Source organism: Procambarus clarkii, chromosome 35 (assembly GCF_040958095.1).
Source record: "Procambarus clarkii isolate CNS0578487 chromosome 35, FALCON_Pclarkii_2.0, whole genome shotgun sequence".
NCBI lineage: Eukaryota > Metazoa > Arthropoda > Malacostraca > Decapoda > Cambaridae > Procambarus > Procambarus clarkii.
In genome coordinates this window covers 33,117,006-33,188,101 of record NC_091184.1, presented here as the reverse complement: position 1 = coordinate 33,188,101, position 71,096 = coordinate 33,117,006, and the positions used below count along the sequence as shown (strand labels likewise).

General features: G+C 42.5%; 3 protein-coding genes and 2 long non-coding RNA genes across 10 annotated transcripts; 3 read left to right on the top strand and 2 right to left on the bottom strand.

The window, feature by feature from the left end:
* Positions 1 to 14,952: 14,952 nt before the first annotated feature.
* On the top strand, positions 14,953 to 26,539 carry LOC123768387 (estradiol 17-beta-dehydrogenase 8). 4 transcript variants are annotated; one of them, XM_069336281.1, is made up of 6 exons: positions 14,965 to 15,160; positions 20,875 to 20,991; positions 22,315 to 22,508; positions 23,164 to 23,345; positions 24,900 to 25,027; positions 26,340 to 26,539. In XM_069336281.1, exons 1-6 carry the CDS (start codon positions 15,124 to 15,126, stop codon positions 26,429 to 26,431), a joined length of 750 nt encoding a protein of 249 aa, XP_069192382.1. In that variant the 5' UTR covers positions 14,965 to 15,123; the 3' UTR covers positions 26,432 to 26,539. The 4 variants fall into 4 exon arrangements, 3 of the variants coding, with proteins under 3 accessions (XP_069192382.1, XP_069192384.1, XP_069192383.1); XM_069336283.1 differs by having other exon boundaries at positions 14,976 to 15,103; XM_069336282.1 differs by lacking the exon at positions 14,965 to 15,160 and adding an exon at positions 18,385 to 20,481.
* Positions 26,540 to 32,253: 5,714 nt separating this feature from the next.
* On the top strand, positions 32,254 to 42,179 carry KdelR (ER lumen protein-retaining receptor). Its single transcript, XM_045758858.2, has 6 exons — positions 32,254 to 32,459; positions 34,180 to 34,280; positions 35,975 to 36,133; positions 36,838 to 36,984; positions 38,574 to 38,679; positions 40,544 to 42,179. The coding sequence occupies exons 1-6, from the start codon at positions 32,369 to 32,371 to the stop codon at positions 40,576 to 40,578; spliced, it is 639 nt and encodes a 212-aa protein (XP_045614814.1). The 5' UTR covers positions 32,254 to 32,368; the 3' UTR covers positions 40,579 to 42,179.
* A 3,240-nt stretch (positions 42,180 to 45,419) lies between these two features.
* Positions 45,420 to 52,851, top strand: LOC138371434 (uncharacterized). 2 transcript variants are annotated; one of them, XM_069336280.1, is made up of 4 exons: positions 45,420 to 49,905; positions 50,958 to 51,098; positions 52,076 to 52,151; positions 52,708 to 52,851. In XM_069336280.1, exon 1 carries the CDS (start codon positions 47,358 to 47,360, stop codon positions 48,753 to 48,755), a length of 1,398 nt encoding a protein of 465 aa, XP_069192381.1. In that variant the 5' UTR covers positions 45,420 to 47,357; the 3' UTR covers positions 48,756 to 49,905; positions 50,958 to 51,098; positions 52,076 to 52,151; positions 52,708 to 52,851. The 2 variants fall into 2 exon arrangements, with proteins under 2 accessions (XP_069192381.1, XP_069192379.1); XM_069336278.1 differs by having other exon boundaries at positions 50,958 to 51,252.
* On the bottom strand, positions 52,677 to 65,141 carry LOC138371435 (uncharacterized). 2 transcript variants are annotated; one of them, XR_011230471.1, is made up of 4 exons: positions 64,947 to 65,141; positions 61,861 to 62,024; positions 60,517 to 60,615; positions 52,677 to 52,775 (listed from the first exon to the last, which is right to left on the bottom strand). It is a non-coding gene; the product is annotated as an uncharacterized lncRNA (long non-coding RNA). The 2 variants fall into 2 exon arrangements; XR_011230470.1 differs by lacking the exon at positions 60,517 to 60,615 and having other exon boundaries at positions 64,947 to 65,108.
* A 4,079-nt stretch (positions 65,142 to 69,220) lies between these two features.
* On the bottom strand, positions 69,221 to 69,775 carry LOC138371433 (uncharacterized). The gene is made up of 3 exons (XR_011230469.1): positions 69,643 to 69,775; positions 69,351 to 69,493; positions 69,221 to 69,312 (listed from the first exon to the last, which is right to left on the bottom strand). It is a non-coding gene; the product is annotated as an uncharacterized lncRNA (long non-coding RNA).
* Positions 69,776 to 71,096: the final 1,321 nt, after the last annotated feature.

Sequence of the window (71,096 nt, the reverse complement as noted above, 5' to 3'; positions counted from 1 at the left end):
AGTTGCTTAATTTAGAACCTGTACTTGAGGTCGATCTCGAACCCATTGTTGATGTGACGACTTATATTGAATTTTGTAACTAGCTCATCAAGATTGTAACTTGCTAAGCTAAATGAATTGTGGGGTCCAGTCCCTGAGCCCATTATGTTCCTCTGTAACCCTTTCCACTACCGCCCACAAGATGAGTATGGGGTGCATAATAAATGAACTAAACTAAACTGGATGAGGTCGTAGTCTGCTGTCTGCTCTGTGTCGAAGCTGTAGCGTCTTGGGTCGATTAGAACTGCCTACACCGAGTACTACATTCTTGACTGGAGTTTGTACTGGTTTGCTATTGATTGATTGATGAAGATTAAGCCACCCAAAAGGTGGCACGGGCATGAATAGCCCGTAAGTGGTGGCGTCGCCACCACTTTTGAGCCATTACCAGTATCAAGAGCTGATACTGGCGATCTGTGGAGGTGCGACTGCACCCTGCGTGACGGGAGATGTCTCCCGTGGTTTGCTATTCTCAAATTGCTGGCTTATATACGGTGACTACACCTCACAGTAAGATAGGAGGGTGGAAAAACCGTTACCTGTAAATAGGGATAGGATTATAGCTTGTGTAATTAGTTATGCCATTAAGATGATGAGATAATGGAGCGAGTATAAGTTTACTCGCTACAATTGGTTTGATTTGGGTTACGTTAGGTTGAGTTGAGCTAGGTTAGTCAGGTTTCAAAATTCAAAATTCCACTACGCCACGGAGCAGTCTCTGTGGCGCAGTAGTAAAGCACGTACCCGGCTCATCGCCAGCCCTTTGACCTGGGTTCGTATCCTGGCCGGGAAGGATTGACCGGGCGACAATCCTTAACTGTTCACTCAGTAGAGAATATAGGTTGTTAAACGATTTGGCGGGTCATACTCCAGGGGAAAAAATAAGATTAAGGACCTGCCCGAAACGCTATGCGTGCTAGTGACTTTACAAGAATTTAAAAACTTTTTTATATATAAATAAAAAAAATAAAAAAAACGCCGACGAATCTTCCTGTGTGCGATAATAAAGAGAGAAATTGAATTGCGATGAGACTTGTATCTGGCATAATTAAAATCTTAACTTAAATAATTCGTTTGTTAGACAATATTTGATATGCAGATCTATAAATTACATTAGAAAGGCCTATAATGCATATAAATATTAATTTACACATTCCTGGCGCTATACGCTAGGAATTTCAATATGGCGTTCAAATAATTTTAGGCAGGGGGTCTCTGGGTCGCTTACGGGTGACCGGGTCATCGACTACGGGCCGCCAGTCGTCAAGAAGCAGCGGTGGCGTGCGGTGCGTCGCTCCCGTGTAGGTAAGACTGCTACTTTTTTTTTTTTTTTTTTTTTTTTCTCTCTCTCAAATATATCCGAGCCGTTGGGAGGTACGCGTGAGTATATAGTCTACCTCCACCTACAATGCTTAATGCAGTTATAAACCCATGGAACTACCTACCCGCCGAAGCCGTAAATGTCAAAACACTGTTGAATTTTAAGATCTAGCGTGAAAAAAATCATCAAAATAAATGGGGGGACCTTTGACAGGCCGCCGGCTTCTAACAAGAAGCGGCTTCCTGTCTTCGTCGAGGCCACTAGTGTTAGTGAATCATAAGAACATAAGAACAAGGTAACTGCAGAAGGCATATTGGCCCATACGAGGCAGCTCCTATCTATAACCACCCAATCCCACTCATATACATGTCCAACCCACGCTTGAAACAATCGAGGGACCCCACCTCCACCACGTTACGCGGTAATTGGTTCCACAAATCAACAATTCCCTGTTACCGAACCAGTATTTACCCAAGTCTTTCCTAAATCTAAACTTATCCAATTTATACCCATTGTTTCGTGTTCTGTCTTGTGTTGATACTTTTTTAGTTAGTTAGTTTAGTTCATTTATTATGCACCCCATACCCATCTTGTGGGTGGTAGTGGAAAGGGCATGTAATGGCTGTTATCCCCTTTGTTATGTCCATTCATCCACTTGTAAAGCTCTATCATGTCACCCCTAACTCTTCGATCGCCTTTCCAGTGAATGCAACTTAAGCTTTGTTAATCTTTCTTCATATGAAAGATTTCTAATTTGGGGAATTAACTTAGTCATCCTACGCTGGACACGTTCAAGTGAATTTATATCCATTCTATAATACGGCGACCAAAACTGAACTGCATAATCTAAATGGGACCTAACTAGAGCAAGATATAACTGAAGAACACCAGGTGTCTTGTTACTAACGCTTCGATTAATAAATCCCAGTGTCCTATTTGCCTTATTACGAACATTCAGGCATTGATCATTTTGTTTTAAATTCTTACTAATCATATCTCCCAGATCCCTTTCGCAATCCGACTTCGCAATCTCAACACCATCAAGCTCGTATCTTGTAACTATCATCATTACCTAGCCTCAGAACTTTACATTTATCAGCATTAAACTGCAGACTCGGGTAAATTCAGGTAAAATATAAAAGTATATCTAACTCGTTTTCTTTGAAACGGTCTGAATAATTTGATTTCTGCAAATGAAATTTATCTGAGGGGTCACTGACATATATATTGGTCTCGACGAAAGAAAGGATTAGTAGAAATTCTGAGAATCAAATAGTTTCCGACTTTCATATTATTTCACCTGTCAGCTAATATTAGGTGAACATGCTTGTGCTTTAATTTTATTTAGTAGCCCCTCATATATAATATGGTATAGGCGGTTCCATGGGTTTATATCCCTGTGGGTGAAAATATAGCTTATGTTTTCAGTCCTACACTGCGGCTTGTTGGACTTGAAACCGTTGTTCCTTGTTTGTTTTCCATCTGACCTTTTGAAGTTGTTCTCTGGATCCATATCTTCGAAACTGTTCAATATTTGAATAGGCAGGCGATGAGTCACAATAACGTGGCTGAAGTATGTTGACCAGACCACACACTAGAAGTTGAAGGGACGACGAGTTTCGGTCCGTCCTGGACCATTCTCAAGTCGATTCAAGTCGATATTTTAATAGTTTCGGTGAGATCCATCCTGGCATGCCTAGTTTGCAGTGTTGTTAGCCCAGTGACCCTCAACCGTTCATGGTATGAAACTAGACCTCATTCTGCAATTATTTTTGTCGCCTGGTGTTCAATTTTCTCCATGAAAGGTTGGGCGCGGGGTGGGTTCTCTGTCGGCCTCCAAGTGGGTTCTCTGTCGGGCTCCAAGTGGGTTCTCTGTCGGGCTCCAAGTGGGTTCTCTGTCGGGCTCCAAGTGGGTTCTCTGTCGGGCTCCAAGTGGGTTCTCTGTCGGGCTCCAAGTGGGTTCTCTGTCGGGCTCCAAGTGGGTTCTCTGTCGGGCTCCAAGTGGGTTCTCTGTCGGGCCCCAAGTGGGTTCTCTGTCGGGCCCCAAGTGGGTTCTCTGTCGGGCCCCAAGTGGGTTCTCTGTCGGGCCCCAAGTGGGTTCTCTGTCGGGCCCCAAGTGGGTTCTCTGTCAGGCCCCAAGTGGGTTCTCTGTCGGGGCTCCGGGGTGGGTTCTCTGTCGGGGCTCCGGGGTGGGTTGTCGGTCGGGGCTCCGGGGTGGGTTGTCGGTCGGGGCTCCGGGGTGGGTTGTCGGTCGGGGCTCCGGGGTGGGTTGTCGGTCGGGGCTCCGGGGTGGGTTGTCGGTCGGGGCTCCGGGGTGGGTTGTCGGTCGGGGCTCCGGGGTGGGTTGTCGGTCGGGGCTCCGGGGTGGGTTGTCGGTCGGGGCTCCGGGGTGGGTTGTCGGTCGGGGCTCCGGGGTGGGTTGTCGGTCGGGGCTCCGGGGTGGGTTGTCGGTCGGGGCTCCGGGGTGGGTTGTCGGTCGGGGCTCCGGGGTGGGTTGTCGGTCGGGGCTCCGGGGTGGGTTGTCGGTCGGGGCTCCGGGGTGGGTTGTCGGTCGGGGCTCCGGGGTGGGTTGTCGGTCGGGGCTCCGGGGTGGGTTGTCGGTCGGGGCTCCGGGGTGGGTTGTCGGTCGGGGCTCCGGGGTGGGTTGTCGGTCGGGGCTCTGGGCAGGCTTTAGGTACTCAACTGGCGGGCTCTGGGTGGGTGATTGTTTGGGCTCCAGGTGGGTGTCTGTCCGGCTTCGGGTGGGTTCTTGGTAGGGCTTGGGGGGGTGTGGGTTCTTGGTAGGGCTTGGGGGGGGTGTGGGTACTTGGTAGGGCTTGGGGGGGGTGTGGGTACTTGGTAGGGCTTGGGGGGGTGTGGGTACTTGGTAGGGCTTGGGGGGGGTGTGGGTTCTTGGTAGGGCTTGGGGGGGGTGTGGGTTCTTGGTAGGGCTTGGGGGGGGTGTGGGTTCTTGGTAGGGCTTGGGGGGGTGTGGGTTCTTGGTAGGACTTGGGGGGGGTGTGGGTTCTTGGTAGGGCTTGGGGGGGGTGTGGGTACTTGGTAGGGCTAGGGGGGGTGTGGGTTCTTGGTAGGGCTTGGGGGGGTGTGGGATCTTGGTAGGGCTTGGGGGGGTGTGGGTTCTTGGTAGGGCTTGGGGGGGTGTGGGTTCTTGGTAGGGCTTGGGGGGGTGTGGGTATTTGGTAGGGATTGGGGGGGTCTGGGTGGGTGATTGTTCGGGCTCCAGGTGGGTGTCTGTCCGGCTTCGGGTGGGTTCTCGGTAGGGCTTGGGGGTGGGTTCTTGGTAGGGCTTGGGGTGGGTTCTCGGTAGGGCTTGGGGGTGGGTTCTCGGTAGGGCTTGGGGCTGAGTTCTCGGTAGGGCTTGGGGCTGGGTTCTCGGTAGGGCTTGGGGCTGGGTTCTCGGTAGGGCTTGGGGCTGGGTTCTCGGTAGGGCTTGGGGCTGGGTTCTCGGTAGGGCTTGGGGGGTGGGTTCTCGGTAGGGCTTGGGGGGTGGGTTCTCGGTAGGGCTTGGGGGGTGGGTTCTCGGTAGGGCTCGGGGTGGGCTCTTTCGGGATCGGGATAGGCTCACGGGCTTGGGGAACCTCTGTAGGGCTCGGGGTAGGTTCTTGGTCGGGCTCAGGGTGGGTTCTCGGTAGGGCTCGGGGCGGGCTCCAGGTACTCAACTGACGGGTTCCAGTTCACTCAACTGGCGGGCTCCGGTTCACTCAACTGGCGGGCTCCGGTTTACTAAACTGGCGGGCTCCGGGTGTTTGACTGGTCGGGCTCCGGGTGGGTGACTGTTCGGGCTCCAGGTGGGTGTCTGTCCAGCTTCGGGTGGGTTCTTGGTAGGGCTTGGGGTGGGTTCTTGGTAGGGCTTTGGGCTGGGTTCTCGGTAGGGCTTTGGGCTGGGTTCTCGGTAGGGCTTGGGGGGGGGGTTCTCGGGAGGGCTTGGGGGGGGGGGGTTCTCGGTAGGGTTTGGGGGGGTGGGTTCTCGGTAGGGTTTGGGGGGGTGGGTTCTCGGTAGGGCTTGGGGGGTAGGTTCTCGGTAGGGCTTGGGGGAGTGTGTTCTCGGTAGGGCTTGGGGGGGTGGGTTCTCGGTAGGGCTTGGGGGGGTGGGTTCTCGGTAGGGCTTGGGGGGGGGGGTTCTCGGTAGGGCTTGGGGGGGTGGGTTCTCGGTAGGGCTTGGGTTCTCGGAAGGGCTTGGGAGGTTGGTTCTCGGTAGGGGTCGGGGTGGGCTCTTTCGGGATCGGGTTAGGCTCTCGGGCTTGGGGAACCTCTGTAGGGCTCGGGGTAGGTTCTTGGTCGGGTTCAGGGTGGGTTCTCGGTAGGGCTCGGGGCGGGCTCCAGGTACTCAACTGACGGGTTCCAGTTCACTCAACTGGCGGGCTCCGGTTCACTCAACTGGCGGGCTCCGGTTTACTAAACTGGCGGGCTCCGGGTGTTTGACTGGTCGGGCTCCGGGTGGGTGACTGTTCGGGCTCCAGGTGGGTGTCTGTCCAGCTTCGGGTGGGTTCTTGGCAGGGCTTGGGGTGGGTTCTTGGTAGGTATTAGGGCTTGGGGGTGGGTTTTGGGAGGGCATGGGGGGTGGGTTCTCGGTAGGGCTTGGGGGGTGGGTTCTCGGTAAGGCTTGGGGGGTGGGTTCTCGGTAGGGGTCGGGGTGGGTTCTCGGTAGGGGTCGGGGTGGGCTCTTTCGGGATCGGGATAGGCTCTCGGGCTTGGGGAACCTCTGTAGGGCTCAGGGTAGGTTCTTGGTCGGGCTCAGGGTGGGTTCTCGGTAGGGCTCGGGGCGGGCTCCAGGTACTCAACTGACGGGTTCCAGTTCACTCAACTGGCGGGCTCCGGTTCACTCAACTGGCGGGCTCCGGTTTACTAAACTGGCGGGCTCCGGGTGTTTGACTGGTCGGGCTCCGGGTGGGTGACTGTTCGGGCTCCAGGTGGGTGTCTGTCCAGCTTCGGGTGGGTTCTTGGTAGGGCTTGGGGTGGGTTCTTGGTAGGTATTAGGGCTGGGTTCTTGGTAGGGCTTGGGGCTGGGTTCTCGGTAGGGCTTGGGGGGGGGGGGGGTTCTCGGTAGGGCTTGGGGGGGTGGGTTCTCGGTAGGGCTTGGGAGGGTGGGTTCTAGGTAGGGCTTGGGGGGGTGGGTTCTCGGTAGGGCTTGGGGGGGTGGGTTCTCGGTAGGGCTTGGGGGGGTGGGTTCTCGGTAGGGCTTGGGAGGTTGGTTCTCGGTAGGGGTCGGGGTGGGCTCTTTCGGGATCGGGTTAGGCTCTCGGGCTTGGGGAACCTCTGTAGGGCTCGGGGTAGGTTCTTGGTCGGGCTCAGGGTGGGTTCTCGGTAGGGCTCGGGGCGGGCTCCAGGTACTCAACTGACGGGTTCCAGTTCACTCAACTGGCGGGCTCCGGTTCACTCAACTGGCGGGCTCCGGTTTACTAAACTGGCGGGCTCCGGGTGTTTGACTGGTCGGGCTCCGGGTGGGTGACTGTTCGGGCTCCAGGTGGGTGTCTGTCCAGCTTCGGGTGGGTTCTTGGTAGGGCTTGGGGTGGGTTCTTGGTAGGTATTAGGGCTGGGTTCTTGGTAGGGCTTGGGGCTGGGTTCTCGGTAGGGCTTGGGGGGTGGGTTCTCGGTAGGGCTTGGGGGGTGGGTTCTCGGTAGGGCTTGGGGGGGTGGGTTCTCGGTAGGGCTTGGGGGGGTGGGTTCTCGGTAGGGCTTGGGGGGGGTGGGTTCTCGGTAGGGCTTGGGGGGGGTGGGTTCTCGGTAGGGCTTGGGGGGGTGGGTTCTCGGTAGGGCTTGGGGGGGTGGGTTCTCGGTAGGGCTTGGGGGGGTGGGTTCTCGGTAGGGCTTGGGAGGTTGGTTCTCGGTAGGGGTCGGGGTGGGCTCTTTCGGGATCGGGTTAGGCTCTCGGGCTTGGTTAACCTCTGTAGGGCTCGGGGTAGGTTCTTGGTCGGGCTCAGGGTGGGTTCTCGGTAGGGCTCGGGGCGGGCTGCAGGTACTCAACTGACGGGTTCCAGTTCACTCAACTGGCGGGCTCCGGTTCACTCAACTGGCGGGCTCCGGTTTACTAAACTGGCGGGCTCCGGGTGTTTGACTGGTCGGGCTCCGGGTGGGTGACTGTTCGGGCTCCAGGTGGGTGTCTGTCCAGCTTCGGGTGGGTTCTTGGTAGGGCTTGGGGTGGGTTCTTGGTAGGTATTAGGGCTGGGTTCTTGGTAGGGCTTGGGGCTGGGTTCTCGGTAGGGCTTGGGGGGTGGGTTCTCGGTAGGGCTTGGGGGGTGGGTTCTCGGTAGGGCTTGGGGGGGGTGGGTTCTCGGTAGGGCTTGGGGGGGGGTCTCGGTAGGGCTTGGGGGGGTGGGTTCTCGGTAGGGCTTGGGGGGGTGGGTTCTCGGAAGGGCTTGGGAGGTTGGTTCTCGGTAGGGGTCGGGGTGGGCTCTTTCGGGATCGGGTTAGGCTCTCGGGCTTGGGGAACCTCTGTAGGGCTCAGGGTAGGTTCTTGGTCGGGCTCAGGGTGGGTTCTCGGTAGGGCTCGGGGCGGGCTCCAGGTACTCAACTGACGGGTTCCAGTTCACTCAACTGGCGGGCTCCGGTTCACTCAACTGGCGGGCTCCGGTTTACTAAACTGGCGGGCTCCGGGTGTTTGACTGGTCGGGCTCCGGGTGGGTGACTGTTCGGGCTCCAGGTGGGTGTCTGTCCAGCTTCGGGTGGGTTCTTGGTAGGGCTTGGGGTGGGTTCTTGGTAGGTATTAGGGCTGGGTTCTTGGTAGGGCTTGGGGGTGGGTTTTGGTAGGGCTTGGGGGTGGGTTTTGGTAGGGCTTGGGGGGTGGGTTCTCGGTAGGGCTTGAGGGGTGGGTTCTCGGTAGGGCTTGGGGGGTGGGTTCTCGGTAGGGCTTGGGGGGGGGGGGGTTCTCGGTAGGGTTTGGGGGGGTGGGTTCTCGGTAGGGCTTGGGGGGTAGGTTCTCGGTAGGGCTTGGGGGAGTGTGTTCTCGGTAGGGCTTGGGGGGGTGGGTTCTCGGTAGGGCTTGGGGGGGGTGGGTTCTCGGTAGGGCTTTGGGGGGGGTTCTCGGTAGGGCTTGGGGGTGGGTTTCTCGGTAGGGCTTGGGGGGGTGGGTTCTCAGTAGGGCTTGGGTTCTCGGAAGGGCTTGGGAGGTTGGTTCTCGGTAGGGGTCGGGGTGGGCTCTTTCGGGATCGGGTTAGGCTCTCGGGCTTGGGGAACCTCTGTAGGGCTCGGGGTAGGTTCTTGGTCGGGCTCAGGGTGGGTTCTCGGTAGGGCTCGGGGCGGGCTCCAGGTACTCAACTGACGGGTTCCAGTTCACTCAACTGGCGGGCTCCGGTTCACTCAACTGGCGGGCTCCGGTTTACTAAACTGGCGGGCTCCGGGTGTTTGACTGGTCGGGCTCCGGGTGGGTGACTGTTTGGGCTCCAGGTGGGTGTCTGTCCAGCTTCGGGTGGGTTCTTGGCAGGGCTTGGGGTGGGTTCTTGGTAGGTATTAGGGCTTGGGGGTGGGTTTTGGTAGGGCTTGGGGGGTGGGTTCTCGGTAGGGCTTGGGGGGTGGGTTCTCGGTAGGGCTTGGGGGGTGGGTTCTCGGTAGGGGTCGGGGTGGGCTCTTTCGGGATCGGGATAGGCTCTCGGCTTGGGGAACCTCTGTAGGGCTCGGGGTAGGTTCTTGGTCGAGCTCAGGGTGGGTTCTCGGTAGGGCTCGGGGCGGGCTCCAGGTACTCAACTGACGGGTTCCAGTTCACTCAACTGGCGGGCTCCGGTTCACTCAACTGGCGGGCTCCGGTTTACTAAACTGGCGGGCTCCGGGTGTTTGACTGGTCGGGCTCCGGGTGGGTGACTGTTCGGGCTCCAGGTGGGTGTCTGTCCAGCTTCGGGTGGGTTCTTGGTAGGGCTTGGGGTGGGTTCTTGGTAGGTATTAGGGCTGGGTTCTTGGTAGGGCTTGGGGCTGGGTTCTCGGTAGGGCTTGGGGGGGGGGGTTCTCGGTAGGGCTTGGGGGGGTGGGTTCTCGGTAGGGCTTGGGAGGGTGGGTTCTCGGTAGGGCTTGGGGGGGTGGGTTCTCGGTAGGGCTTGGGGGGGTGGGTTCTCGGTAGGGCTTGGGAGGTTGGTTCTCGGTAGGGGTCGGGGTGGGCTCTTTCGGGATCGGGTTAGGCTCTCGGGCTTGGGGAACCTCTGTAGGGCTCGGGGTAGGTTCTTGGTCGGGCTCAGGGTGGGTTCTCGGTAGGGCTCGGGGCGGGCTCCAGGTACTCAACTGACGGGTTCCAGTTCACTCAACTGGCGGGCTCCGGTTCACTCAACTGGCGGGCTCCGGTTTACTAAACTGGCGGGCTCCGGGTGTTTGACTGGTCGGGCTCCGGGTGGGTGACTGTTCGGGCTCCAGGTGGGTGTCTGTCCAGCTTCGGGTGGGTTCTTGGTAGGGCTTGGGGTGGGTTCTTGGTACGTATTAGGGCTGGGTTCTTGGTAGGGCTTGGGGGTGGGTTTTGGTAGGGCTTGGGGGGTGGGTTCTCGGTAGGGCTTGAGGGGTGGGTTCTCGGTAGGGCTTGGGGGGTGGGTTCTCGGTAGGGCTCGGGGTGGGCTCTTTCGGGATCGGGATAGGCTCTCGGGCTTGGGGAACCTCTGTAGGGCTCGGGGTAGGTTCTTGGTCGGGCTCAGGGTGGGTTCTCGGTAGGGCTCGGGGCGGGCTCCAGGTACTCAACTGACGGGTTCCAGTTCACTCAACTGGCGGGCTCCGGTTCACTCAACTGGCGGGCTCCGGTTTACTAAACTGGCGGGCTCCGGGTGTTTGACTGGTCGGGCTCCGGGTGGGTGACTGTTCGGGCTCCAGGTGGGTGTCTGTCCAGCTTCGGGTGGGTTCTTGGTAGGGCTTGGGGTGGGTTCTTGGTAGGTATTAGGGCTGGGTTCTTGGTAGGGCTTGGGGCTGGGTTCTCGGTAGGGCTTGGGGGGTGGGTTCTCGGTAGGGCTTGGGGGGGTGGGTTCTCGGTGGGGCTTGGGGGGTGGGTTCTCGGTAGGGCTTGGGGGGTGGGTTCTCGGTAGGGCTTGGGGGGTGGGTTCTCGGTAGGGCTTGGGGGGGTGGGTTCTCGGTAGGGCTTGGGGGGTGGGTTCTCGGTAGGGCTTGGGAGGTTGGTTCTCGGTAGGGGTCGGGGTGGGCTCTTTCGGGATCGGGTTAGGCTCTCGGGCTTGGGGAACCTCTGTAGGGCTCGGGGTAGGTTCTTGGTTGGGCTCAGGGTGGGTTCTCGGTAGGGCTCGGGGCGGGCTCCAGGTACTCAACTGACGGGTTCCAGTTCACTCAACTGGCGGGCTCCGGTTCACTCAACTGGCGGGCTCCGGTTTACTAAACTGGCGGGCTCCGGGTGTTTGACTGGTCGGGCTCCGGGTGGGTGACTGTTCGGGCTCCAGGTGGGTGTCTGTCCAGCTTCGGGTGGGTTCTTGGTAGGGCTTGGGGTGGGTTCTTGGTAGGTATTAGGGCTGGGTTCTTGGTAGGGCTTGGGGCGGGTTCTCGGTAGGGCTTGGGGGGTGGGTTCTCGGTAGGGCTTGGGGGGTAGGTTCTCGGTAGGGCTTGGGGGAGTGTGTTCTCGGTAGGGCTTGGGGGGTGGGTTCTCGGTAGGGCTTGGGGGGGTTGGGTTCTCGGTAGGGCTTGGGGGGGGGTTCTCGGTAGGGCTTGGGGGGTGGTTCTCGGTAGGGCTTGGGGGGGTGGGTTCTCGGTAGGGCTTGGGGGGTGGGTTCTCGGAAGGGCTTGGGAGGTTGGTTCTCGGTAGGGGTCGGGGTGGGCTCTTTCGGGATCGGGTTAGGCTCTCGGGCTTGGGGAACCTCTGTAGGGCTCGGGGTAGGTTCTTGGTCGGGCTCAGGGTGGGTTCTCGGTAGGGCTCGGGGCGGGCTCCAGGTACTCAACTGACGGGTTCCAGTTCACTCAACTGGCGGGCTCCGGTTCACTCAACTGGCGGGCTCCGGTTTACTAAACTGGCGGGCTCCGGGTGTTTGACTGGTCGGGCTCCGGGTGGGTGACTGTTCGGGCTCCAGGTGGGTGTCTGTCCAGCTTCGGGTGGGTTCTTGGTAGGGCTTGGGGTGGGTTCTTGGTAGGGCTTGGGGTGGGTTCTTGGTAGGTATTAGGGCTTGGGGGTGGGTTTTGGTAGGGCTTGGGGGTGGGTTTTGGTAGGGCTTGGGGGGTGGGTTCTCGGTAGGGCTTGGGGGGTGGGTTCTCGGTAGGGTTTGGGGGGTGGGTTCTCGGTCGGGGTGGGCTCTTTCGGGATCGGGATAGGCTCTCGGGCTTGGGGAACCTCTGTAGGGCTCGGGGTAGGTTCTTGGTTGGGCTCAGGGTGGGTTCTCGGTAGGGCTCGGGGCGGGCTCCAGGTACTCAACTGACGGGTTCCAGTTCACTCAACTGGCGGGCTCCGGTTCACTCAACTGGCGGGCTCCGGTTTACTAAACTGGCGGGCTCCGGGTGTTTGACTGGTCGGGCTCCGGGTGGGTGACTGTTCGGGCTCCAGGTGGGTGTCTGTCCAGCTTCGGGTGGGTTCTTGGTAGGGCTTGGGGTGGGTTCTTGGTAGGTATTAGGGCTGGGTTCTTGGTAGGGCTTGGGGCTGGGTTCTCGGTAGGGCTTGGGGGGGGGGGTTCTCGGTAGGGCTTGGGGGGGTGGGTTCTCGGTAGGGCTTGGGGGGGTGGGTTCTCGGTAGGGCTTGGGGGGGTGGGTTCTCGGTAGGGCTTGGGGGGGTGGGTTCTCGGTAGGGCTTGGGAGGTTGGTTCTCGGTAGGGGTCGGGGTGGGCTCTTTCGGGATCGGGTTAGGCTCTCGGGCTTGGGGAACCTCTGTAGGGCTCGGGGTAGGTTCTTGGTCGGGCTCAGGGTGGGTTCTCGGTAGGGCTCAGGGTGGGTTCTCGGTAGGGCTCGGGGCGGGCTCCAGGTACTCAACTGACGGGTTCCAGTTCACTCAACTGGCGGGCTCCGGTTCACTCAACTGGCGGGCTCCGGTTTACTAAACTGGCGGGCTCCGGGTATTTGACTGGTCGGGCTCTGGGTGGGTGACTGTTCGGGCTCCAGGTGGGTGTCTGTCCGGCTTCGGGTGGGTTCTTGGTAGGGCTTGGGGTGGGTTCTTGGTAGGTATTGGGGCTGGGTTCTTGGTAGGGCTTGGGGGTGGGTTCTTGATAGGGCTTGGGGGTGGGTTCTTGGTAGGGCTTGGGGGTGGGTTCTTGGTAGGGCTTGGGGGTGGGTTCTTGGTAGGGTTTGGGGTTGGCTCCCGGTCAGGCTCGGGGTGGGCTCTTTCGGGATCGGGATAGGCTCTCGGGCTTGGGGTACCTCTGTAGGGCTCGGGGTAGGTTCTTGGTTGGGCTTAGGGTGGGTTCTCTGTAGGGCTCGGGGTGGGTTCTTGGTAGGGCTCAGGGCAGGTTCTCTGTAGGGATCGGGATGGGTTCTCGGTAGGGCTCGGGGCGGGCTCCAGGTACTCAACTGACGGGTTCCAGTTCACTCAACTGGCGGGCTCCGGTTCACTCAACTGGCGGGCTCCGGTTTACTAAACTGGCGGGCTCCGGGTGTTTGACTGGTCGGGCTCCGGGTGGGTGACTGTTCGGGCTCCAGGTGGGTGTCTGTCCGGCTTCGGGTGGGTTCTTGGTAGGGCTTGGGGGTGGGTTCTTGGTAGGGCTTGGGGGTGGGTTCTTGGTAGGGCTTGGGGGTGGGTTCTTGGTAGGGCTTGGGGGTGGGTTCTTGGTAGGGCTTGGGGGTGGGTTCTTGGTAGGGCTTGGGGGTGGGTTCTTGGTAGGGCTTGGGGGTGGGGTCTTGGTAGGGCTTGGGGGTGGGGTCTTGGTAGGGCTTGGGGGTGGGGTCTTGGTAGGGCTTGGGGGTGGGGTCTTGGTAGGGCTTGGGGGTGGGGTCTTGGTAGGGCTTGGGGGTGGGGTCTTGGTAGGGCTTGGGGGTGGGGTCTTGGTAGGGCTTGGGGGTGGGGTCTTGGTAGGGCTTGGGGTGGGGTCTTGGTAGGGCTTGGGGGTGGGGTCTTGGTAGGGTTTGGGGTTGGGTCTTGGTAGGGCTTGGGGGTGGGGTCTTGGTAGGGCTTTGGGTTGACTCCCGATCAGGCTCGGGGTGGGCTCTTTCGGGTTTGGGATGGGCTCTTGAGCTTGGGGAACCTTTGTAGGGCTCGGGGTAGGTTCTTGGTCGGGCTCGGGGTGGGTTCTCTGTAGGGATCGGGATGGGTTCTCTGTAGGGATCGGGATGGGTTCTCGGTAGGGCTCGGGGCGGGCTCCAGGTACTCAACTGACGGGTTCCAGTTCACTCAACTGGCGGGCTCCGGTTCACTCAACTGGCGGGCTCCGGTTTACTAAACTGGCGGGCTCTGGGTGTTTGACTGTTCGGGCTCCAGGTGGGTGTCTGTCCGGCTTCGGGTGGGTTCTTGGTAGGGCATAGGGTTGGCTGCCCAGACAAGTACAAGGGGAATGTTGTCTACGCTTATGTCGACCGTGCTCTAAGCCACAGCTCAGGATGGAAACAAGTCGATGAAGAACTCTGTAGGGTAAGGCAGGTCCTAGTCAACAACGGCTTCTCCAATGGTTTCGTTGAAGACATCATAAAAAGGAAGGTGAAACACCATGCAACCTCTGAAGAGTCAACTAACACAACACTATACACTATAATTAAAATTATTAATTACTACTATACACTGATAACACAACTGTTGTTTTCCAATAGTTGTGTTAGTCCTACATTGCTTTTTTATCACTAGTAAAACGGTCTGTAATATTGTTTAAGACTTCTCTGGTGATGGCCTAGCTGGTTGTGGGAAGAGATATGTTTCTTAATGGAGCCCTGTTGCTTATGCATTGTTAATCGCCTGGAAAGAGATGTTGTTGTCTTGCCTATATACTGAGTTCTTTGAGGCTTACAGTCCCCAAGTGGGCATTCGAAGGTATACGACGTTAGTCTGCTTTAAGGCGTTCTGCTTTGTGTCAGGAGAGTTTTTCATGAGTAGGTTGGCTGTTTTTTTGGTTTTATAGTAAATTGTCAATTGTATCTTCTGATTTTTGTCTGTAGGGATAACGTTCCTATTAACAATATCTTTCAGGACCCTTTCCTCCGTTTTATGAGCTGTGGAAAAGAAGTTCCTGTAAAATAGTCTAATAGGGGGTACAGGTGTTGTGTTGACCAGACCACACACTAGAAATTGAAGGGACAACGACGTTTCGGTCCGTCCTGGACCATTCTCAAGTCGATTGTCAATCGACAATCGACTTGAGAATGGTCCAGGACGGACCGAAACGTCGTCGTCCCTTCAATTTCTAGTGTGTGGTCTGGTCAACATACTTCAACCACGTTATTGTGACTCATCGCCTGCAGGTGTTGTGTTAGTTGAGATAGATATATATATATATATATATATATATATATATATATATATATATATATATATATATATATATATATATATATATATATATATATATATATATATATATATATATATATATATATATATATATATATATATATATATATATATATATATATATATATATATATATATATATATATATATATATATATATATATATATATATATCGTGTAGTGTACTCTATATATCAAAATATATTACTTTGAAACCCCTATCAGTCACTAAATAAAAAATTGGGCTACTTTTATTACAAATCCGCTACTTTTAGAGCGTCAGCTCGCTACTTTCCGCAATTTGGAGCTGACAACCCTGTCCTGCCCTCGCCGCCTCTACCACCCGGCTGCTGTAGTTATCTCACTAGCCTCTATAGTGGTCTGCCGCACGCTACAAACCCTTCATCAAGAGCACTGACTAGTCTAGAGTACTGTATCTTCTAACGAAATGTCACTTTTCGCCGGGAGAGCAGCTTTGGTGACAGGTTTTTATCAGGTTTTTAAGTTTGTTATTAATGTTTTTTCCTGCCCGAAACGCTTTGCGTAATAGTGGCTTTAGGCGGTCCGTCTAATTACCACAAGCTACACAAGCTTCACAAAGCTTCAGAAAGCTTATGTTAGTAATGAATAAATATGATATATTTACTCATTATAATGTTGGTGCTGAATGTACAACACGAGAAAACATAATTTAACCTGAAAAAGTATATTTTTATTAAGAAATTGGACGAAAATAAAGAGCTGGTGACGCCAAATAAAGTCGACGAAACAAGCGTCAGGTTAGGTTAGGTTAGGTTAGGTTAGGTTAGGTTAGGTCAGGTCAGGTTAGGTCAGCCTAACCTAACATATCATATTTATTCATTACTAACGTATTGCCAGGAAGCTTTCTGAAGCTTTCTGAAGCTTGTGTAGCTTGTGGTAATTAGACGGACCCAGCTTTAGGCTTTGTATGTACTAGCTCTTATCTATAAATCTATCAATTTTTGTAAAATCTCTTGTATGTATGTACCTTACCTGAATAAACATTTATTTATTATATTTATTTGGTAGTCCTATTGGCACTCAGTTGAATGATCAGTATAGAGGTATCCAAAACGACCCCCCCCCAAAAGGCAATCAGGATATGTTGGTAATGCCATGCATGCCTGCACAACATGCATAAAAACACATCTGTTATTTACATATCACATATATCATTTATTTAAGAACATAAGAACAAAGGCAACTGCAGAAGGCCTATTGGTCCATACGAGGCAGCTCCTATTTATAACCACCCAATCCCACTCATATACTTGTCCAACCCGCGCTTGAAACAATCGAGGGACCCCACCTCCAGCACGTTACGCGGTAATTGGTTCCACAAATCAACAACCCTGTTACTGAACCAGTATTTACCCAAGTCTTTCCTAAATCTAAACTTATCCAATTTATACCCATTGTCTCGTGTTCTGTCTTGTGTTGATACTTTTAATACCCTATTAATATCCCCTTTGTTATGTCCATTCACCCACTTGTAAAGCTCTATCATGTCACCCCTAACTCTTCGCCTTTCCAGTGAATGCAACTTAAGCTTTGTTAATCTTTCTTCATATGAAAGATTTCTAATTTGGGGAATTAACTTAGTCATCCTACGCTGGACACGTTCAAGTGAATTTATATCCATTCTATAATATGGCGACCAAAACTGAACTGCATAATCTAAATGGGGCCTAACTAGAGCAAGATATAACTTGAGAACCACACCAGGTGTCTTGTTACTAACGCTGCGATTAATAAATCCAAGTGTCCGATTTGCCTTATTACGAACATTTATGCATTGATCCTTTTGTTTTAAATTCTTACTAATCATAACTCCCAGATCCCTTTCGCAATCCGACTTCGCAATCTCAACACCATCTAGCTCGTATCTTGTAACTCTATCATCATTACCTAACCTCAGAACTTTACGTTTATCAGCATTAAACTGCATCTGCCAATCCTTTGACCATTTCAAAACCCTATCTAGATCAACTTGAAGTGATAGTGAGTCCTCCTCCGAATTAATTTCCCTACCGATTTTCGTATCATCGGCAAATTTGCAAATGTTGCTACTCAAACCTGAATCTAAATCATTTATATATATTATAAACAACAGAGGTCCCAGGACAGAGCCTTGAGGCACTCCACTTACAACATTTTCCCACTCTGACTTGATTCCATTTATACTAACTCTGTTTCCTTTGGTATAGCCATGCCCTAATCCAGCTTAATATAGCACCCCCAATACCATGAGACTATCTTTTTAATCAGTCTTTCATGTGGCACTGTATCAAAAGCTTTGCTAAAGTCAAGGTACACAACATCACAATCCTTACCACTATCAACTGCCTCAACTATGCTAGAATAAAAAGATAACAAATTTGTTAAACATGAACGGCCATTTATAAAACCATGTTGCGACTCAATTATTAACTTATGTTTTTCAAGATGAAGACGAATTTTATTTGCTATTATAGATTCGAGTAACTTTCCCACAATAGACGTTAGGCTAATTGGTCGATAGTTAGACGCAAGTGATCTATCTCCTTTCTTAAAAACTGGTATCACATTAGCAACTTTCCAAAACTCTGGCACTCTGCCCGACTCTATTGATTTATTAAATATGGTTGACAGTGGGTCACAAAGCTCCTCTTTGCATTCTTAAGCACCCTGGCAAACACTTCATCCGGCCCTGGGAATTTGTTTGGTTTGAGTTTTACTATTTGTTTAAGAACATCCTCCCTGGTAACTGCTAAACTCGTCAACCTGTCTTCGTCCCCACCCACATAGACTTGTTCGGAATTTACACATTCACATACAGTATGTTATTTTATATGTAAACATAGATTATTCCATTTTGTTGCCCTTAGCCTAGGTACTCCTGGCCACTATTTTAATTATAATACAATAATAATAATTCATTGTGTCAGGAGACAGACAGCCACTTTATTCATATAGTATATGTTAGGCTTATATGCGGTGGGTGTTCCCACGCACACACTTTAGCGATTAGACCACAACATGGCCTAGTCGCTGGAGCAACTAGGCCATGAAGGTTTCCATGAAAAACCTCGGGAAACCCTTGTTTTTTCAGTAGAACTCCAGGTTGCAATCCTTATACCATATTATGGTCTAGTCACAAGAGCATGTGCGTGGGAACATCCACTGCATAGATTCAAACCCTCATCACGGCTCCTACGGATTTTCTCATTACTGTATTATTATTATTATTATTATTATTATTATTATTATTATTATTATTATTATTATTGGTATTATTATTATTATTGGTATTTGCCCATTATTATTATTATTATTATTATTTATTTGCCCGAAACGCTATGCGTGTCAGTAGCTTTACAAGAATGTAAAATCAACTTTATTTCTATGTTCTCTCTTAACCCCAATACTGTATGCCCTAAAAAGTTAATGACTTTTCACCTATTTTGCAACATCTGGACTCTCCATTCTCAACACTGGAGAATGCCATTTTACACATCCACAGATTGAATGTCAGGTTAACTTGTATATAGCACATACCATCCAGAAATCATTTAATACCTATTCTGCTAAATACATGTAATGAAAAAATTTAATTACTAATTTATAAAATTGTCTTGACTTTATTACAGTGGCACCTTAATTAACGAGCGGCTCTATTTACGAGCATTTCCAGTAACGAGCAAGCCACTCAAAGCAAATTTGTCTCTATTGACGAGCTTCACCTCTATTAACGAGCAAAACCACATGGTGCTTCCTAGCGTCTCGCAGGTTCTCGCAAATTCTCGGACGCTTCCGATGCTAGTGTTGTTGTTTTATTGCACACTGACAAGCATCCATCTGGATTTATTTGCGCTTTTCTTTTGTTTTTTTGTGGTTTTGTGACTGCAATTTGTAACGCATGATGTCACGAAAGAAGCTGCTTGCTAAAGACAGTGTTGGGAAGGGGAAGAAAGCGACAATTACCGTGGAAGTGAAGAAGGAAATCATAGCAAAGCACGAGTGTGGTGTGCGTGTGACTGATCTCGCCAGGGAGTATGGCAGGTCCTCATCAACGATTTGTACCATTCTGAAGAGGAAAGAACAATTTAAGATGCTTGAGGTGGCTAAAGGAGTTACCAAGGTTAACAAGAAACGTCCAAAAATCCTAGAAGAGGTTGAAAAGCTACTGCTAGTTTGGATGAATGAAAGGCAATTACATGGCGATAGTGTATCTGTAGCTGTTGTTTGTGCAAAGGCCAAGAAGTTATATGTGGACCTTGTCAGGAAGACACCAGGTGCGTCGTCTGAAGAGGAGGAGATATTTAAGGCAAGCCGTGGATGGGTGGAGAAATTTAGGAAGAGAATCGGTATCCACAGTGTTGTGCGACATGGGGAGGCTGCCAGCTCTGATAAAGCTGCTGTCAAGAAATTCGTATCAGAGTTCCAGGAATTTGTTGCTAGAGAGGAGTTCTTGCCCCAACAAGTTTTTAATTGTGACGAGACTGGCCTGTTTTGGAAGAAAATGACGAAGAGGACCTACATTACACAGGAGGAACAATCTTTGCCAGGCCACAAACCAATGAAGGATCGGCTTACTCTCGTGCTCTGCGCCAATGCAAGTGGCGATTGCAAGGTCAAGCCGCTGCTAGTCTACCACTCAGAAAATCCACGCGTGTTCAAGGCATGTAAAGTGTACAAGGCGCGACTGAATGTGATGTGGAGGTCCAATAAGAAATCCTGGGTCACGCGGATATTCTTCACTGAATGGGTCAATGATGTTTTTGGCCCTTCAGTGAGGAAATATCTTGAAGAGAAGCAGTTGCCACTCAAGGCCTTGCTTGTGCTCGATAATGCTCCTGCACATCCTCCACAGATGGGAGAAGAATTGTATCCCGAAAATCAGTTCATCACCATCAAGTTCCTTCCTCCCTAATACCACTCCACTCCTCCATCCTATGGAGCAGAAAGTCATTGCAAACTTTAAGAAACTCTACATGAAGGCCTTGTTGGAGAGGTGTGTTGATGTGATAGACAATACAGAGTTGACCCTCAAAGAGTTCTGGAAGAACTACTTCAATATCCTGGGTGCCTTACGTTTGATCGATAAGGCCTGGGAAGGAGTGACACGGAGGACCCTAAACTCTGCATGGCGTAACCTGTGGCCTGAGGGTGTCCCTGAGCGAGACTTCGAAGGTTTCGGTCCTGCACTTGCCTCTGCATCTGCACCTGTGGAAGACCCGGAAGTGCATCTAGTGGATGATATTGTTGCTCTGGGGCAAACTTTGGGTCTGGAGTTGGATGCTGCTGATGTTCAGGATTTAGTGGAGGAGCACAGTGAGGAACTGACCACTGAGGAACTCCTGGAACTTCAGAAGGAGCTTAATCAAGAGGAAGCACAAGAGCTCTCATCAGGAGAGGAGGAGGTAGGGGAGGATGCTGCTGCCTCTTCAAGTGAGATCAGGGAAGTGTTGGGAATGTTTGAAAAGGTGACCGTATTCTTAGAAAAACATCACCCTGATAAAGCAGTGACAACCCGATGTGTGAACATGTTTAATGACAATTTGCTGTCTCGTTTTAGGGACATCCTAAAACAAAGACAAAAGCAATTGTCAATAGATACGTTCTTTGCAAAAGTAGAGAAAAGAAGAGCCAGTGATAGTGAACCACAACCCGGTCCCAGTGGGGTAAAATTCCCAAGAAGAGAGAGCCCACCTGACTCAGAGATGGATTCTCCTTCCACACCATAACCCCTCTCCTTCCCACCTTCCCCATCGTCTCCCTCAAGCCAGCAACGACTCTTCATAAGGTAAAGTAAACATGAAAACAGTACAACAAAACATTTATAATTACATGTGCAGTATTATATTTACATAAAAAAAGTCATACAAGTATGGATGTTTTTGGGAGTGGAACAGATTAAATTTATTTCCTTTATTTTAAATGGGGAAATTTGTTTCTTAAGACGAGTTTTCCACATAACGAGCTCGGTGCCAGAACGGATTAAACTCATTAATAGAGGTGCCACTGTAATTTATTTTCTAATCTGCTTCAAATTCTGCCATAAATACTGTGTTTATTTACATTACTCTTTCATTAGTACCATTGGCAATCTGATTGAAAAAAATTACATGATCATGATGGAAAAATAGGATTTGTTTTCTTTAAAATATGTTGTTTTAAAATAAGATATTATTCTTAGGTGCTGGAGGGGGAATTGGACGAGCTGTTTGTCGCATACTGGCAAGAGATGGAGCACGAGTTGTGGCCACCGACTTGAACCAGAAAGCTGCTGAAGACACTGTTAGTATGCTTATCAGTAAGTAAATTATTCTGATATATATGTACTGTATGGACTCAATGTCACTCACTGTCTGTGTAAATGTACCAAGCAAGTTTATCTATTACATTTTCTTGTTAAAAATAGTGTTATAATTCTTGTTTACTGTTCTAATTACAGTATAGAATGGTTAAGAAATTTTTTGATTGTGTTCATTCTTGATACAGTAACAGTATTAGCGAGCTACCTGTCTCTCATCATAAAGAACAGTACAGTAACACATTTTGTGAAATTTTGTTCTGGTCTTTCAAAAACCTTCAAAGTATTTGTAAATTAAAAGTAACAAAAAATCTATAGTTCCTAACTATGCTCAACAGTACATAAATAGCTTAATTGTTTCTGTGCTGTTTTATGTGATTTACTCGCTTGCCAGAGATTTTTATGGCTCGGTTGTGCATATTTATACCTTTCAGGCCAGGAGGTACATAGGATTAATTCAGGACTAAACAAGACACAACAAATATTTTTGCTCACAGTGAGCCCTAATGGGTATAGCAATTATGCCAACATTTTATGCCCAGGAGCTGCTTTTAACTGCTTATAACTTCATACAACTTCATACAATTTATTTTAATTAACTCAAGAAGTATCAAAATTAAATACTGTATTGTTATTTCATTTGATCTTGTTCACTTACAAGCAATATTAGCTATACAAATAATCCAAAATACTGTTGTATTAACCATCACAACAGTAACTCAATTAATCTGCTGCCTCCTAACTCTAGCACAACCCTTGTCTCATGAGTCTAAACCTGCACCTTTGGATTCTGTTAATACAACACTTGCAAACAGTTTGCTCCAGTGCCTGTAAAGGATAGAATCTTGATTTTTTTTATGTGAATGTTTACTGCATTTTTTTAGAATCTTGGTTCTTAAATAGTATCTTGTGATTATATTTAGCACCTTTAGTATGTTTTGCATTTACAGAAAACAAAACTATACTGTAAATACTGTACTGCACATAATTTTCTTCATCTTGACAAATATTGATATGAATCATTGAATATTGATATTGAATCAATATTCAAATATTGATTCAGTATGACAAATATTGATATCAGTACAATATTGTAAAGCATCATTAAATATTTTTGGCCATGCTATAAACCTATCTTAATTTGGTATAAATGTTCTACTATTTCCACAAATTTTTTATAGTTTTAATTGTATTTTACACATTTTTTAACCATTATTAATTCTCAGTACACTGTATAATAGAAACAAGACAGTTTTGAGCTGCTGTACAGTATAAGAATTTAATTAAGGTGAATATTATCTTTACAAGAAATCTTAATTTCAGATCCCGATGTTCATATGGCCCTTGGCATAGACGTCACCAATAAAACATCAATAGAATCTGTTATCAAATCGGCCTTTGATAAGTTCCAAACTCCCCCTTGCCTCATAGCCAATGCTGCCGGTATCACACGAGATAACTTTCTGCTTCAGATGGATGAGCAAGCATTCATGGATGTTTTAGATGTGAATGTCAAGGTATGAATGACCTTTTTCAGAAATAATTTAAAATTTATCTAATTACTGTGCTACTGATATTTATATCTTGCCACTGATATTATGTATTCAACCTGATGTTCTTATCATTGTCACAAATGGAAGATGCTTGTGTAACTTTTCCTTACACTTTAGTTTTATAAAATGTTGTACAGGACCACATGTAGATTTATGAATCGGTACAGGATTGTTAGTTTACACACACACTGGTCAAGTGATTAGCTTTTATTTATATAAACTATTTTTCTTACTTTTATTCATTTAAAACTTCCAAAATAGCCTATTTTCTCTTGAATAACTGTTATTTTCATCTTAAATTATATTTGTTTTACAGTCAAGAAAATGAGACCTACAAAGGCCTAATGTAGCAAGGTATTTATATAAAGGCGAGACAAGGAAGGGATGGGTGGGGTGTCTGACTAAAGGCTTAAAGTATAGGCCATTGTGTATGACAGTGCTACAATAGTTTTAAATATAATACGGTACAGTAATCTGATTTAAAAAGGATAATACAGTACACTAAGATTTCTGGTGATCTTTGAATAAATTATCAAATGATTTGTAATAGTTTGTGTATTTATAACTGTATGCTTTTATCAGTTTTTTCCTGTGACATTAATAATATAACCTTTTACAGGGCACTTTTCTGGTTACTCAGGTAGCTACAACAGCTCTTCTAGAACATGATCTGACTTCAGGTTCTATTGTAAACTTTTCCAGCATTGTAGGGAAGACTGGGAACATCGGCCAATGTAATTACAGTGCCAGCAAAGCAGCAGTACAAGCCTTGACTAAGTCATCTGCATTGGAATTAGCAAGGTACAGTTTCTTGTTTGCAGATCTTGGATAATATGTGCAGTACAGCATTGTATTTTTGCAGCTATTTTGTGTTGTCAACCATGATTTTGTATGACAGTAAATCTAAAAGCTGTATGCAATTTTTGTTATCGTCATTTGTTTAGTGTAGTTTAAGCAAAATTATCTGGAAATATAATCACTGGATCTGTGAGGTGTACACATCATCAGAATTGTGTAGCTACATACTGCTGTGTATGGGACACTTTAAAAAATACTGAAATAATTAATTTCATCAAAGAAGCTGTTGTGAGTAGCCACATGACAGGACTCTAAGGCCCCCCCCCTTACTATCCCCTGTCCCCCGAGTAATTTTTCACTATACTGTATTTTGTCAATTTTCTTTTTTTATTGCCATTTTAAAGCTTTAATTATTAGCTACATTCTGAGCTTTATTTGAAAAAATTGGTCAACTCCTAAATATTTTATTTTGATTGTTAATAGCAAGAAAATCTTGCAATAATGGCAAGTTGCCACCTAATATGTTGTTTTGTAGTGTTTGTTTTACATTTTCATAGCAAAAAAAATACATTAACTAAATACAAATCATTGAAAAATATTAACTAAATACAAATCATTGAAAAATATTTACACAGTAAGTACTCTATATAATTAAAATTAATGTTGTTGAGGATTTGCGACACTTTTTGCCAGGAAAATTAAACTCTCAAAATACCATTTCTTTATTTCTTTTAGTGAAAACTGGTTTTTTTTTATTTAATTATAATGAAAATTTCATCAATACATAAGTCAACAGGCTTCGCAGCTTATACTGTTGGATTTCTAAAATTTGCTTAAACATATTTTTAGTAAAAAAATTATTACAAGAAAATATAATTTAGTTTGCACAGTATCATTTATAGAACCTTTTTTGGTCTTTCCAATAATACCAAAGAAATAACTTTGAGGTAATAATTATTTGCAAATTAATATAAAGAATAGACATAATTTTTTAATTTTTAACATAATTGTTAGGGATTATGCTTGTGGTTAAAGCTTTAGTATCAAAGAAATATAAATCTGAAAACATTATTCTAGAGTAAAGTTGACTTGGAAGTCACCTTAATCTATGCACATTCTTACCATGCTGTTAATATTAGTTTCACTTGCAAAGAGTTTTATGTCTCTCGCAGTTCAAGTTCTCCAATGCTACTCAATATTTCAGATATTGGTTTTGGCCCTCTATCAACCCACCATCATAGGCATTACTTCAGTCCTTTTTTAAATTACATTTTTAGTATTCATTCAACATTATAGTACTGTACAGTACTTTTGTATTATGCTTTGAACTTTTTGCATTTTCCCTTACTATGTCATCATTCTATCATCAAAGTTACAGTAAACTTTAAGACTCTGAACCATTAACATTTGCCTAAGAGTGATTGTTACGGCCAACCATTTTTTCTACATGAATTAATTATCATTTTGTGTGAATTATTTATCTGCTACTTTTACTCAGAGCTGAATTACTAGATTTTTTAAATATTCAGTTTTTCCTTGCTCTTGCTTTCCTCACAGAGTGGGTGTTCGTGTGAACTGTGTGCTTCCTGGATTCACCAACACTTCAATGGTAGAAACTGTGCCAGAAAAAGTGAAGAACAAGCTATTGAAACTTACTCCACTCAATAGACTAGCACAACCTGAAGGTAGAGTGGGAATGTCTGTAATGCCCCAGGAATAAATGATAATGGCTGTCTGCTGAATGATTTGCACAGTGAAAGAGAGTTGTCTATTATTAAACCATTTTTTAAATACAGTCTGGCTATACATAGAGGGGTAAATATACATGGTACAGGGCAAGTTATGAATGTGCGGAAAAGTCTAATTGGCTATGTGCGTGTTGAATGAGTCACCGATACATGTGATATGATTGGAGGAGGAAGAGGAATATTGGAATGTTTGTCTAGTCATATGTTAGCACTGTATTGTGTAAGACCAGATTAAGTTTTAAAAGATTCAAAGAGGTGAAAGAATAGTTACAAATTTGAGTGAGAAAGTTTGTAGACGAGTACAAAAATTTGAACTGATCATGTTCAAAAGCAAAAGACTGAACAAATGAATTTTAGGGATATATGGAAGATTTAAAGAAGTATTTGGTTAAGAATGTCAAGGAAGTGTATGGGGGTGCACAAAGTGATAAAAAAATGAGAAGGAAATAAATGTGAATGGTGAAGTGGTCAATCAATTTAAATACCAGGAGTGTATGAATAATAGAAAAAGGAATTTGTGTAATTGATTTGGAGAGTTGGTCAGTTGGGGAAAGAAAAGTAGCTGGCATAATGAAAGCACTGATTAGAAAACTATAATAGGAATAGAGGATGGCAGGAGGCAGCATAATGAAGGGATAGTGCTGACTTTTATGTACAGTTGCAAGACATTGTAGGAAAATCAGTACAGTACCTTGAGCTGTAGAAATGGATAACGGGAAAAGCATGTGTGGTAGTAGGAGAATAAGAGACTACTGTATTGTTAATATGTACTGTACAATGTTACAAGATAATGAACAAATAGTAGAGGAATGGCATTTGTATTGATGTATCACAAGAGAGAGAGAAAGAGATTTGTGTTTTTAAGGTTATTCATAATGTTTTATTCTGAGACACTGGCATTTGAAACTGGCAATACCTTTATCAATCACATGCAATAAGTAAAATTTTAGTCAATTCTTACATGATCTATTTTTGTGTATGCTTACTGAGGATGAAATCATATTTTCTGCACATTGTATGTATCTTGAAAGAAGTAAGTGACTTCTGCTCAACTGATCTTACAACCAATTACTTATACATATTTGTACTCTGATTTTTGCACTTGTAGATGCTATACAGTATTGAGATCATCAGAAAATGACATGTGTGAAGATCTCTCTTGTCTGATACAATTTTGAACATGAATTTGAAATCAGTGTGCTATGCTTTCTGTAGGAAATTATTTTAATACAATTTTTTTCTGAAACAGAGATTGCTGAGGTTGTAGCATTTTTACTCTCCGAGAAAAGTAGCTTCATGACGGGTGCCTGCGTCGAGGTGACAGGGGGACTTGCAATGTGAGTGATACAGAGGCAAAAGGATAATTTTTTTTTAATGGGGATTTTATGTGTATATATAATACTCCTCATGTCATTCATATTATATCATTAAAGAAAATGTAAACAAATATGTGCTTGTATATTTTCCCCATTTATTTTATCATTAATCTCAGCAATGTCAGTAAATATTTTTGATGGACTTTTCTGTCTAATACCAGTATGTTTTTGTAACTTTATATATTATGTTCCTTCTGTATCTGAAAAGTTTATGGAAAGATCTCCCATCACCTCTGCATTCTAAATTATTAGATACAGTTAGTATAACAATTTAAATTATTTTGAACTAAGCTCTGTTAACATTACTGAAACTGTCATAATTATAACAGCTCAATTATTTTTGGCCATTATATTAAAATGCATATGTAGCAAGCTACAGGAAGCTAGAGAGAGCGTGTGAGAAGAGATGGAGAGAGGGTGACATGGGTAAGGGAAGCTGGGAGAGATAGAATGAGAGGCATGTTCTCATTTCATCATTTCTCATCTCATTCATTCATTCCATTTCATTTATTTTCATTCATCATTCATTTCTCATCTCATTTCAATTCTCATCTGAGAATTCTTCTCAGATAGGCTGAGAGGAAAAGGGAAAGAGGGGGGGGGGGAGGAGGGAGGGAGGGAGTTATCAGTGGAAAGCACCAAGCCATTACGACTATATAGCACTGGGAAGGGGTCAGGATAAGGATTTGGGATGGGACGGGGGAAAGGAATGGTGGCCAACCACTTGGACGGTCGGGGATTGAATGCCGACCTGCATGAAGCGAGGCCGTCGCTCTGCCGTCCAGCCCAAGTGGTTGGGTAGGGGGGGGGGGGGGAGGAAGAGATTTAGTGAAAAAGGGAGAGTGGGTGAGAATGAGAGAGAGAGAGGGCAGCTGTGATGGGAAAAGAGATAGGGGAGGATCTAGTGAGAGAGAGAGAGTTAGGGATTGTGAGTTAATAAGATGTTGCACCTCCAGCTTGCATAACCACACTTACTACACCATAATTAGAATCTTTAACTCAACCACCACCCTGAATTTTCATTAATTTGTTCTTGTATTAGTTTCCGGATTCAGGGAACAAGAAGTGAGGTAAAGGGAAAAGACATCTTGATATGCTGCTGTCTATGTATGTGCATGGTATAGGAACACATTAGGACAGTCATGGGCCTTTCAGTTTGAATAACTCCCAGCCACTTAGTTAACACAACAGATGAGAGGGAGAATAAATAGAATAGTAATCTCTGGACACTTCAGTAATCATTGACTTACTCATGGAGGGTGACTTATAATTAAGGGCACTAATCAGAGGGATCAAGGGACGTATGTAAACTGCTGAAAGACAGCACATTAGTACAATTGCAGATATGATTAATACACAGCAGTAGAAGTTTAAATATAATAGGCTGTCTCATTTGATTCAATAAACTAACTGCATGTATATTTCCCTACTTGAGGTAACAGAATTGATGATGTAAAGTGATAGAGACAAAGATTTGTACTTATTCTACTCTGCCTGAAGTTCTGATGTTCAACCCTCCTAGGCCCATGCAACACATGCTCCAAGTTGTACTCTACTCCTCACTGCCTACTCTGTCTATTGTTCAATCTTGTATACAACGGCTGAGAGTCATGCGAGGCCCTGTGGTATCTTTTGATCCTGTCTAGTACAGTACTCTCGAAGTCATTTAGCAAATCTGCAACATATCTGGCAGCGTTCTCTTAAGCTCCTAACCTACGTGAACATCTCCTAAGTGTGTAAACTACGTGAACAAGAACTAGAACAATTTTGAACACTATGTCTGTGTTGACTCTGTTATCAATGATTTCTGACAAAATGGTATGAGGGACTCTGAGCTCTAACTACTTCATATACTCACAAATATTGGAAGATATGCTAGTGGAGGCTAATAGAATAACTCGCATTTCATGTTCTCGCCATGTTCCATGTACGATCACTAACATCTTGTGAGATGGGGATATTAAATAAACTTGCAGCTTATTTTTTATCTACACTCTGTAATCTTTTATACAGAATAGGGTAGCAGCACATTAATGCTGTGTATACATATTAATTAATGCCTGTTGATGAATAAATTCTGGTGCAAAATTTGCAATTTCAGTTATCACAAAATTGTTCAATTTTTTTCATTCTCTTCTTCAATTCTTAAATGTTTCTAATCTCATTTTGTTGTAAGTGTTTCCCTATTAAGCTTGAATATTGTTCACCAATTTTGTTTCGCATTATACCCAGAACACACTGTGTATTAGTGGCTTTAGGCACTGTACTTGTCATACCTATAGGAATCCTCCATTGTTCATGTATCTTATGTATGTTTATGTATGTACTGTACTTTTGTCTAAATAAAATATTTGTATTATATTGGGACAATATTACATGTCAACTTTTTGGTAGTTCTCTTGCCACCAGTGACCTATTATATACCCTGGAGAGTGAGAGTGGCAAGCGTCGTGCTTCTGATCCCGTCCTTTAGTATCCATGGTGAGATTCCATCTGGGCCAACAGCCATTGTCATGTCCAGTTCCAGTAGATGCTTCCTTACCTCACCACTGGTAATCTCAGATTCCTCCAGTGTCTAGTTAAACACCCCCTCTCTTAATTCATGAGCCTCTTGCTCACTTGTGAAGACCTGAAATTTTCTGTTAAGTTCCTTGCATACATTATTTATTTATTTATTATATATATACAAGAATGTACATTGGGTTTATGAGCGTACATAGCATTGATCTTTTTACATTTTTGCAAAGGCACCAACATGCATAGTATTTTGAGCAGAGACAAGTCTACCTTGTCATACCTTCTTGTCATTCTCAGTAAACCTGTCCACTTCTATTCTTAGTGTCCTTACCTTCACTGATTTTTCCTCTTGATGTGGCTGTGAAGCAATTTATTTTCTTTATTTGCTATGTTATTTTCATACTGTGTCTGCCTCTTTTGCTCTGAGGTACTTATTCCTGGTCCTCTGCTATCTTTGCTGCCTTGTGTTCTGTGGTTTCTCCATGCCCTTGTACTTGTATGCTGTGCCACCTTACAGTCCTGATTAAACCATGGGTTTCTCCTTTGCATTTCGTTTTGTGTTTTGCCTTTTGAACCAAGATAAATTTGTCTGCTGCTTCCTGACACTTCTGGGTGATGTAGTCCATCATGTCTTGTGCAGCCTTTCCTCTGAGCTCTGCAACCTTTTCCACTACTGCCCACAGGATGGGTATGGAGTACATAATAAATTAAGTAAGCTATATTATAACTGCTATAATTACTCGTGTTTTCTGCTCAATACCTGCATGTAGTGATTCAACAATTTATAAGTCTGGTGTGCCATCACTTTGATTACTGTACCCAAGCATGGAGACCTCATCTTCAGAAAGACATAGCTGCTTTGGAGAAAGCTCAACACCGGGCAACAAAAATCATTCCAGAACTAAGTCATCTCTCATACCAGGAATGGTTGAAGGCCACAGGGCTAACAACACTGCACTGTGAATCTCTCAAACTTAAAATACTGAACAAATTGAACGATGTTGATAAAGACAATTTCTTCAAAAGGTTAGATGTAACAAACAAGGAGCAATGGTTTCATACTCAAGAAGCCAAAGTGTAGGACTGAGAACAGGAGATGCTTTTTTTACCCACGGTTATAAACACATTGAACGGCGGGTGTTGTGCCTATCACACATTAATAAAGAAAAAATAAAGCTGCCTTGTCCTTTACAGTGTACCAATTGCGGGCAAAAAAAAACAAGAGAATAAAAACTTTAAATATGTAATAACAAAAAATGGCTAATTTTACACAAAATAATAATAAACAATGACAAAAAAAGTTGACCACTTGGCTTAACACAATCAAAAAGAAAATATATACAAGTGAATTTACATTACTGACAAAAGATGAATGTGCCACTATATACAATGTGCTCTGGATGTCAACCATCACCCATTCGTAAGAATATCAAGGTAAGGGAAGACTCAAATGAACTGAGAGAGCACCAAGAGGCTTCTGGTTGACAACGGCTGTTTGTTGTTTATGATTCGCTACTTGGAACAAAAAGTTGCAAGTAGCACGGGCTATGGTGAGCCCGTAGTGAACTTACCTGGCACAGGAGAAGAGCTGTAACATGTTGACCACGGATTGATTGATTGATGAAGATTAAACCATCCAAAAGGTGGCATGGGCATGAATAGCTCTAAGTGGTGGCCTTTTGGAGCCATTACCAGTATCATTAGCTGATACTGGAAATCTGTGGAGGTGTGACTGCACCCTAAGGAGAGGTCGTGACCTCAAACCTGCAGCTTGTCAAAGGTTCCCCCCCCCCCCTCATTTGCCCTGATGATTTTTCCCAGTTCGATTTTACAAATTAACAGTTTTGGCACTTAGGCTTCGGCGGGTAGACAGTTCCATTGTTTTTTTAAATAACCCTGTGGGTAAAAAAGCATTTCCAGTTCTCAGTCCTACATTGTGGCTTGTTGAGCTTGAAACCGTTGCTCCTTGTTTGTGTTACATCTGACCTTTTGATATTTTAGGGTTCCGGTAGTACAGTCGGGTTCGTCCGGGTTCGAACCCTGGGTGGGCACATTTCCTTTCACCTAATGCCTCTGTTTATCTAGCAGCAAGTAGGTACTGAGGAGTTAGTCAGCTTGTAAACTTGCAACCTGGGTAGGGTCAGTAATTTGACCTTGAGAGGGGGGTGGAACCTCGATGGGGTGGAAGCCTAACGTGAATGTATACACTCTGGCTTCCTGTCCCCCCGACACAATGAATTATGAATTATATTAATTCATAATCAATGAATTATAATAATTAAATTAATGTTAGCTCGGTTAACATTTAAAGTACAACTGGGTAAGAGGCAAATGGATGGGACCTTCGACAAGCCGCCGGCTTCTTGTCCTCATGGAGGCCAATAGTGTTTCTCAGGTAAACTCAGGTAAAGTATATGGAGGGTTGTTTGAGTATTCTTGATCAACGAAACTATTAATGATTTTTGAAAGTTGAGATCGAGTCAGTTCGTTGCAACAAGAATACGATATAGGACCACAATATAAGACAGAAAACAGGAGATGCTTTTTCACCCATAGGGTTATTAAAAAAAAACTTATGGAACTGCCTACCCGCCGAAGTCCTAAGTGCCAAAACTCTGCTGAATTGTAAAAATCCCAAATTGATAAAATCGTCAGGGACAAATAGAGGGACATTTGATAAACCGAGGACCTTCCTGTCCTCGACGAGGCCACTAGAGAGACAATAGGCCTCAGGTAAATTCAGGAAAACTCCTGAAGTGGAGGGATTTAAATACATACATAGCCTAGTTAATGTTTATTCGTCATGGATATATTACATATCTTAGGTATATTAGGAAAATAAACACTCCAACAATCTCCCTAATATTTGCTTATTAAAGTATTTAAAACAAATTACTTATAATGCTATGCCTTAGGAAAAAATGAGGAAAGTTCATCCAACGGGCCATCCACGCTAAAAGGAACACTCTGATCTTTAATGACTCTTGTTTCCAATAAAACATTGTGTATTTCCTTTCAGAAAGTAACATTAAGCTTCACTAGCTATATATAGATATTATAGCTACAATCGTTGGGAAAGTAATATAATTTTAGTGGAAGATAATCAATTAATTAACTTACCAACCCAGTCAACTTTATTAATACAAAAATGATTTTACTCTGTGACCTTAACGAAAGTAGGTCAAACGATATATAAAGTTATTTAGAGTGAATCAAATCACCACAGTGTGTATATTGGTAAAAAAAATTGATATATATTTGACAGTTGTACAAGATCGGAGTGTTCCGGAGACAGTACTGCCATCTGTTGACGGGGACGAGAACGTGTGTCGGGAGCCACGTCATTTGCTCTGATACTGACTTTGTCTGCCTCACTCCAGCCAAAATGAACATTTTTAGGTTGGCAGGGGACATTTCCCACCTCTTGGCAATTATTATATTGCTCCTGAAGATCTGGTCGAGTCGATCATGTGCAGGTGAGCGGCGTACATGTGTTAATATATGTGTTATGTGAGGAGATTAAGGGCGGGCCCGGTTTGTTTATCACGGCCCGTGTTGATGACCCAACCAGCTGACGTTTGCTATAGGTCAACATTTAGGACAGTATTGCTTCATTATTAACAACCAAAGTGGTCTCGAGAGTGATGACGTTGGTTTGGTTCTGGGTGAATGAGATGTATGAATGTGTGAATATAGTTTAATGTTGGTTTATGTTGAGGGAGCCGAGGTGGGCCCCTACACCTGACAAATTACTAATTTTCGTCTATTGTTAAGTGTAATTATTCATATATGCTTATACTGGCACCAGTTTAATGGAATGGCAATGAAAATTGGCCTTGTACCCTACTTTTCTCTGTTTAGACCAGATTTGGGATCATAGGTAGTTTTTGTTATAATGAGAAATTAAATCAAATGGAACCACTTTAATTTGCTAAACAAATAATTTTCTTAAAATTCGCCAGGAAATGTGCACAGAATAGTGGGAAACCGAATGTTCTTCTATTAAAGATTCACATCATATACCTTTTGTGTTGATATATATATTCTTAGTTATTGTAAGAATCCCCGACCGTCCAAGTGGTTGGGCACCATTCCTTCCCCCCGTCCCATCCCAAATCCTTGTCCTGACCCTTTACAAGTTCTATAAAGTCGTAATGGCTTGGTACTTTCCCCCTGATAATTAAAAAAATAATTAGTTGTAATTTTAGTGATTTTGTTCTCTATCCATTGGTGCAAGTTTATGAAGTTAAAAAAATCTATAATGCAGGTGTGGGGGAATGGCATTAAAAGTTTTGCTCTCATAGCCCTTCACCAAAATAATCATAAAAATGTTTTAAGGAAAAACTTTGAGACTGGCCAAGATTATCTCTGGTAGGTTCCCCCCTGATACTTTGGTTGGTCCTCTGATAAGCTCTGCACACTCTGTGCTCAGGTGTTTCAAGAGCTTCATTATTAACTTGCAAATAGAATGTTAATTGATTTTGGGAAATTCCGAGATCAGATGACACATTTTAGCATCATTGGAATGTTGACAAAACATTACTGATGATGCTAAAATACTTCATCCGAATGCTAAAAATGTTAGTGAATTACCACATAATAATTAGCATTTTTTCATTTACCTAGAGGGTGCATACAGCCCATTGCTGTAGCCACCTCTAACCCTATACCATTGTCATTTACCTGGAGTGGGAGCATATCTGATGTGGGTTTCAGTTCTTCTACTACCCGAGCCTGGTCTGGGGGGCCATGCTTGCTTGAATCCTGATGTTGCTTAAATAATTGCAATAGCTCAGTGGTGTCAGCAGTCATAGGAGGCCACAAAATAGTCAGACATCCTTCAGCTCCTGGTCTCCCATCTTATGTTTGTATCAACTGCCTGCCCCAACTTAAGGTCGTCACTATACAGTATAAGATTATTATTTTTGTTTTTTAGAAAGGATAAGAGATGTAAAGTGGTTAGTGAAGTCTGGTCATTGGGTGAGCCTTAGGTTGTCTGAAGTCGGTTACAACAGAGCTAAGTAGAATCAAGTTAGAAATGATTGTTACTATGTAATAGCAATCATAGCAAAATATATACAGCACTGTGGATATATTTTTTGTTTTTACATATGTGAAAATCTATCATTACTTTACTATTTGTTATGTAGCCATACTGACTTAACATTGTTATAATTACATGACATTAATTTTCAGGTATCTCTGGAAAGTCTCAGATGATGTTCGCTCTCACATACACTACGAGATACCTGGATCTCTTCACCAACTACATTTCCCTTTACAATTCCTCCATGAAGGTATGAAACGGGAGTAGATTCTCCAGTTATAACTGGACTATTTATAGTTCAGTATAGTTTACTCATTCATAAACTTGTATTGATTGTTCTTTCTTGTAGATTGTCTGATGCCATTTTATAATATTTTGGTTACAAAATATGCTTTGCAATTCTTGGGTTGATTTGTTTTGATCGTACTGTTCTAACTACAATGTGATAATTGCATTTTCTTACAATTGTCAATGTATTTTAAGATAGTAATACTTAATAGCAAATTTAAAGTACAAGTTTATTGTAGAATACAGTAATTGGTTAATGACTACACATCAGTGTTATGGCATTGACTCCTCTAACCATTGGAAATGAAGCAGTAAAACACCAGAGAGTTTTGAGAAAAGGTAATATTGTCATTGTTGTAGATGTGATAATGTATTATAAATATGGGATAAAATAGGTGGAAAGTTTTTTTTTTTTCAGCAAAAGAACATGAAGTTCAGATGTTGAAGATTGACTTGTACTGTATAATATACAGTACACATACAGGTATTATGTGCTGTGTGTATATATATATATTTGCCAGCAATTCTAGCATGAACTCACTTGAACGAATTATATGGGGTGAGGCCGATTCATTTCATAAGGGATTTTGTTCTGTCTTGGATCCTAGAACCTCCCCTCTTGCAGGTTAAATAATAATAATAATAATTTTTTTTTAGAGGGCGTACATTCACAATAATGAATATAGTACCTGTATAGGTTTGTGACTTGCCATGATTACAGGGATGCTGTAACACAGCTGCATTCCAATACATGGGCGGAATGCCCATGTATCGGAATGCATAAGTCTGATATACATCACTAATGTGATATATATCAGAGAAAATCCACTAGGGCCATGACCTGTGACCAAGGCATTGCCAGCCATATGCTGTACCACTGGACCACCGCTGTCTTGTAAAAGTCATACAACTAGAGTTCTACTGAAATCACAAAGTCTGGAGGCCCCTACTGAAGCCAATCAGTAGCTCCTATTGATTGGCTACTCCAGACTTCCTGTGATTTCAGAAGAAATCCGGTTGTATGACTTAAAAAGTCGGCGGTTGTCCAGTGGTACATTGCCAGCTTTTGCGGCTGGCAATGCCTTGGTCGTAGATTCGTGCCACCTCAGCCCTAGTGGATTTTCTCACTGTGAAGATTGCTCAACTCCAACAGTTATATTCAGGGTACAGAAGAATGTGCAGTATATTCTAGTTATATACAGAAGTTACTATATGGTAACATGGACTGTAAAAAAATAATTAAAGTGGTCCCAATTGTAATGTGATCTGCTAGTGTGTACCATATCCTTTACCAAATTTATATGGTATTTGATTATCAAATTTTCTTTAAAATTGTCCTTAATCAAAAATTTGATTTGACCTGTAGACATTTGAGAATTTGTGATTTTATTTTGTATTTTCCTGTATATATATATAAAGTGCATCAGTGATATTGTCTGTGTGCAACAGGTGAATGATATAATAAATAAGTTGTATTTTTACTTTACTATTTAATATCTGTAGCCTTCTTGCACTTAATTATTCACATTTTTTTGTATGCTGACTTTGGCACTTTGAAAATAGGAGAAACGAGGTTCTGATACAATACAGTATATATAATAAAAAAAAAATGCATAGATGATAGAATGTGTATTAACAACTTCCAATGATTTGCAGGTGATCTTCTTGGCAGCTTCATATGCTACTCTGTATCTTATATACATTCGCTTTAAGGCAACTTATGACCACAACCATGATACCTTCCGTGTAGAGTTTCTGCTGATTCCAACAGTCATACTTTCTCTCCTCATCAACCATGATTACTCTCCCCTCGAGGTAAGACAGCAACATGCAAATTATCACCCATAATGGAAACTGTGCCGTATGTAGAATCTTCTCTAAAAGGGTGAGGTGTCTGGAAGATACCATTTTGCTTGCAAGGCAAAACATCATCATCAGTAGCCACAAATATTGTCTGAATAATACACAGTTGTCTGTAAGTTAGTTTGATAAGTTTAAATGGTCAAAACTTGCTAGGCTTTTGAAAAGAGGTGGCAGTAAGACCTCCACCACTTTTGCCAATTATTTCCAAGTACCGTATTGAAGCTCAAATGGGCTTGTTCTCGTAATTTAAACCCGAGACCTCAACACCTTGTATTAAATGTTCACCAGATTGTATATGCGAATTAAAGGTAGAACTAAAGTACTGTACTGCATTGTAAGGTGCATGGGGTCTATGCACCCATCGTTATGATTTTGAAATGATATTTTTGGTACATTTAATATACAGTATTTCAAATTATCGAAGTTGGCATGGTAGCTACCCACTTACCCACCCGGACCTGAAAAATACAAAAATTCTTTAATGAGCTAACAGTTATTTGTTTAAATATCAACTTGCATTTTTTTGCCTTTTGATTAAATAGATAAAAAAAACCAGGTCCCAATCTGGACGGGCTGGGTTTAAAGAAGAAAATCTAGTTTTATACCAACCATGATGCAATAATGTAGTATTTACAAAATTTCTTTATTTTTTGCAGATCTTGTGGACTTTCAGCATTTACTTAGAAGCCGTAGCCATCTTGCCACAGTTGTTTATGGTGTCAAAGACTGGTGAAGCGGAGAGCATCACATCCCACTATTTGTTTGCTCTGGGTTCATACCGGGCCCTCTACATTTTCAACTGGGTTAGTATGCTTGCTGCATATGATTTCCACATTGTTGCATTAGTTCAGTTTATCTTTTATATGGAATAAAGGAATGATCTTCTCTTTGCCTCATGTCTAAATATCATTATAATATAATGGAATAAAGTATTTCTGTATGGGTACATGAGTTGTCTAAAAGGCAGGAGGAATGGGAGGAAGAAGGGCATTTAAGGCTTCTCTTAACTTCAAAAGGTTTGTGTTGAATTGCAGAAATAAAAGCATAGAGACAGGATTGCCACCTTGTTGGATGATAGACTGGTGTATTGTATAAAATTACAATCGACCCCCAATGGTTTGGCTTTCAATAAACCGAGTTGTGGATAAATTTTGTGCACTGTCGCACCATAGTAGTTGATGCAGGGGAATAGTGATATATGGTAATGTCTTGGCTTGCATTCATTCTTTGTACATTAGTCTAACTGCTGGAAACAAAAAATAATTAGAATATATGAACTACAGAGGTTAAGGTTTGTATACAAAATTATATGCAGATGGGCTATGACTGGAAATGCTTTTGCCTGTGCATTCAGTAGTTTTTTTTATTGAAAAAAGGGGATACTGTGTATTCTGTAGTACCGAATGCCTTTAACAAATGCAGAAAACATTTTTGCTCATTTTCAAGTTTCTTGCATGGTTTTAGACTATTGTGGGAGCATTTCATGATTATTATTATATTCTCATTAGTTTGCACCATTAGACACTGATATGAAATTAGTTTACTGTCAAATTGTTGACATTCTCGGAACAAAATGACTACTAATACCAAGTAGTAATTGATCAGTGTTTGTCACTTCTTTCCTGCTATCCACTTGCTTATGTTACATTTTCTATGTACAGTACGCATATATATATAAATATCAATGCATGTTTCTGCTTGGGCTGAACGGATGAGCAACATTCTCTCTCTATGCTGGTCAGCCTTCAATCCCCAACTGTCCAAGTGGTTGGGCACCATTCCTTTCCAAACCCGTCCCATCCCAAATCCGTATCCTGATCTCTTCCAAGTGCTATATAGTCATAATATCTTGGCACTTTTTCCTGATAGTTTCCATTCCATTCCTGCTGCTGAGCTTTTCACAATTGTATTATTAGTTATGTAGGTTAGGATAAAGTGTTCATTTATGCCCGTTCACCCATAACTATTTTTATCATTGTGGTATGTAATTTTTTTTTATAATAGATGTACTTGTATACAGGAAAGGTTTTTGTGATTAAGTACAATTGTTAAGAATGTTTATGTATTAATATAGGGCAGTGTTTATTCCACTGCCTACCCACTTTATAGTGCCAAAATCCCCCTTACTCTTGTTAGATAAAGGTGGAGATTATATTTGGAATGTGTAATTTGGCTACTTACCACTTAAAAAAAAATGGAGGAAGTCACATTTACTGTTGGTTTGCCATAAATATGTATGTGGTATAAGTTTATTGAGGTAAAATACACACAAAGGGATGAGGTAGATCAAGCTATTCTCACCCCATTTTATGTGGTATTGTGGGATAGAGATTGATGCTTTTTGTTTTCTAAAAATTTCTTTAGAACATTTGTAGCATTTTATTTGTTTCAGGTTTACCGCTACTATGCCGAAGGCTTCTATGATCTGATCGCCATTGTGGCAGGAGTTGTGCAAACAGTTCTCTATTGTGACTTCTTCTATCTCTACATCACCAAAGGTATGATCTATATACTGGGATAACTGAATTTAGCTAGTGAATATTTATAACAAAACTATATCAGGTTAGATAATTAAATTGCAGTTATGTATAGTACAGTATGTCTGTCTGGCACTATTTAACAAACAAAACATCGAATTGATTTGGCACTCGGGATACTCCCCAGTCTTTTATACTAAGTTTTTTTTTTTTAGTTTTTTTTTTTGTTTATCTTCCGTCAGTTAGCCTGTGTTTTAAACAAGAATAAATCTTTAAATTTAAGAATATAATATTTGCTATCAATTCACAAAGAATGACCAGTACCTGGCTAGAGGTAATAGTGACACTAGTTTGATTTTAACAGCAAAAGCTGATTTTATACTTACGATTATTTTATACTATATACTCTTCACGGTACAGTATTCTACATGTACTGTAATTTAAATAATACCAGTAGCTAGTTTTTTCATATCTGTACCTCCATATAACGAATCCTTTTAGACATCGGATCATATCTGTTTGCCATACAGTATTTTTCCACTGAAATTAGGATTTATTAAAATTAAGGGGGGGTGGGGGTGGGGGAATGCAGCAAAATCTAGATAATCAGTTTATGCAAAGTAATATCTATACAAATGTTTTTTATTTTCACTAATCATACTTTTTTGTAATTTGTATTCAAATAATTTCTTCATCTTTTAGAACTGTTTTATTAAGCTTTTACTGTACTATTAAGAAAACCAGTTCACTTAACTTTTTCTGAAACATCCATACCTACTCTGAGGGCACATGTAGTCCGTTTTTCTTGTGTCGTCGTCGTCTACCCTCTCGTTACTCAACTATTTTCACTTTCAACTTGCAAATAATATAATTACTTGCAAGTTGAAGCCATATTGTGTGGCAAGAGTGATACGGGTAGACAAGGGTAAGAAAAACGTCCTTACCGGATACCTAACGTATCCGGTAAATGTCCTTACCTAAACGGATAAGAAGGGGCAAGTAATTAAAGAAATAGATCACATCTGGAAAGGCTATCACCTGGCTGAAGAGCCACTTTGTGAATAAAATTGAGAGCAGTGGTGTAAAGAGAAGTGACAGCATTGAAAACCTCTAAACATGAGGGCTCTCGTTGTTAGGGACAGTTGGCATAAACCATTGGTATTGAAGGACTTCAATGCCAGCTCAGAGTAACTGCAGAAGTTACAGATGTCATAATATAGACAATAACTGCATTTTGCTGCCACCAGATTATCAAGACTGTGCTGCAAAAAGGGTAAATGAACAAATTACTGTTTACATTGTTTGCCATGCATTATTTATATGCATGCAAAATCAATACTTAAATTTTTGTTCGAGAACTGGGTTTCGTGCAAAGCCAAGTTGGTTCAAAAACTATATACTGTAATCCAGATTTTGTACTGGACGGTACATTTGTGCAAGAACTAGTCCTCTTCATATTTAATCTCTTGATGCACACTTAAGGGACTAGCTTTGAAGAAACTTGTGCACAAAGCATTTTTTTTTTCTTTTTAATCTAAATGTGTTATGCCTTATTCCTTTTAGTAACTCGTTCCTTAGAGTTGTGGTCTCGAATAAGATTCAGTCATTTCAACTGTGCTGATTTCTCTTTTTGTAATGTCATTGATTTCATAATGAAATCTTGCTTAGATCATATTTAGGTGGTATGTTACTTTCAAATTCTTGAAGCATTAAGTAAGTTTCTTGCATTGTAAATTGTGTACTGTGCAATTTCAAGATGTTACAGAAAGATTGCAGAAAAGTATCTGTTGTAAATATTGTGTACCAGTGCGAGTGAATCTTGGAGAACAAGTGAGTCAATTTCCAAAGATTTAGCTTTTAAATTTGAAAATATTCTTCATTTCAGTGCTGCAAGGCAAGAAGCTCCAGTTACCAGCCTAAAGCAGCTCCGGAATGCTTTTCTTGGTGTTGCCTCACCCCTTTGAATACCGAGCTGTCAACGGTGTTACACAAACCATGGATTTAGTAGGGCGACATTTGTTCTTTAGTTAATTTGGAACTTTTTATATATTTCTTTAATAGAAATGATAGCTCTTGTAATGAAGCTAAACAAAGATGAGCTGATTGGTCTGTGTCAAAACTCACAAAATAATAGATTTTTAATGAGAATGTGGAATGCAAATTATATACTTTGGTTATAGAAATTATATGAAAAACCTTGTAAACGAAAAAAATTAATAAAAAATCTCATTTTATCGATGGATATTATAATTTGAGAAGTAATAGCAGACAACGTAAAGGATATGAGCGCTAACAATTTATCAAAAACATCCGCTTGTAATAGTGTTGGTCTAATTCATTTGGTTTATGTGAATCTTTGGTTGTACTTGTTTATTACATTTCACTATTTAAGTAAAAATTTTATATCGGCACATGTTGGAATGATTTTGACGTGATGCTTTGAGGTAGCAAACTGTGTGGCAAGTGCTCAAGATTTGATAGCACAGACGGCTGCACAAAATCATCTGAGAACTGTACAAGTGAACATCTAGCATTGATGACAGTGAAGTGACCCTATGAGTAAGCTCGCACAAGAGTAATATTGTAAAGATGTCACTCTTTGATTCGGTGAATATTAGTGGAAGCTAATGGTTAACAGTACTGTAATTTCAAAATATTTGTTTTTGTAAATGAATACATCTTAGAATCATAAGCACCATTATTTCAGTGACCAGTATGTCAAGTGAAATATGCAAGCATTGTAGGAATAGTATACATTAGTGTATCATTTCTCAAGCTTATGGAAAAATTTGTTGTAATTAGGTTACTCTCATGATTTTCATCTATCATATTTTGAGTGAATGTGATATTGGTTAACATTTGTGACAAGATGTTTAACTTAGTTCCAGCTACAGTATTCTGTATTAAGTGAAAGCACATAACACACAGTGTAAAGTGCTGCATATAAATGTGTGTACATCTTGTTACAAATAAGTAATGATGATTGCGACTTTGAGCATTAATTCTGTTAAGGACCATTATTTTGCGCAGCAAGACAGATTGATGTCCTGTTCTTGAGGACGAGGAAGACTTCCAGTATGCACTTTTCATATTCAGTTAGCTTTTACTAAGTTAAGCAGTAGACATAGCTATGTATTGTACAGTATAAATGCCTCTTTATACCTTTGTTGTTTGTACTCCAGTGATGGAGAACAATGTGATGGAAGGGAAAATAAATACTTTTTTCTGGGTATATAGTAAAGGATATCTTGGATTTATTTAATTGTAAGAAGTACTAAAGTTTTCCAAATAGAACCGGAAGTTCAGTAAAACATTTGAAATTTTACTAATGGCATACTTGAAAGGATTAATTGATTTTTATATGTAGATTTCCTTTACTACAATATTATCCCTGAAAACCTCCATTGCTTTCCAGTTCTATACAAAAGGTTAAGTAAATTTTGACAACAAGCAGTCTCTTCAGAAGTTACTGAAATAAACGGTCATTGTGGTGATCAATAAAGTTTGTATAATATGATAAATCAATTAATATCCCAGTCTATTTTCTTAAGTTACACAGGGAAAGACTTTAATAGGGGAGTAGTATATTTGACAAGTGCTGAAAATGTTTTAACTTATTTAAAATATATATTATGATGTTCTCATTCTAAAAAGGTTATGACTGGGTCCTGTGGCACATTGGTAAGTGCAGTTAGAATACTGTACAGACAAATGGTCTTGGCTTGATTTCTGTGGTAGGACAGCAGCCTCTGTAGTGTTTCCTTTCATCTGATGTCTTAATCTAGTAGTAAATAGGTACCTGGGAGCTAGACAATTTTTGTGGGGACCTTGATAACCCTAACAGATCTGTCCCTGACTATGGGGCGACAAGGTGAATTATGATGAAAGTTAATACTGTACTTTAATGGTCTGGCTCATTGGCCCATTCCCAATTCTAAGCGTTCTGGGCATCTCAGGATCCCACTAAGCAACACCCAAAATGTTGATGCTCTCAACATTTTCTCAGTTTTGAGTTATTACTATAAATTTAGTGGCAGAATGTTCGCAAATGAATTTGCAAATATTCTTGGGGTTGATTTCTGTGTAAATCAAGCGCAATGAAAGGCTCTGTACCTCGGGACACAGAGCTTCGTTCTGATGACCTAACATTTAGAGAGCAATACCGGGCAATAGTGTCGCCTAGAAAAATGATAGGATGGATTATGTGAATCTTCAGATCTAGAGAGCCTATTACAATGCTCTTTTTTTTTTTTTTTTTTTTTTAAATCATTTGTGCTGTTTTGCCTTGAGTACTGGTCGATAAGTACTTCCTTCAGAGCAGGAGAGATTGGTGAAATAGGGAATACAGAGAACATAGTCAAGATAGTGCCTAAATTATTGGAACTGTCTCAAAGCTTTCAAAATTTACTCTGGAGAGGAGAGGGTTCTTATAATATATACATGGAAAATGCTGGAAGGCAAGGTCCCAAATTTGCAAATTAAATGAAAAACTTGCTAAAATTAATAATAGGTCAGGAAAATGCAAAATAGAGCCAGTGAAGAGTACAGTTGCCATAGGCACTGGCTGTGCCGTATCCTCTCTGCAAGTATAAGAAAATTGCCAGAACAAAAGTGGACTTCAAGATAAAATTAGACAGTTTCCTGTAAGAAATGCCGGATTAACCAGGTAGTACGGGTCGTTCCAAGCAAGTCTGGTTGGCCAAGCTCTCTCAAGTCATTCCTGGCCCCGGGCCGGGCTTGGAGAGTAGAACAACTCGCAGAACCCCATCCAGGTTAGAGACGCTGAGCATTTTTTCTCGCTTTTTGCCACCGCGTAGTTTCATCTAGTAATGAATCCTAGCATGTTCTTTTAATTTTTTATTTTGAAGTGGAGAGTAGAACAACCAACACTCCCGAGTCTTGATAATTTTTCTGCATCAATTTAGCATTTTATCCATGTTAAGATACATTTGCTTCCTCTTTCCAGGACTATCCTACTCTTGCTGACAAACATGTTATCTAAAAAAAAATAAAACTGCATGATAAGTCTTTATTAAGGCGAGGCAATATTGCTTGTGCATAGGGAACTATCACATGGTCTGGACCTGTAGAGTATCTGGAGTATATACTGGGCCCACCCTCGGAAATAGTAGCATGTGCTGTTCAAGATCAGTAAAGAAAAAAATATACATGTATTTTGAAACTAATATTTACAAAAAAAATATTTCCGCTGAAAAGAATAAGATTTAATGATGCCGTGTTACCAATTTTTTCCCGCTCATTTAAAAGTTTGGATTCCAGTCCAAAAATATTTCAAATTGTTCTGGTAGTCAAACATTTCAAAATAGAAATAGCCTAAGCTACTCTGTCCTTTTGAGATGTATTTTATTGTTCCAATAAACGCATTTGAACTTGACCACGAGCGAAAGCCTCCAGGCGAGGGAAAATATACCAGCCTTAAATGTATAATTGAAATCGTTTGGTGAAATACATATTCAGGAACTCTGAACAACACCACAACTGTGTTTTATTTCTCAGTGACACGCTAAAGAAGACCTACTACCAAAAGGACTTGGATTCGATTACGGTTGGGATGGCGGGGGGGGGGGGGGGGGGTTAAAACACAATATTCATCTAACCTTAGGGTTAGGATTATAATTCTTGAATCAATTCCCCAATAATTAATAAAAGTCAAACAGGAAGGTATAAGACTGGCTCAACAGGTCCACTTGATTTATCTATAGAGAATGGAGCACACGTAGTGTCTCTCATATCCTTTTGCCAGAGAACGGTTTAATAAACCATACTCAACCGTCCCCTGGGGGTTACGGGCTATTCATGCCCGTGCCATCTCTTGGGTGGCTTAATCTTCATCAATCAATCAATCGTCCCCTGGGTCATTGGAGCATTCAATCCCCCCAGCAAGAGGTGTGGAGCTCTTAGGGGAGTAAACCTATACAACTAAAAGTGAATTCACAACTACAAACTCCAGTGCTTAAACAATAATAATAAATTTGTTTTTTTTCGGTAACAACGAAACACCCTTGGTGACACTAAAGCTGCTCAATACACACAATTCCTGCGACCTGCAACAACAAGTATTTATAATTGCCGAAATGGCAGCGAATTTATGTAAGACTAAACCACACCAGAAGCAGTGCGGTCTGTTGCATGATGTGAGGAGGACGTGTTGCTCCGCATCTTAGTGTTTGCACGTGGCTGCTGCAGCTAGATGTTGTGAATTTGTTCTCGACTGTTGCAGTGATACAGTGCCTTTGTGTATCGAGGAAATGGCTGAGGCGGTCTGCCTAGGTGATGGACGATCCTGCACTGGGCCTGGAGAGTGTGACAGTGGGGATGGCAGACAGGATGATACTAGGCCGTATCAAGCAGTAGTAAACAGATAAATATAAACGGCGAAATATTCAAAGACAGCAAGACGAAGACAGTGAGGAGGAAATAACAAAGAGACCCAAAAAATGAAGACATGCTCAGCAGGACGCGGGAGATGCAGACTAATGGAAGGAAGAGGCTGTTGTTCCCTACAGCGTGTCAACTGAATTTTCATCAAAAGCTGGAGTGGACAGTTCGTTTGGCTAAGGAGTTTTTTTAATATGAACCACTATTCAAGGAGGGTGCTCACCGGCCCTACATAACAGTTGGGACAGAAAGGCCGTGGAACACCTAACGACGGATGGGTTTGAGAATATTGTGATGGTTACTCCGGAAGAAGGTATGATACACACCAAGGTCATAGTGTTTAAGTATCCAACTTATTTGGATCCTGATTATCTATTGCTCAACAATGATAGTGTTGTTTGGGCAAAGAGGAACAGTGTTCGTGGTGAAAAACAAAGGCAGGTTGTTGCCTTGGTAAAGGGTGAGGCTCCAGAAATAATTTTTGTGCAAGGACTAGGCTACAGGAAAGTTGCAAAATACATTGAGGAGCCCATATTATGCATGAAGTGTTCTCGTTGGGGACATATGGCTTGGAAATGCCAGTTTGACTCCAGGTGTCGGTACTGTGGTAAGAAACACGACTCTCGAGAGTGTAGAGTCAAGATTAAAAACGGTGAAAAAATCGTCCCATCTTGTTGCAATTGTCGAGGCAGCCACAATGCTGGTTCCTATCTATGTCGCATGAAGCCTCATCTGAGAGACTCTAGGACGGAAACGCAAATGTTTTTATATGTGTTGAGAAAGATAGAAATATAAGCTTCATTTTAAATACTTTACCATAGATATATATAAAGTTCTAATGAAGATACATGTGTTTTAATAATCGCCGAGCTCCGGCCCCGCACAGACTGATCGACAGAGCAACTCTCTCTCAGAACAATGCTTATTTCACGTAAATTCGTTAATAAACACATATGTTTTATATGTCTCAAGAAAGATAGAAATATAAGCTTCATTTTAAATACTTTAACATAGACATATATAAAGCTCAAGTGAAGATACATACGTTTTTATAGTGGCATTCAGTAGCTTGTCGGTCATGGAATGCAGAAGCCTACGCACTTGCCAATATAGTGTGTAATTAACAATATATAGACCAATCGTTATTCGTTAGTATGCGTTCGCTACTTAAAACATTTACTGTACTGATGTAAAATCTCCCATGTCTCTTCGCACATGGAACACCGAACCTTACACACTCTCTGATATATTGTTTAATTAATAGAGTCACTAATAAAGCTTATAATTGTATATGTTATCAAAAAGGCATAGATAAAGTCGTTCTTACGTTTTAGTCACAGAGATTAGATATTAGTAAAGTTCATTTTATTCAGGAAAGTACATAAATAGTCGATTTACAAACATAATATTGGATTTATAGATAAAGCTAGTACATACAATACCTAAAGCCACTAGTACGCATAGCGTTTCGGGCATATTATTGAGAGAGGAAAGATATTTATATTTAAACAATTTTTTTTTTTTTTTTCCGACGCTCTCCCTATTGATGAGAACTACAACCTAATGAAGATAAATGTTAATTTTATGTAGATACTGTAATAAACGAAAGTTTTTAATGTCATCAGAGAAGCAGAAATATAGGCAAATTTTAAATCCCTTGTCATAAATATAACTGAAGTGAAATCAAATATAACTGAAGTGAAAGCAAAGATATATGCATTTTGATAGTTACAAAGACAGCTCTTCAGTGCGGTCTGCTGCATGATGCGAGGAGGACGTGTTGCTCCGCATCTTCGTGTTTGCACGTGGCTGCTGCAGCTAGATGTTGTGAATTTGTTCTCGACTGTTGCAGTGATACAGTGCCTTTGTGTATCGAGGAAATGGCTGAGGCGGTCTGCCTAGGTGATGGAAGATCCTGTACTGGGCCTGGAGAGTGTGACAGTGGGGATGGCAGACAGGATGATACTAGGCCGTATCAAGCAGTAGTAAACAGATATAAACGGAGAAATATTCAAAGACAGCGAGACGAAGACAGTGAGGAGGAAATAACAAAGAGACCAAAAAATGAAGACATGCTCAGCAGGACGCGGGAGATGCAGACTAATGGAAGGAAGAGGCTGTTGTTCCCTACAGCATGTCAACTGAATTTCCATCAAAAGCTGGAGTGGACGGTTCGTTTGGCTAAGGAGTTTTTTTAATATGAACCACTATTCAAGGAGGGTCTTCACCGGCCCTATATAACAGTTGGGACAGAGGAGGCCGTGGAACACCTAACGAAGGATGGGTTTGAGAATATTGTGATGGTTACTCCGGAAAAAGGTATGATGTACACCAAGGTCATAGTGTTTAAGTATCCAACTTATTTGGATCCTGATTATCTATTGCTCAACAATGATAGTGTTGTTTGGGCAAAGAGGAACAGTGTTCGTGGTGAAAAACAAAGCCAGGTTGTTGCCTTGGTAAAGGGTGAGGCTCCAGAAAGAATTTTTGTGCAAGGACTAGGCTACAGGAAAGTTGTAAAATACATTGAGGAGCCCATATTATGCATGAAGTGTTCTCGTTGGGGACATATGGCTTGGAAATGCCAGTTTGACTCCAGGTGTCGGTACTGTGGTAAGAAACACGACTCTCGAGAGTGTAGAGTCAAGATTAAAAACGGTGAAAAAATCGTCCCATCTTGTTGCAATTGTCGAGGAAGCCACAATGCTGGTTCCTATCTATGTCGCATGAAGCCTCATCTGAGAGACTCGAGGACGGGTGCTACAAGCAGGATAGATGTATCCTCGAAGGAAGGAAAGATTGTGCAGCAGGAACATGGAGGAAACAGTTGGAAGCCAATGACAGCGCCTATGAACAATGTGTGGGAGAAAGGAACAGAGACAATTAAGGCGAGCCTAGGGAAAGTAGGAAATGCAGCTGAAAAAATTAAACCTTGTGGAAACAAGGTTCAGGTCAATATAGTGAACTCTGAGGTTGGTACTCAAATATTGGAATATCTAAAAAAACTAGAAAAGAGGATTGAGGCATTAGAAAAATTAACTATGGGGGGTAGACGGGGTGAAGATGGTGGTGAAACAGGACGTGAAGTGGAAAGTGAAACAGGACGTGAAATGGAAAGTGAAACAGGACGTGAAATGGAAAGTGAAACAGGACGTGAAATGGAAAGCCAAACAGGACGTGAAATGGAAAGCCAAACAGGACGTGAAATGGAAAGCCAAACAGGACGTGAAATGAAAAGCCAAACAGGACGTGAAATGGAAAGTGAAACAGGACGTGAAATGGAAAGTGAAACAGGACGTGAAATGGAAAGTCAAACAGGACGTGAAATGGAAAGTGAAATAGGACGTGAAGTGGAAAGTGAAACAGGACGTGAAATGTGCGTTGAAGAAAGTAAGGAAGAACATGACGTATTGATGATAGAGGATAGTCAGGAAAATGAACTTTCTAGTAGTGTTAGCGTTCAACCTTCTGTAGTGACAAATGTCGAAACAAAGGTTAAAGTAAAACGGTATAGAGAAATAAGAAAGAAATTAGATATGAATAAGATCACCTTTGATGCTAGTAGCTGTTGTGCAAATGAGGAGAAAGCAGAAATGTTACAGTGTTGGGAGAGTCTGTCTGAGAAAATCTCGTATCTCATGGAATGTGACAGACAGGGCAAAGGTAGTTTTATTAAATCATGGATGAAAGTAGAGTGAGAATATTATCTTGGAGCGTTAATGGGTTAAAATCTAGTGCGGTGGATGTACACTATTATACTCTTAGATAGTACTATATTAACCTGATATGTTACATGGGATTCTTGTATTTGTACTCACTGAATTTGTGCGCCCCTTGAGGGACTTGAAGTATGGGAAGGGGTAGAAATAGCCTAAGCTAATCTTTGATTTTTTTTTTTTTTTTTAACTTGTCTCAATAAACCTACTTGAACTTGGAAGACCATTATGTATTAAAGTGTCAAATTATGGATAACCATAGAAATAAGGAAATAAGTAGTGTACCACTTCAAATTGTTTGGATGTGTGATAATGATATGATAGACAGAATACTTAGGAACTACAAGAATTTTGCCCCAATGATTGTAACACTTACTATATTAATATGCAATGTTAAATGTTGTATTGTGATTTGTGTATCTGTACTCACTGAATTTGTGCGCCCCTTGAGGGACTTGAAGTAGAGGGGGGTAGAAATAGCCTAAGCTACTCTATCCCTTTGAGATGTATTTTTTTCTTGTCTCAATAAACATACTTGAACTTGAACTTGAAGACAGCTCTTTAACACGGGTGGAACACGAACAAGGGGAACTTAGTACCCAAATGAGCCACAGAGATATTAGAAAGAATTTTTTTAGTGTCATAGTAGTTAACAAATGGAATGTATTAAGCAGTGATGTGGTGGAGGCTGACTCCATACACAATTTCAAATGTAGATGTGATAGAGCCCAATAGGCTTAGGAACCTGTACACCTGTTGATTGACGGTTGAGAGTCGGGACCAAAGAACCAAAGCTCAACCCCTGCAAGCACAAATTAGGTGAGTACAACTAGGTGAATACAGCTGAAGGGCGGGACCAAACAGCTGAAGCTCAATTCCCTACGCATAACTAGGCGAGTCCATAGGAATTACCATTTGTCCTGGCGCCATCTATGTTTTGACAGCAGTACTACTAATGTTCCCATGTTATGTGATGATCGCTATACGGGTGTTAAGGTCAGTTGCTCTTCTATATATGTTTATGGACAACGTAGGTGATTTGAGGCAATTTGCGGCCAGAATGAAATAGTATCCACGCGGTGAGTGATGGAGGAGGATATGTACTGCTGTGTACTCGACCAGCGGGTGAGAGGTAAGTTATATCGAACAATTATGGGGAAAAGATGGGTTATTTTAAGCGTAGAATGTCAGGTAACCGGTAACTACACAGATGGGGTAGTGTTTTTGTTAAGTCTTTATTTACTAAAGTGGAACATTACATTATGCCTTTAGCTGAACAAGTCTACTGGTGGGGGAAGTAGACGGGTTTTATGAAAGTATTTTACCTAAATATTTGTATTTGGTTAACTAGTTATGTCGTTACCAGGGAGGGTGTTCCTTTAATCTAATCTAAAAATTCTAGTCGGACACAGTGATTAAATAAAGAAATTGAATAGAACGAAGTGGTTTGCCAGGGTGCTTAACATTTAGTTTAGTTCACTTACTATGCAGCCCATGCTTAAAGAATGCAATTTTATCATATTGAATTTACCGTAGTTTTACTGCATTTAATATACCGTTTTTACCCTATTTAATTATGTCGGGTAAAGGCCGGTCGTGGAAAGTTCCTAATATAGCAAGTTTTAAAGGAAAAGTTTGAGTTAACTTTAACGCTTAAGTTAGTGACCCATTAGCTTGGTCTATTGTGAGGAAAGTTACTAGAATCTAACATTGCAAGTGCCATTTTTCTCTTTTTGAGAAACATGACTAGATACATGAATCGCATAGTTTTATTACTAAATGTTCATGGATTAGGTTGCATAGTTGAGGAAATAGTGATAAGGTTTGTGATTTTGTGTACCTTGACTTGAGCAGAGATTTTGATAGTGGCGCAAAATTGATAGGGGCTCGGATCATTGGGAATGCTGACTGAAGTTGATTAGGTCATGGCTATACCAAAGGAAATTAGTATAAATGGGGTTAAGTAGTGCCTAAAAGCTCTCCTTGGACTTCGGTTATTCGCAAGATTATGGTTTAGACTGCAATAGTTGCAGAATTGGCAAATCAAAAATACCGATACCCTATATAGTTTTGAAATGGTTAAGACTACCAGATGCAGTTTAATGCTGACAAATGTAAGGTTTGGGGGCTAGGTAAAGATGAGATAGATGGTGTAGATTGTTAAGAGTATTAAATTTTTTGCAGGTGGTAAATTCTCCGCGAGCTGGCACTGCTCTCCAGCCTGGGATGTTGATTGGTTAGTCTTCAACTGCCTCCCAACATGGTAGTGAGGTCCTGAGCTGACATGCAGTGAGGAATGTGGAAAGCTTCCTGAATTGGCACATGGTATGCCTCCCTTTCAAACCAGCAGCTGGCACAAATGTTCCAGCAAAATAACATCGCTATGCAAATAACTTTTTAGTAATATTTACTGTTAACATGACGGGTTGTGGAAGGTCCTGGCAACAGAGAGCTGCAGGAAAATACTTGCAGACCTACAGTAAGTTGTGATGTGTACATTGGAATTAGAGGGTAGAAGTTAATTGCTAAACGCCTATTAAATATTAGGGAATGGAAATTGAATGGGTAGGGAAGTCTAGGCTTAGGCTAGTGGGTACCATATCTGCAAGTTTAGTCCTTTCAGGAATGTATTGAATAGAATGGTATGTTGAAATTGTAAAAATTGTAATGTGGGGCATTAGATCTTAAACAGCATAGTTGTGGGTGTTTTATTAATAAAATTTTAATGAAATATAAATCTTGTTTAGTTAACATTAAATGTTTGTTAAATAAGCTTAATCTATAAATGTATAACACTGTTAAGGGTAATCATGAGTCAAAGTTAATGGCAGGAAAAGTTTTGTTCTAAGTGATGGTATTTTTCCCTTGAAAGTAAAAAAAAGATTGAATGTTTACTTTAGCTTGGTTTTAAATTTATATAGTTTTCCAGAATGTGGTTTGGAAAGTCCAGAAGTCCCTCTGTCAGTTGGGTTGTAGTAAAGGTTAATCTGAATAGATTTGCATAAAAGTAAAAAATAGTAATAACGTAAACAATATAGCATTGGCCAAAGATAATTGTAAATTGCCAGCAACTGAAGTGCAGTTGTGGATAGTTTCTCAAATGACATTTACTGAAACTTGGCAAATTGATGCCATATATTTATATTGCTAAATTAGATCTTTACTATTGCTACTAAAATATGTAGGAAAGGTAAATTCCTTAAAGAAATTTTGTCTGAATTTGTAAACTACTGAATGCTAATTTGAAAAGTAAAGCACGATTGGCTTTAAATCTGAAATTAATTTGTTGAAATAATTTTCAGGTGAAAGTGATTATGATGCATGGACTGGCTTGGAGTGGGGCTCCTTTACTCTGCAAAAGAAAATCTACAAAAGTGGGTGAGTTTGAATTTGATGTTTTAGCTATATCAATGACCTAATCTTAATTCTCTTATCTAGTCCATTTATAGGTGTGTAACCATGTCCTACTGTTACAACCCACAGGGTGATGCAGTTTGTACTGATCCTACCCCATTTCATAAAAGGGGACCAGGCAGTCCTGCAGATATCCCTGGCTTGGCTTTTTCAGAGCTTTGCTCTACTACCCATCTAATAGATGGACTAGATTTGCATAGGTTTAGGGACCCTTAACAATGGTTACATTGTTAATTCTCACAGGGCTTGTTTGCTGAATGGGTGGATGCATCTAAAACTTTAGTGCCTGGCATGCATTGTACAGTGCTCTCAAAGCATATGTACAATGTGTTGATGGCACTAAAGTGGTGGATGTAATGCACCCATTCAGGGAACAAGCTCTGCACTAAAACCAGAGTAAGGGATAGGCCTTGCTGAGCCTATCTTAAAAGATAGGAAGTTAGGATTTTTGGGGCTTCTTATTAGGCATTGGTGATAATAAAAGTAGTGTCCCTGTTTAATGTTTATTTTTCTTTTACAGGTGATTGTCTCTGGAGTTGTCTTGGCCTTTTGGATCTTCTGTTCATCTATGAGCATCTGTCCCACAACCTGAAACAGTAATAAATATTAGATGTATTATAAATACTATATGTAAAACTTATTAAATAAAACAATTTTAATGAAACTACTTTATATACCTTATCCTGAAATTATGCTGGAAATTATTGTTTACTACTATTGATGCAATGTTTAAACATCTGAAATTATTTTACTTTGAAAATAAATACTTGGTAAAATTTACACCTATTTGTAACTTTTTACATAAGTGCATGCAAAATGCATTGAAAAGATGTAAAAGTGGACTACCTATTCAATTTACATAAACAAATATTGCAAATTAGTCTGAAATATTAGTGGAAGAAACTTTAGTCAATATTTTAGTTTTCATATTTGAAAGTAAATTTAAAACTATGAAACACCTAAGCTTTAGTTAATTTAATCATAATTTGTACAAAGATCATTGTTAAATTTACAGAACATTAGAAAAGTGACACTGAAAACCATGTTGTATAGATGCTTCAAAGTCCTTGGTAACTTAAATTTAATCAAAGCTCTTAAATGATTTGTCTGCCAAACTCTTCAGATATTCTGAAATATTTTACCTAAGATTAAAACCATCATTGTTTGAAAGGGCAAAACAGATTACTGTCAATTAGTTTGACCTAACATCTGCAAGGTCCTGAAGGAATGGATTTTTTTGTAAAACTGTTTGCTAAAAACAAACCCTGCCTAATGAACCTGCTCTTTTTTTTTTTTTTAAATGGTAATTGCAACATTACCAAAGGCCATTGTTTTAATAGCCAAAGTACCAAATGAAAGACCAAGAAGCAACAAACAGGTACATAGTAGAAAGGACAAAAGAATGGTTACGAGGACCCTTTCATTTGTTAAAGAAATGACGGGAAAAATGCTGTCATACCACAAGGGGTCTTAACCCTTGTCATATGCATCACTGACATTAATCTAAATATTACCAACCACAATAATTGCTGATAACATGTTATAAAGAATATAATATTGAGGCCTTAATGCAGATCTCTAACTCTACAAATAGTAACAAGACTGGCAATTTCTTAATATAAAACAGAAAAAAATCCAAGACCTTGCACATGAGCCAGAACAATCCATATCACAACTACTACATTAAAATGAAACAACAATGAAGGTAAGGTAATTACCAAAAGAAGGCACCAAACCGGGAAGGCCATGTAGCACCATCAGAGGGCGCTAAATATCACCAAGAATGCCAATACGAGAACAAAAGCGCATAAGGCAAACGATATCAAAAGTATCCGATTCACCTAGAATTCTATCGAGGGACAAGTGACTGCGAGGGACGGTCGGAAAGCAAGACACACGCTCGTCCTGGAAGTCAGGACATTCAACAAGGATATGCACAACTGTAAGAGGGACAATGCAATTCGGACAATAAGGAGCAGGGCGGCGCTCCATTAAGTCACCGTGGGTTAAGCGGGTATGGCCAACCCACAGCCGTGCCAAAGCAGTGTCCCACCGCCGGTTACGGTGGTAGGAGGAAGGCCACGGGGACACACTAAGTTTGAGAGTATGCAGCTTGTTACCAACCACAGAGGACCAACAACCCTGCCAACGGGGAAGAATGAATAACAGGATAAAAGTCGGAATAAGGAATACCTTTACGGGAGATGGGACAAGAACGGATAGCTTCCTTAGCGGCAGCATCCGCACGCTCATTGAAACACCAATATGGCTGGGAACCCAGCAAAACTCTACTGATTTAAATTTACTAGAAATAAGAAACAGCCAATGTTCAATCTCAATGACCACCGGATGGACCGGATTAAAGGACCCTAGAGCCATGAGGGCACTACGAGAATCAACTACAACCACAAAGGAGGAATGAGAAAGCAAGAGACAAAGAACATAGAGAATAGCATAAAGTTCTGCCGTAAAGACGCTAGCCTCCGAAGGCAGGCGACACATGTAAGTACGGTCAGGAAAAACAACAGAGTTGCCCACACCATCCGCAGACTTAGACCCATCAGGGAAGATGGAAATAGAGTGGGAGTGCGAAGAAAAGTGCTCAAGGAAGAGGCTTTTCAGAATTGTAGGAGGGGTAAAGGCTTTAGTAATACAAGTCAAGGACGTACAAAACTTGGGAAGGGGGACTCTCCACGGAGGTAACGAAGGAACAATACGAGGAGAAACATTAAAAATATGAACAGAAAGAGAATCCTGTAAGCGAGATAACTCGACAGAAAGTGGGAGACAATGAAGAGGAACAGGAACCACAGGAGGAGGAAAAGTCAATGCACGACAGAGGCGAGAGGAAGGATGTTGGAAGGACCGCGCAAGATAGCGAAGACAGTAGCGATCACGGCAGTCCTGAAGAGAGAGAAAGCCAGTGTCAACATACAAACTAAGGGTGGGAGTCGAACGAAAGGCACCAGAGCCGAGACACAACCCAGTATGGTGCAAAGCATCAAGACGGCGAAGAGTAGAAGGAGAAGCAGAAGAGTATGCAGGGCAACCATAATCGAGTTTAGACAGGACGAGAGAGGAGTGCAAATAGAGGAGCGTGCGCCTATCCGCTCCCCAAGAAGTATGGCACAAAACCTTAAGGAGGTTAAGGGCCTTAGAGCATTCAACTCGGAGGCAAGAGATATGGGCAGGCCAAGACAAACGAGTGTCAAAGACTAACCCCAAAAGCTTCGCGGAATCCCTGTACACAATGAGATGACCATAAAGCAACAACAATGAAGTAAAGGTCCTTTCAGTAAGAATCTATCATTCACTGAAAGTTGCTCCAGTTAAAAATAAAAGAAAATACAAGTCCCTAGAAATAAGCAACCTTTTTGACTAAGGAAAAGAAGGTAGTTATTCTACTGTATAAATCTAAGTATTCACTTAGATAACTGTATCCAAGCATAGAGGTCCCCCCCCCATACCTTTCAGAAAAACATCTACTTTCGAAAAAGTTTAACATTGGCCAACAAAAATGATTCCAGAATTAAATTGCCTAATACCAGGAACAACTGAGAGCCATGACAAACACTGCAACCCTCTCCTACCCCCAAGTCTTATGCTATTTATGATCCAAGGTAATTTGAGATACTATACTGTACTTCCTACAGACGAGTCTAGTGAGAGGGTGATCTCCTGGCGATTAAATTGAAGCACGATACAGGTGTCAACGAACATCAGTCAGCCCACTTGTCAGCACAGTGGATAACTAATGACATCATAATCTGCAGTGTTGTATGCCTCTTTGTGGCCATTTAAATCAATAAAACACAGGGTTGTGGCAATGTTTACAGCATAAGGCAAGGTATAGAGGAATCCTGGAATGCCATGTAATGTGTAGTCCTTGAATGTGCTTTAGGCAACCAAATTGAATAACAACATTCCTGGTGTTCGGCTATATAATCCGAGTTTCTCATTCGGTATAATGTTGTAAACCTAAATAGGAATTCACTTTAAAGGTCAATTTATTTGGAAAGTGCTAACCAGATTCCAAATTACTGAGCTCTGAAAGTACTACAAGGCAAGTTTAACTGAATGAGTGTTTGCCTATCCATACCCCCATGAGGTATGTGACAACACTGAATAAAGAAAGGGTCTTTGAGCATTCACCATGCAGGTATTTGACATGACCAGGCTGTGACTCATACGTCAGGCTGCGAGCAGCCGCGTCCAACAGCCTGGTTGATCAGTCCGGCAACCAGGAGGCCTGGTCGACGACCGGGCCGCGGGGACGCTAAGCCCCGGAAGCACCTCAAGGTAACCTCAAGGTGACCAATATAGCCAAGTGTTAAAGATCATTCTAAGCAGTTCTGCACAATCCATATACTATCAATTAATATAATTGTACAATGGTGCTTGGTGGATGATATTTCCTATTAAAACTCATTGGACAACTGTTTGTATTAGACATTTTAAACCTACAAATGGTAGCCCTACATATCGCACTACAGTATTAATTACAAGATGAACAATGTAAAATCAATACCACAACAGCAAAGGATGACGGCTTTTCAACAACCGACAAACACGCAGGTCTAACACCAGCCATCCCGAGAGAGGACGTCCCAAGCATGTACACCCCACAACTTTACATCACCTTTGCTACCTCACGCGAGCATGCAACACCATGAGGATGCCATACTCACAAACCAACTCCATGCACTTTGAGGCTTTAACAACTCAACATTTAAAAAGTTGATTTAAAAAATCAAACACCTGAATTTTTCCCTAATTAAATTTACTAGGGAAATGCACACCAAGCCATGAAACTTACAATGAAGATGAACAAACTACACACAACTGTCACCAAACTTCCACATACCACCCCCTCTCACTCCTGCCCTCCCTCCTTTGGTGCTCTGATTGGCTGAGCACCTGAGCCACCACCACTCACCTCTTGTTGTGAGAGCCTAAAGCATGTTTGGTTGCACTTTAAAAGTTCCCGAGTGTACTCGCCTAATTGTGAGTACCGCCTGCCCGGTTCACCATTTTGTTTTTCAATCTACCTCAATTTACCCCTTTACAGTCAAATATTATGCAAAATTCTGTTTAAGACTTGTCCCTTCTTAACTTAAATAACGGCTTTGGCCATCTGCAATCTTTCTAGGTGGGTAAAAATGACTCTTGAGGCCAGAAAGGACTTATCAGACGGCGATCATAACAATACGGTACACACACAAAATCACAACCTGATATACACCGAGCAGAAAATCCACTGGAGCTGTGAGGCGACGTAAACCCTTGCCCAAGGCACTGGCAGCTGCATACTCTACCTCAGTATATTACTGACTTTGTAAAAGTCTTACAACCGGATTTCCCCATAAATCACAGCAAGTTTTGAGGCCCCTCCTTGAGTCAACGTCTTACGTAAGACCTACAAGCACTCGGGTGAAGGCTGAAGCAGTTCAACACCATATGCCCCAACTTCAAATACACAGTTGAGAGGCGGGACCAAAACGTGATTTTCTGTGTGTGCCTGAAGTTGGGGCATACGGTCTTGCTTCACCCTTCACTTTACCCTTCACCGGCGTACTTCAGGGGTTTTATTTAATACTTGGACTGGCTTCAGTAGGGCCTCCAGACTTTCTGTGGCTTCACAAGTGTCACGTGAATCCCCTGCATAGCAGTGGAACTGCCTTTTCCCTTCACCTTCAATGCCTCTGCACTGGAAGTATACATCTACACCAGCCCAGAAGAGTCATCAGTCCTGCCACCTCTCCATACCCCCCAGGGCCTGGCACGGCCTGGTACGACTCGGAGGCAAGCCGGGCGCCACTGCTAACTGGCAGTTTGTCCCCACAAACAAGCAGTTAGCCGCCTTCAACTGACAGTGGTACAGCTCAACACAAAGGCACCGCCAGCCACAACGAGCAGTTTGCTAGTTGACCAGATGTCCACCTCGTGTTGACACTGGATCACCGCCGGACTATATAAAGAGCGCTGCCTCCCTGGAGAGGCAATCTCTCCCTTAGTGCTCTAGGATCACCTTCGTGTCTCTAACCCGTCGTCCGCTTCCAGCCAACGTCGTGTGACTGATGCCATGGTGTTATGGTAGCTGTCTTCAGAACACCAGTATATCTTCATACTTTTATTCATTGCTTATAGTTTATTTTTTGCATTTAAGGTCATACTAACTTGTTCACCTATGCATTACATGATAGTCAAGTATTGTCATGTGTTATTTTTGTTCATTACTATTTCAGTAAATTGTTTAATTATTTATTTGATAATTTTCATTTGTTTCCACCTGCAACTTACACACTGCAAGGCCAATAGCAGCATTTCTTTCATTTATGTGAGGGAGAGCCATACCATCTTGGTTCAGTATAGCTGTGATACCATAACCCATCACACAAGATATCCAGTTGTAAGACTTTTACCATCAGTGGTGGTAGAGTATGCAACTGGCAATGCCTTTGTTACAGGTTCGCTTCATCTCACAGCCCCAGTGGATTTTCTCACACATTTGAATACATGAAACAACTTTATTTGATACATTCCAAACCAAAGTACTGAACAGTACAGTAATTATCAAACCATCAAATGTGTGGGATAATCATAGTGCGCTAAATATCACTAACGTTGCCAATACAAGAACAAAAACGCATACGGCGAACAATATCAAAGGTATTGAATTTACCAAGAATTTTATCGAGGGACAATTGACAGTGAGGGATGGTCGGGAAGCAAGACACGTAAGTCCTGGAAGTCAGGACGTGTAGAGACAACGGTTTGGACAATAAGAAGCAGGGCAGCGCTCCATTAAGTGCCCGTGAGTTAAACGTGTATGACCGATATACAACCTCGCCAGAGCCGTTTCCCACCACCGGTTACGGTGGTAGGAGGAAGGCCACGGGAACACACTACTCTTAAGAGCACGCAGTTTGTTACCAGTAACAGAAGACCAACAACCCTGACAACGGGCAAGAATGGGGAAATGAATAACTGGGTAATAGTCATAATAAGGAATACCTTTACGGGAGATGGGACAGGTGAGGATAGCTTCCTTAGCGGCAGTGTCCGCACGCTCATTTAAGAACGCGCCAATATGGGTGGGAATCCAGCGAAATTCCACTGTCTTAAATCTACTGGAGATAAGAAACAGCCAATGTTGAATTTCAACTACCAAAGGATGGACTGGATTAAAGGATTCTAGAGCCATGAGGGCACTGCAAGTGTCAACTACAAACACAGAGGAGGATTGACAGCGAGAAAAGAGTTGATGAAGAGCATAGAGAATAGCATAAAGTTCTGCCATGAAGATGCTAGTCTCCGGAGGCAGGAGACACAAAGGTGCAGTCAGGAAAAATAACAGAGTAGCCTACACCGTCTGCAGACTTAAGACCCATTGGTGAAGACGGAAATAGAGTGCAAGTGTGAAGAAAAGTGTTCAAGGAAAAGGTGATTTAGAACTGTAGGAGGGGTAAAAGTTTTAGTCATGTGGGTCAAGGCTTACAGAATTTAGGAACGGGGACCCCTCCATAGGGGCAAAGACGGAATGACACGAGGGGAAATATTGGTAACACAAACTGAAAGAGCATTTTGTAAGAGAGACAACCGTACAGAAAGAGATAGGTGGTGAAGGGGAACAGGAACCACAGGATGGGTAAAGGTCAAGGCATGACATAAGCAAGAGTGAGGGTGCTGTAAGGACTGTGCAAGGTGGAGAAGACAGTAGCGATCATGGCGATCCTCTAGAAACAGGACGCCAGTTTCAACATACAGGCTTAGGGTAGGTGTCGAAGGAAAGGTACCAGAGCTGAGCCGTAACCCAGTATGATGCAGTGTGTCCAGATGGTGAAGGGTAGAAGGAGAAGCAGACGAGTAAACAGGGCCATAATCGAGTTTAGACAGAACGAGAGAGGAATGTAAAGAGAGGAGCAGTGTCGATTAGCTCCCCAAGAAGTATGGGACATGACCTAAAGTTAGTTAAGGGCCTTAGAGCATTCAACTCGGACGTAAAAAAATATGGGGCGACAAAGACAAACGAGTGTCAAAGATTAGCCCTAAAAGCTTTAGCAGATTCTTTGTACAAAAGGGGATGACCCCTGTTACCTAACAGTAAATAGGTATCTGGGAGTTAGCTGTTACAGGCTGCTTCCTAGGGGGGTGCGTGTGTGGGAGAAAAAAAAATTTGTAGTTAACCACTGAACTGCTCTGTCTCCAAATAACACCCTGGTGCACAAGAAATAAATTCTTTCCAAAAAATTTTTTTATCTTCTTATATTGTTAAAATTCAGAGTCTGATCACGGGGAAACTAAACAAAAAATATTGTATGTGATTTACTTTAGCTGCGATGGAGCTGGGAAGTTGACCAAATTATGGGCGCTGAGCGTTGGAGCGATGGGGGTCTGTCGGCCCCGCCACCCCGTGCGACGGCAGTTGCTGCGAATAAAATGTTGCGCAATTATTTTGAAGTTTCTCATTCATTTCTTCCTTTTTTTGCTGTAATATTATTTAAAAGTGTGTAATTTGTGGAATTTATATAATTCAAAGTATAGAACATCGCTATGCTCAAAATTATGGGCCTCATATATGCGACATATTCTACAATCAAACAGTGTTTTTGCTGTTATTACACTATATACACACATTGTATATACCCATCTACGTATGTATTCACCATAACGATCCTCTATGTTGGTATGGTGAGCCCAAAAAACATGAGTGAGCTGCCACACCCTGCCAGTCCTCCCTTCCTCCTCCAACACATTATTCGCCAACATTCCTCCTCCCAAAATACTGTTATTGTGTTTATTACACTATTTACACACGTTATGTATAAGTATGTACATGTTTTATTCATGTACATACGTACATACTTGCCATCTCCTCACCTCTCTCTCTTGCCTACTTAATGCTCTTGCTTCCCTCATCTCATCACAATCGACTTTATAATGGTCCAGGACGGATCGAAATGTCGTCGTCTATTCAATTTCCAGTGTGTGGTTTGGTCAACAATGAAATCTTCATGCAAGATCTTATAAAGAAAACCCCTAGAACGAGTTTTGCAGATACGAAAGAGTTTAAGGTGAGTAGGGGATGGTTTGAGAAATTTTGAAAAAAGACGTGGTATTCATAGTGTTGTGAGGCATGGTGAGGGTGCCAGCTCAGACAAAGTAGGGGCTGAAAGATTTGTTCGTGATTTTAAAGATTTTGTAGATACTGTATTGATGGATATATTCCACAACAAGTGTTTAATTGTGAGGAGACATGGCTATTCTGGAAAAAATTGCCGAAGAGGACATACATTACCCAAGAGGAGACGTCACTGCCCGGACACAAGCTAACTTGGGCTAACTTGTGTCAGGATAGGCTAACTCTTGTGCTGTGTGGCGATTTGAAAATTAAACCCTTGTTCGTGTATCATTCCGAAAATCCAAGAGTTTTAAAAAATATATAACGTGCAGAAAAACTGTGATGTAGAGTGGTTTGCCCTGCCATCAAAAAATATCTGCAAGAGAAAAGTTTGACACTAAAGGGCCTGCTTCTCGACAATGCTCCTGCTCATCCTCCAGACTTGGAGGATGCATTGTTGGGGCCACTTTTTTTTTTTAAGGGATATTCCTGCATGGGCCCTAAGTTTCTGGCTAATGTACCAATGACATGAAGGAGGAGTTTTCAACCTACCTTGTGTTAGGTGTGCAGGGGTCAATAGGCTGAACATAATGTCAGGAGCAAAGGGGGGCTTTTGCCTCTTCAAACACAATTGTGACCATCTTCATCTCTTCGAACTATCCTAAATGCTCTCTTCACCTGTCTGACCAAATTGGGTGTCCAGACCACCTTTGAATCTGAAATTGTAAAATTAATAGTGATTTCAGAATATTCAGTCCATTTATACTAACAAAATTATATACAGTATACTGTAATTGAAATTTTACAGAATGATAAAGGCAATTTAGTAACTTTGTTAAAATGCACATGGGGGAAATACATGAAAATAGGTTAATATTGTTTGTAAGGTTGATGGGAAATGTTTATTACTTTTATGATTTAAAAGATGTATAGCCCTAATACTCCATCCTGGGTGCATTCCACCAGATAATGACCACAGCAAAAGTTTTCCACGAGGCGCTATTGTCACACAAACTTTTCACATTTTCAAACTTGATTTATCTTTTCCCCCCCCCCCCCTCGTTCTGGGGGTTTTCTTTAAAAGGTCTTCATGCAAATGCCTTGGTTTCTCACAAATGATGGCCTCTGAAATGCTATCACCTGCTAACTCCTTGTTGTGTATCCAAATTAATAAAAACTTTTTAACATCCTCAAGTGTTTGTGTTCTTTGTTTCGGGATTGTTGATATGCCTTTTGCCACTTTAATGCTCATAATGTCCTTTTTCTTAGCAAGTATAGTGCATATTGTTGACATAGATTTGTTGTACTGCCTAGCTAGTTCAACAACCTGTGCACCATTTTGATGTTTATGAATGCTCTCTTGTTTTTCCTCTATGGTCATTCTCACATGTGTTTTCTTGCCTTGAAGCTTACCACTGGCTTTCTTGGGACTCATGGCAAGATATATCATAACAAATTTTATGTTCAAATAGCCAAAAATCCCAAAACAAATGTAATGCTTTACAAAGAATTCAGGCGCGATACTTACTAGGCAGGAGACACTGGTAAACTGAGGCGCGATCACCATGCCACCACGCACTAGGTCAGCCCATACGTATATCAACAAACTCCTTTCCCGAGGCAAAGTTTGTAACCCGATTCAAATTTTTCGAAGAAATTAGGCTCGTAACCCGAAAAGTTCATAAATATTCATTCGTAAGCCGAGGTGTCACTATATATAACTAAAAAATTAAACTCAGGATTACTTTCAACCCCCACCCCTTTTGCTCTACTCCATCGCCACCTACCTTCACCCCCCTCTATGATGTACTCTTCCATAGACACCTACCTTTGCCCCCCTCCTCCCCTCTACTCCTCCATCATCACCTACCTTCACACCCCCTCCCTTCTCCTCCTCCATCGTCACCTTCCTTTCACCCTCCTCTATGATGTACTCTTCCATAGACACCTACGTTCACTGCATATAATGCTCCCCTCTACTCCTCCATCGTCACCTACTTTCACCCCCCCCCCTCCGCTCTACTCCTCCAGGGTCGCAGACAATTTCACGAGCGTGAGAACTACGAGTTCTCTAACCACTCTCACACTCCTACTCTCTCACCAGTGAGGGGGAGGGAAGGAGGGAGGAAATGAAGGAAGAAAGGTGGGGGAGAGAGAATAGGCAGGGGGGAGGAGGGCCTAGATACATTTCTTCCATATAGATAGGTAGACTGAGTGAGAGCTGCTTGCCAAGAGCCCTATCAGACAGGCTTCCTATTCCTCAACCCTCCCTAATATGCCACATCCTGGTCAGGACAACTTGCTCGATTGTTATTCTTGGTGTGACTCGAGAACTGACCTCGAGGCGGGGCATGGGCATGGATTATCTCCCTGGGGCATGCACCTGCCTGCCCCAGCTCTCTCTCTCTCTCTCACATAGTCTATCAAGGGTCTAACATGAGGTCATTGTGCCTACCAGAAGTGTATATGTCCAAGGCTGGCCACCTGTCTGGACCATTCAAATGTATAAACACGTAATTAGTCTATTAAAATTATATATAATGCTACAATTATAAATTAATTTGTTCATGGTCATTCGTTTATCAGTATTTTAATATGAGGTATATATACGCATGTATGTATACGTTGACGTACACATATATGATTATGTGTATGGAATGATTATGATTATGTGTAATCATATATGATTATATCTAATGGAATGCATTAGTAAGTGATGTGGTGGAGGCTGACTCCATACACAGGTTCAAGTGTAGATATGATAGAGCCCAATAGGTTCAGAAACCTGTACACCTGTTGATTGACGGTTGAGAGGTGGAACTAAAGAGCCAGAGCTCAACCCCAGAAAGCACAATTAGGCGAGTATATGAACGAATGCACATGTACACTTTCAAATGAATTAAGATACCTTGAGATACACAATGACTTAGTTTAAATAGTTTAAACATATTATGGTACTGATTTTGACATGCTGATGTCTGGAAGGGAGAGGGGGTGTGGGGGGTTATTGTCTGAGGTGGAGGACCAGAGGAGGGGGTCAGTGGGAGGATGGTGGCTGGAGGGATGCCATTGTTCTAATGGTTATGAAAACAATTATTGATGGCAGGAATTCAGTGGGTGTGTACTTCACCCGCACCATCACCATACTGTGCCCTGCTACAACCCCCCCCCCCCCCACTCCACCCATGCTGTGCGGGGCGTATTACACATTATGGGATAACCGACTGTCTGTCCATTCCTGTCTGCTCGTTATGCTGCCCTTTCTTTTGAAAATTGTCTGCTTTATCGACTTCCTTCAAGACCACACGTTAGCCTCTTATCACGCCCTCTTACCACTCTCAGGGAGCCGGCTCTTCTATACAATAGTTACCACTCAGTCCCCAAGGTGAAAGAGTGTCCGGGCATATGACTTGTTACGTGTACTTATTTGCGATTCGTTTGGGCTGTCACGTGTGGTGATTAGTGTTGGGTAAGGCTAGGCCAGGTCAGGTCAGGCTAGGCCAGGTCAGGTCAGGCTAGGCCTGGTCAGACTAGGCTAGGTAAGGCTAGGCCAGGTCAGGTCTGGTCAGGTCTGGCTAGGCCAGGTCAGGCCAGGCCAGGCTAGGCAGGGTGAGAGAAGTAAAGCGGCAGGTACTTACGTTTCCGAGAAAGTAGCGGCGGTAGTATATTGTTGATTTAGATTCGACGACATCCTGAAGCTAGTAGGTGGCGGCCTCATCGCTCTCGAACTTCTTGTTGTTGTAGGGGATACGAGGCACACCCAATATCCCCCTTACATTGATCACATCGCACACTAATATTTTTATTATTTCGGACACCAGATTTGTCTGTTTCGTATATGTATAATTGTTCAATATTAAAACCACAATAGAATGCTCTTAACAGTTACAATTTTCAACTTAACAGCCATATAGTCTCAGCCCGAAACGCTGCGCGTGCTAGTGGCTTTACAAGACTGTAATTACCATATTTGTATCCTCACATTCCTTATGTACATTCTTGTATATGCATAAATAAATAAATAAATAAATAGTTGGCAAGAACGCCGCCCGCCAGTGTAAATGTCTCAGACCCTGTTGGAATATAACCAGTCTGTCAATCGGGTCAACCCAAATGTTGCGTTTCCATGCGTTTCCAAAAGGGTCGCCCATGCTGGAATCGGTGAACGCCCTAGTAATATTGTTGAAAACATCTTAATAACTTATTAAACCAAAGGTCTTTTTATGTCAGAAGAACGGCAGAAACTAGATCTATATATAAAAACTCTTTCAGGACAAAATTTAAAGTAAAACTAGATTATGTAAAACTAGATTAAAGTAAATTTATGTTTCTATCTTTCTTGAGACGTATAAAAATCTTACGTTTATTAACGATTCTGCGTGAAATAAGCATTGTTCTGAGATGAATATTGCGGATTTCCGGCTCTACGACCGATGAAAAATGCAACTTTTATACAACTACAAATATCTTTAGTTTTACTTTAAATTTTGTCCTGAAAGAGTTTTCATATATAGATCCAGTTTCTGCCGTTCTTCTACATAAAAAGACCTTTGGTTTAATAAGTTATTAAGATGTTTTCAACAATATTACTAGGGCGTTCACCGATTCTAACATGAGCGACCCTTTTGGAAACGCAACACATGGGTTGACTTGATTGATATATGGGTCAGATTCCATTAAGGTTCGGAACACCATGACCGACAAGCTACTGAATGACACTATAAAAACGTATGTATCTTCACTTGAGCTTTATATATGTCTATGGTAAAGTATTTAAAATGAAGCTTATATTTCTATCTTTCTTGAGACATATAAAACATATGTGTTTATTAACGAATTTACGTGAAATAAGCATTGTTCTGAGAGAGTTGCTCTGTCGATCAGTTTGTGCGGGGCCGGAACTCGGCGATTATTAAAACACATGTATCTTCATTAGAACTTTATATATTTCTATGGTAAAGTAGTTAAAATAAAGCTTATATTTCTATCTTTCATAAGACATATAAAACATTTGTGTTTATTAACTAATTTACGTGAAATAAGCATTGTTCTGAGAGAGAGTTACTCCGTTGCTCGATCTGTGCGGGATCGGAGCTCCCCGATTAGAAAAATACACGTATCTTCGCTTTAAATACAAATATGCCCATGGTAAGGCATTTAAAATGAAGATTATGTTTCTATCTTTCTTGAGACGTATAAAAATCTTACGTTTATTAACGATTCTGCGTGAAATAAGCATTGTTCTGAGATGAATATTGCGGATTTCCAGCTCTATGACCGATGAAAAATGCAACTTTTATACAACTACAAATATCTTTAGTTTTACTTTAAATTTTGTCCTGAAAGAGTTTTCGTATATAGATCTCGTTTCTGCCGTTCTTCTGACATAAAAAGACCTTTGGTTTAATAAGTTATTAAGATGTTTTCAACAATATTACTAGGGCGATCTCCGATGATCCAAGTGATTGGACATCCCTATTCTTAGTGTGTCCTGAAAATCCAGCTCATTGTCCTCATAACCCAGCTGTTAGTGGAGTTTGTATAGTTGTGCAGGTGGTCTGCAGCAGCGATGAGTTGAAGGCAAGAGGTGCAATGCGGTATTTCATTGGTCTGAAGTGTGCTTCACGACTACAAGAAGTGAATGGCATTTTTGGCGGGTCTTTGGACTGTAAAGGTGCGTGTGTCGGCGCCCTAAACCAGGACTGTGATGGGGGAATTGGTCTGTGTGGTCCCTTAGGCCAAGACGTGGGTTGAGAGGAAGGCAGTAGTGATCTCTAGCCTTCGTGAATTAATAAAAACTATTAGCTACCAGGTTTTGTTAATCCTCAATATAATATTATCTTGTAAATGCATTGTGTGTTGTAGATTGCTTCAGTAGCAACATACGCGTAAACCTGAAGGGCAAAAAAAAGTGTTGAATGTAACATGGCAAACATCATGACACTGGAATTTTTATATTCGTTCTTGACGCATTTTCTGGTCACCAGCGCGTCCAGGAAGTGCTGCTTGTCCTTGGAAATGGCACCAGTTATGAAAAGATTCGTTCTGCTGGGAGGATAGCCCATGTACTAGGAAAGTAGATCATGTCCTGTGCTTTGGTTACAAGTAAATGACTTGTTGTTTAGACAATGGTGTTGATCTCTAGATTGTATTGGTCCCAGAAAATGGCAGTATTGTGTGAAATGACAGACACAGGAAATGTTGTCTCCTCTGTCGCGCTGCAGAGACACATGATGTGTTGCAATTACGTGTCCATCATGAGGTGGGCTCGCGCCCCCCCCTCTCCCTCTCCCTCTATCCTCTCTCTCTTCCCCCCCCCTCTCTCTCCGTCTCTCTTCCCCTCTCCTCTCTCTCTTCCCCTCTCTGTCTCTCCCTCTCACACAAACTGGAAAAGGTGCAACGGCATGCTACAAAATGGCTTCCGGAACTGAAAAACAAGAGTTACGAGGAGAAACTAGAGGCGTTAAACATGCCAAAACTAGAAGATTGATAATGAGATATGATCACCACTTACAAAATACTAGTATGAATCGACAAAATTGACAAAGAGAAATTTCTGAAACCAGCAACTTCACTAACAAGAGGACACAGGCTCAACCTAAGGAAACAAAGGTGCCGAAAAAATAGTAGAAACTTTTCTTTTGCAGAGTGGTAGACGGTTGAAACAAGCTAAATGAGAAGGTGGAGGCCAAAACCGTCAGTAGTTTCAAAGCGTTATACGACAAAGAGTATTGGGAAGACGGGACACCACGAGCTTAGCTCTCATCCTGTAACTACACTTAGGTAATTACACACCTAGCGTGTGTGAGTGGACAGCGCTCGTGGGTCGTAGTCCAAATGATACGGGTCGATTCCCGGAAAAGGCGGTAACAAAGGGGCAGAGTTTCTTTCACCTTGATATCCCTGTTCACCTAGCAGTAAACAGGTACCTGGGAGTTAGACAGCTGCTACGGGCTGCTTCCTGGGGATGTGCGTGTGTCAGAGACAAATATATATAGAAGAAAAATAGATTGGTTAGAAAGGCGGGGTTCAAGAGACCGATTCTGCAGATACAAATAGTAAATACACACACTGCTGTGCCGGCCCCCTGGCGGCCAGGGAAGTAAACACTAACTACTGGAAGAGAAGCGCTTCTGAGTAATACAACTATATTAATGATATGTATGTTGTATGTGTGTCAAACACTTGTATGTGATACAATAGACAAGAAGCTGGGACGAGGCTTCGGTAGGCCCCTTTTCCAGGAGGCCTAGGTAGTCACCTTTTTTTTTTGGAGGGGGAAGGTAAATAGGATGGAGAGGCACATGTGAAGAGAAAGTTTAGAAATGGGAAATGCAGTATGAGTTATTATGGCAGGTGGACTGTCTGCCTTGCTAACACGGTGTGCCGGTGTGTATGTTGGCAGCTAAGCTTGCTCTCTCTTGTCAGGAATAATAGTAATGGTCTTGAATTTGGATCCATTTTAATGGATCAATTAAAAAATGATCTTTGTATGATGATTAACAGACAGCTATAGGGATAATACTTCCAGGAACTCACATGTGTTAGCCATTAGGTCATCTGCAGAAAGTGTTCAAGTAATTTATTGTTTAATTTTCCCTTCAGGGTTATACGTTTTCGTATTATTTATCACGTGATAATTTCTTCATGATTCATACCCTGTGGGTGTGTATAAGTCACGAATACACACTCACATATTCGGGGTGGGGGAGGGGTCTAATGTATACTTTTAACTGTGTAAAATAAACAAAACCAACTTGAAATGAACAAAACTCAATAGAGATCAAGTGAAAATGTTTGATTTTATTGACTAAATTATATATTCAAGTTAATTTTCTATTGTGTGTCTCCTCAGGAAGAACAAGATGTTGCCAGCCAGGAGCAGTAAGAAGCAGTGGCGGGAGCAAGGTGACGAGGCTGCCACTACCCCCAGCTCCGCACAGGATACATGCCACTATATCCTACACACCTGATACCACAAGCACCGTGCCATATCCTACACACCTGATGCCACAAGCACCATGCCACTATATCCTACACACCTGATACCACAAGCACCATGCCATATCCTACACACCTGATACCACAAGCACCGTGCCACTATATCTTACACACCTGATACCACAATCACCGTGCCATATCCTACACACCTGATACCACAAACACCGTGCCATATCCTACACACCTGATACCACAAGCACCGTGTCACTATATCTTACACACCTGATACCACAAGCACCATGCCATATCCTACACACCTGATACCACAAGCACCGTGCCACTATATCTTACACACCTGATACCACAAGCACCGTGCCACTATATCTTACACACCTGATACCACAAGCACCGTGCCACTATATCTTACACACCTGATACCACAAGCACCGTGCCACTATATCTTACACACCTGATACCACAAGCACCGTGCCATATCCTACACACCTGATCCCACAAACACCATGTCACGATACCCTACACATCAGAGGCAGCGGCGGGCACGCTCTTCCACTTCTCATTCAGCTCTGCCTGTTTCTTAAACAAGTTCCCTTCTATTTGGGTCATATTATTTTCTCTGTTTGCCTATACTGTTATGGATCTTTAAATTACATGGCCAGAACATCGAGAATGTTTTCTCCTAAATATGATTGTAAAATCCTGCCATGGATTATAATTTGGCTAATATGGTCAGCCTCCCTCACCTCAGGAAAGCTGTGTCAGTTAAACCTAGAAATGCCAGTAATACAAAATAGAAACATTACTGTGGTTACCCCCGGTCATTGTGTAGTTTGTACTTAAGCCGCTCGTGTATGTGCCATCACGTGATTGTGCTTTATGTCGTACAAGTGACTGCAGGATTACTTAAACAAGAATTAACAATATTGGAGTTTACAGTTGTCTCATCAATCTCCATCACTCCAGTGCCGACTCACAACTATAGTAATCACACGTGATCGATAATTTGAATAAGAACATGAAACTGTCGTCGACCAAATCTCTTAAATTAATGGGCTGCAAAATGCATTGTGAATGGTGGCAGCGGGGGGATTGTGGTGGAGGGAGAGTTCTAAACTTCCCTCATTGGTCTAGCTGATCTCTCGGGTGTCTCTTGTTCCTTGAACTGTTTAGAGTCTGGTCATATATCCAGTGACTTGTATACCAGTACTAGTGAGAAAGAGCGCGCGTACTCGCGCGTGTGTGTGTGACGTATAAGATATATATATATATATATATATATATATATATATATATATATATATATATATATATATATATATATATATATATATATATATATAGTTAAATGGATAAGATAGGTTTAGTTTGTCAAAGCAACACAAGTAAAAACATAGTTTTACGGTTTGTCCAACTCTATAGTTCAGATTTGTCCGTTCTAATTTTGTTATTCGTCGGTATATACTATGGTCCTCATCAGTACTATAGGTACTACCAAAACAGGAGGATAGGCTGAGATATATATACCGATTAAAAGGGGAAACCCTCTATTACTCTGACAGAAAAGACTTTAGGGTTAATATTCAAAGGGCTGTCAACAGAAGCCCACATCAAAGGAATATAATTAGCCGTATATAGAACGTTGGCCAACATAAGAACTCTTTCAAAATATGATGAAGGTTCAGATCCTTTTATAACACAGCATTCTTTATTATTATTTTCTACCACAAATGTGGCCACACATTTACGATGCTAACCATGCATCATTTATACATTTTCTTTTGTCCTCCATGGACAGGGTAAGAGATGTGTTATACATCACCATGTGTGTC

Coding starts and splice junctions, on each gene's coding strand:
- LOC138371434 (XM_069336280.1), top strand. CDS start 47,358: ATGGTTACTCCGGAAAAAGGTATGATGTACACCAAGGTCATAGTGTTT.
- KdelR (XM_045758858.2), top strand. CDS start 32,369: ATGAACATTTTTAGGTTGGCAGGGGACATTTCCCACCTCTTGGCAATT. Junction 32,460..34,179: donor GTCGAGTCGATCATGTGCAG/GTGAGCGGCGTA, acceptor ATTAATTTTCAG/GTATCTCTGGAAAGTCTCAG. Junction 38,680..40,543: donor CTATCTCTACATCACCAAAG/GTATGATCTATA, acceptor TCTTCATTTCAG/TGCTGCAAGGCAAGAAGCTC.
- LOC123768387 (XM_069336281.1), top strand. CDS start 15,124: ATGTCACTTTTCGCCGGGAGAGCAGCTTTGGTGACAG. Junction 20,992..22,314: donor CACTGTTAGTATGCTTATCA/GTAAGTAAATTA, acceptor TCTTAATTTCAG/ATCCCGATGTTCATATGGCC. Junction 23,346..24,899: donor TCTGCATTGGAATTAGCAAG/GTACAGTTTCTT, acceptor CTTTCCTCACAG/AGTGGGTGTTCGTGTGAACT.